Source organism: Trachypithecus francoisi, unplaced genomic scaffold (assembly GCF_009764315.1).
Source record: "Trachypithecus francoisi isolate TF-2019V2 unplaced genomic scaffold, Tfra_2.0 Contig01474, whole genome shotgun sequence".
Classification (NCBI taxonomy): domain Eukaryota; kingdom Metazoa; phylum Chordata; class Mammalia; order Primates; family Cercopithecidae; genus Trachypithecus; species Trachypithecus francoisi.
Genome location: NW_022681435.1, coordinates 9,535,497 through 9,607,585, shown reverse-complemented (window position 1 = coordinate 9,607,585; position 72,089 = coordinate 9,535,497). Strand labels below are relative to the sequence as shown.

Sequence of the window (72,089 nt, the reverse complement as noted above, 5' to 3'; positions counted from 1 at the left end):
CTAGAGGTTGCTGGGCTAAGGCTGCATGGGTGGTTCCCCGGGAAGCAGACCAAGTGAACGTGGAGGATGCTGCTCTGTATCTTAGTTACTGTGGTGTTTTCATTCCTGTATTCATTTGTCAAAACTCATCAAATCATAGGCTTTAATGGGTACATTTTCTTAGATATAAATTATATCATAACAATGTTGATTATTAATATTTTTACACACTCCTGAATTTTTCCTTACAGAAAAATACCGAAAAATACAGGTATTCTCCCTTTCAGAAAGTGGAACTTAAGCCCTCCCCTAAGAAGGTGGACTGAGCTTCATGACTTGCTTTCAAATAATATATAGTATGGAAAGGGAAAAATAGGAACTTTACATTGGAAAAACCTGGCAAACTCTACCTTAACCAAGTGATCAAGGTTAACACCCCGGTGATGTCATGTAGATAGATATCAGGGACCCCCTCATATGACAAAATAAAAAGACATTTCACCTCTGTGATATCCTTTCCAAAAACCCATAATCCTTTCTAATCATGAGAAAATAAATCAGACAAGCCCAAAATACAAAACACTCGCCCAGTGTCCCTCAAAACTGCCAAGGTCATGAAAAACAAGGAAAGCATGAGAAATTGTCATTGATCCAGGAATCAGAAGAGATTAAGACAAGACAACTAAATGCATTGTTATACCCTGTCCTGTATCTTACAACAGGAAAACAATATTGAGTTTTTAAAATGGTAAAATTTAAATCAAGTCTGGAGTTTAGCTAATAGTAATTTTATTAGTTTTTTATTACTGCATAACAAATTACAACAAATTTATTAACTCACACCTGCATAGCTGTGTGCATTGATTAGCTCATCAGATATCTGGGCACAGCATGAGGGAGTTCTCTGTTCATTGTCTTACAAACCTAAAATTAGGGTATCAACCAGGCTGTGCTCCTTCCTGGAGGCTCTGAAGAAGAATACACTGCCAAGCTCATCTGAGTTGCTTCCCATATTCATTTATTTGCTATTGCAGGAATGAGCTCCCCATTTCCTGGCTGGCTGTCAGCACGGTGTCTCTTAGCAGCTAGAGGCTGCTCTGAGTCTTGCCAGCGGCACCCTCATCTTCAAAGTTAGCATGAGAATGTCACTCTTGTCAAAACCCTCTCAGGCTTTGCATCTCCCTGAATTCCCTGACTCTCACCTCTTCACCAAGATTTAAAGGGCTCATAGGATTGGGTCAGGTCCACTCTAACAATTTATCTGTCTTAAGGTCAACTGATTGGGACCTTAATTACTTCTCCAAAATACCTTCACAGCAACAGCCACAGGATCATTTGATCGAATAACTAGTAGAAGGTGTGCATAGACCAGGGGCCTTGATTCTTAAGGGCCATCTTATAATTCTGCTTGCCACAGTGATGTGCCACTGTTGGTTTACACTTGATAAATGCACTACAATAATTAGCAGAAACTGAAACTGAGTGACTGGCATATGAAAACTCACTCTAGTATCTTTGCAACTTTTCTGTAAATCTAAAATGACTCCAAATAAAAATTTACATAAAGAACATTCTCTTTTAAAAACCTAGTTAAATACATCATCTCTTTCCTGCTGGGACACAAACTGATAGAATTACTGCATTCAATTACTACAAACAATTATAGAGGAAGGAGGAGGATGACGATGAAAAGGAGAAGGAAAAAGAAGCAGCAGCTAACATTTGTTGAGAATTTTTTAAGTGCCAGGCATTTTCTTAAGCACTTCGTATAGACAATCTTATTTAATCTCAAAAACAACCCTATAAGGCATTACTTTATTGGGTGATCTCCCCATTTTATGGATGAATAAATTATGATAGAGATGGTTTTATGGCTTACTCAGAGTCACATTATTAAGTGGTGGTGGAGCTAGAAATCAAATTCAGGTAATCCGATTCCAGAGTCCGCATTTGGAAGCATTTCCCCATCGGACCTGTCATGCATATTCCACATGTTCCACAACACCAGCCACTCTGTCTTTCCTCAGAAGCTGATCACTTCCAAAGAACGTAACATGGGCAGTGATTTATATTTGACCCAAATACTTCTGTAAATGTAATTATCACCATAGAAGCCAACACAACATTGCCCTAAATTGTCTTGCAAAAAAGAATGCTCAGAGCTCATTCTGATGAGTTTCTGTTTATTAAAAAAAAAAAAATTCTTATCCATAGTGTTTGGACGAACGGAGGCAAGATGGCGCACTTCCGGGTTCTTCATCACCAGCTTTTCCCCGGGCGCGAAAATGCAGCCAGCGCCCAGGGAGGGTGCAGACCAACTGGGCATGCGCCAGGTGACGCCAATCCAAAGAGACCAAGATTTACCTGGTCGCACCTACAGAACGCCCCCGGACACGCCCCTGCCCCGCCTATTGCCCTCCCACTCCTAGAAAAGCTGCTCCCGGCAGACGCCCCGTGCGAACTTCTTTAGTCCCGACTCCTGTCGGGACTGCAGGAACTTCCTTGGAGAGCTTCAAGGGGCGACTCTCTTGGCCTCCTTTGCCGGAGGCCGACAGACCTCTCCCTGCTCACCTTCTTCCCTGAAGCTAGGTGACCAAAAATAAATTTACAGTTTTGCTCCTACCCTTGCCTACTCGCTGGTTCTTTTGTGCCCGCTCTGGTGGTCTTTAGAAAAAACAAATCACATAGGATTTGAGCAATTACAATAATGTGCCTACTGAAATATTACCAACCTACCTTGAAGGAGATGTGAATTTTACAGTTCATAAACCATCTCTCAGATGTAAACAAGAAGCAAGAGATTCATTTCAAAACTATTACCAAAGTTGAAAAAAAATTTTTAAGGTTTAACTCCGAGATTTACTTTTCTTATTCTCCCTGTAATAGATGGTTTTCTATCTAGGCAAACTATAAGGCAAAATTTATATTCTCTAAAAATATAGTAGCTGTGCCATTGGCACCCATCCCTCATATATAAAACAAGTGAAAATCTTTCAGTCAATTCCCCAAAATAACTAGGACTCCAGCCATCCCCCAGAAACAGATTCCAACCTGGCTGCTATTCATAAGTTTTCATCTAAAGATGCTGTGTATTCCTCAGGCTTCTTCAGGTACGCAGAATTGAAGCCCAGCTTTAACTAGTTTAACCAACTACAGACATTTGCTGGCTGGTAGAACTGTGAAACAGGGTGGATCAGGTTTTCTGTGTGTGTGTGTGTGTGTGTGTGCGCGCGCGCGCATGTGCACGTGCGCATGCGTGTGTGTGTGTGTCAGTGGGTGGGGAAGATGAGATTCATCCCTTGGCACTGTTTCTCAGTATTGGTCTCAACTTCTACTGTATAAGGGAAAGCTTCTTGCACCATGAGAAGAACAGTATATGACTTCAGAAAATACCTAGATTAATTTATGTCATCTAGTAACCCCAAGGAAAGAGGGGTTCAGTCCCATCATGTTTATATGAAGTCCAAGGCCACATTCTCATCCCTTAGACAGACTACTGTGGCTGAACAGGGACAGTGATTGGCCAGGACTGAGCCATGTGACCAGTCGAGGTCCTTTGGAACTGATTAGCAACCTTACCAGATTAATGCCAAGTGGCACCAGAGGGTTTAAGCAGGTGTTCCTCTGCTGTTTGCCAGATAGAAAACTGCTCAACTATATCACCTGACTGTTTCTTGATATCCTCCTTTTACCACTTATGGACATGCCCAGCTCCATTGTGGACACTTGTAAACCCAAAGAAAGAGACCTTGAATATTCGTCCAAGGGAGTGTGGAATGAAGGGCCCCATATCTGTAGCTGGTGGGGGAAGCACTGATGAAGGCTCTGAATTGTACCTGTGGTTAGTAACACTCCTGCTCTATCTGTTTACCTGTTGGCCCATCTTTACTGCATTTTCATTCACTGCACTTGCTAAAGGCTTATTACTCACAACTCAGATGAATCACCTCCACTGTTTCATTCCTTTTTTAATAGACTGAGAAGGGGGTGGTCACCTAACCAGTTGGAAGCAGAAGAGCCGGTTTAGCCTTTTCATCCTAAGCCTGAGGTGTCTGGTCGCAATACTCAGGGGTTTTATGAATGTAGGGTACTTAAAGCCTCTTTGTTCCAGCTTTGAGCTTCATTCTCCAGTTCTTGAGCATCAGAGATAATGTCACTCAACAAAATGCCCATGAAAATTAATACTTCCCCACTTTTTAAATTCCCTTAAAACATTTTGTATTGATGCTTTTTTATTATTTTAACTCCTTTTTGTTTAAATGTCCTCTTTTGAATATCATTTCAAACACACAATCTTTTTTTATTTTTTATTTTATATCTCTGTATACAACCTGATGTTTGATATACATGTACATAATGAAATGGTTGCTCTGGTGAAATATGTTAATATATATCCATCATCTCACATAGTTACCCTTTTTGTATGTGTGTCAAGAGCACCTAAAATCTACTATTTTTCACAAAAATCTTATATATAATACATTATTATTAACCATCATCCTTGTCTTGTACGTTAGAGCTCTAGACTTGTTGATCCTACATATCTTCAACTTTGGATCCTTTGACCTATAGCTCTCTATTTTCTCTCCCTCTCCCTTCATCTTCCCAATCCCTGATAGTTACCATTTTACTCTCTTTCTCTATGTATTTAACTTTTTCATATTACATATGCAAGTGAGATCATACAGTACTTTTTGTGTATGACATTTCACTTAGCATAATGTCCTCCAGCTTCACCCATGTTATGGCAAATGCCAGGATCTCCTTCTTTATTAATGGTAGCCATGAGAAAGGAGAATCTTCATAGATAGATGGATAGATATCATCATATCTTTACTCATCCACAGATGAACACTTCAGTTGTGCCCATATCTTGGCTATTGTGAAAAATGCTACAAAGAATGTGGAAGTGCAGATATCTTTACAAGGTGGTAACTTCATTTCCTTTGGGTACTAACTCAGAAAAGGGATACCTGCGTCTTATGGTAGTACTATTTTTAATTTCTCTCCATACTATTTTCCACAATGACTGCACCAGTCTACATTCACACCAATAATAAATATACAACCTCTAAAGATGCAACCAGTTTCAACTAACTGTAGATATTTTGCCAAAGTTAAACATGACCAGATTGTCACAATTTGGCCATGAGTACCTCCTAACCTGGCTCCTTCATCCTTTTAACATCACCAATTTTTCTTATAACAACATCAGATTACAAATCACTTCTAATTTTTTCCTGCCCAGTACATGGAAGAGCTATCTTCCAAAAAATCCTCATTCCTTTTAGTGAAAAACGCTGTGTGAGAGACTAAACTCTAGGTGCTGGAAATCATAAATGGTGCTGCTGTGGTATCGAGTGGTTGTGCTAGTAACAGACCTGGATAAGGCGCTCAGTACTCACCTTGCAAACAGCTTTCAGTAAATTACAAATGTTTAGCCCACAAGCAGCTAAAAGCTTAATAATAAAAATGATCAACAAAGTGCTGGAATTAACCATAATATACAATTCATTCTTTAGTTAACTTTACATGAGTCAAAGGACAGACCTATTTTATATCACACTACAAGGAACACATTAAGGTACTTGTAAGTTTACTTGTCCATTCTATGAGGAAATGCCATACAAAAATTAAGCTAAATTTCTATTTGCCAATGTGGTGAAATTTGAAATAGAGATTCAAATAACTTAAGCAAAATGCAGGAAGAAAATATGCATATAAAAATTTAAGAACACAAAATTATACATTTTTCTATAAGTACATGTAGATATATTCTAGAAGTAGTGCAGGGAAGGTGAGCCCCATAATTAGGGCTTACCCTGGGAGGGTTCTTGACTTCACCCAGGAAGGAATTCAAGGATGAGCCAGTAGTGGCAACAAATTTTCTTCAAGTGGCAGTGTACAGCAGCAGCAGAGGTACTGCTGCTTGTGGAGCAGGGCTACCTCATAGGCAGTGTACCCAGAGTAGCAGCTCAGAGGCAGTTCTGCAGTCATTTTACATCCACTTCTAGTTATATGCAAATTAACAGGTGGATTATGCAGAAGTTTCTAGAAAAAGGGTGGTAACTTCTGGATTGTCAGGTTGTTGCTATGGAAAGGGGTGATAACTTCTGGATATAGCCATGGCAAGGGTAAACTGATATGGCACGCTGGTGGGCATGTCTTATGGAGAGGTGCTTCCAACTCTTCCCTGTTTTAGCTAGTCCTCAATTTGCTCTAATGTCTGAGCCCCACTGCCAAAGTTAAGTCTTGCCTGCTGAGTCATGTCCAGCCTTCTACCTCAGAAGCATGAAGCATAACTGGTGTTACAAAAACCATCTCCAGAACAGTGATTAACCTTCAATATTGAGGAAGAGAAAAAGTATAGAATTGAGTTTAGCTGTATATGTAACATTTCCTGTCTTTGAGAAGAGAAATTGAAGCAAATAAGCAAAATGTAATTATCTGTTGAATCTGCTGATTATACTGTTTTCTACTTGTTTCTGTTTGCCTGAAATATTTATAGCTAAAAATAATTTTTAATTGTTACCAGGCAGAGGAAAATGTTTTAAATAAACAGCATATAAAAACATTCCAAAAATAATATTCAAGAAGCTGACGTTGTGCAATGTCAAAAGGAACTGAGAAGAGCAATTTTCATTGTGCTAAAATACTGTAAATAACATATGTGCATTAATTAGGGATTAGGCTGGAAAAAAAGGACTCATACCAGGTATTGCAACAGAATGAATTTAACATGAGGAATTCACAAACAGGTGTTAGGGAACCCTGAAGCAACAAAGCAAAGTAACTGTAGACAAGAATGACCACTCTAATGGTGAGGGAACAAACTGTAATGTTGGGAACATCAGAGCCTAGAAATTTTTGGTAGATGATCTCTATGGATCTAGAACTCAGATTTTGGAGGAAAGGGCACTACATAGTTAATGCTGATGTATCTAAATTGTCATAATAAGGTTAGCAGGACTAAAACCAAGCTAGAGATTAGAACTACCTACACTTCCAGGAGAGAAGAACCCTTGCTGGAGTGAGGTTAGAGATAGAGATAGGAGCAGGAAGAAAACAGAATATAGCTGGGCACAGTGGTTCATGCCTGTAATCCCAACACTTTGGGAGGCCAAGGTGGGCAGATCACTTGAGCCCAGAAATTTGAGACCAGCCTGTGTGACACAGTGAGACCTCATCTCTACAAAAAGTACAAAAATTAGCCGGGCGTGGTGGCACACACTTGTAGTACCAGCTTCTTAAGAGGCTGAGGCAGGAGGATCGCTTAAGCCTGGGAAGTTGAGGCTGCAGTGAGCCAAGATCATGCCACTGTGCTCCAGCCTGGGCAACACAGCAAGACCCTGTCTCAAAAAAAAAAAGAAAAGTAAAGAAAAGGAAGAAAAAAAGAATAAAGTCTCTCCTCCTACCTTAGAGTATTCCTCCACTGCCTCTGAGATTTTAAAAAGAGTACTCATTTGAAACATGAAGAATGAGAACTGATGGCTTCAAGTTAGTTTTATTATTCAAAATAGTTTGGGAACTTCTTGGGGATTTTCTTAGGGCCATGGCTTTAGACTTTGTACTATCCTCAATGGAAACAAACTGGAGAATTTCATTTTCTGAAAATCGACAGTGACAACTCACAATCATTTTAGGATAAAAAAATTGAATGATATAAACTAGAAAATAATGTTCACATATTCTCTTAAAAAAGGTAAATTTAAAAATTTTGCCATCTTAAACCCTTTCAAAGAAGAGATGGAGATAAAAAAACTCAAACAAACTGATTACCACAAAAATACATTACAAAAATGAACAATGGCCACATGGGTGCATACAATCTCTGTTTTTAGAATCAATTCATTGTTAGAAAGTTCTATAATATTAATTATAAGTCTTTAGAATAAAAAATGTCAGAAAAGCCTAGGGAAAAACCAACAAACAAATAGGAAGTTTACAAAATATAGGTACAATTTTAGATGAAATTATCTGGAAGGAGACTTTCCAAATTAATGCCAGTGTAAACTGAATACTCAAAATAGTCAGAAGTTGAATAGAATTTTAAATGGACTCAACAAAACAAATATACATATTAATGAACCAAAGAGAATATATGATCATTTATTTAGATGCACAATAAGCATTTTTTTAAAAATCAATTCCCATTAATGTTAAAAAAACACATGTATCATGAGTTCATGGATACTTTCAGAACTAAAGAGAACATTTATATACGCAACCTGACAGCCAGCATATTTTTTTAATTTAATGGGGAAATACGAGAACCATTAATGCAGAATATAGACAAGAAGGCCCACTATCTTTACTACTATTTACCATATTATTAGAGGTATTAGCCATGCAATCAGAGAAGAGGAAGAAAGTAGAGCCTTAGAAGTAGAAAGGAAGAGATAAAAATCAGTGTGAAAATTTTGTGTGCTATATCTGATATAGTGTGATATAATTAAATATCTGGAAAACACAAAATAATTGATGAAAACACTACACAAGCAATAAAATAGTTTTATAAGATAATAGCTTATAAAACTACAATTACAACAATTAATAACCTTTATATATACAAACAAAAAATTGGAAAATGAAATGTATTTTCATGACAGCAAAAAAAAAAATCAAAATACCTAGGCATAAGCTTAATAAGAAAACTCCTTGTATTTATTGTCAACTGATTTTTAATAAAGATACAAAGACAATTCAATGCAGAAAGAATCATCTTTTTGAGAAATGGTTCTGAGTGTGAAGAGACAATCTCTGGATTGGGAGAAAATATTTGCAAGTCATATATCTAATTACGGGTTAGAAGAAACTATCATCAGAGCCTACAGACAGACAGCCTACAGAATGGGAGAAAATTTTTGCAATCTATCAATCTGACAAAGGTCTAATATCCACAGCCTACACGGAACTTAAACAAATTTACAAGAAAAAGAACAACCCCATTAAAAAGTGGGCAAAGGACATGGACAGACACTTCTCAAAAGAAGACACACAGGCAGCCAACAAACATGAAAGAAAGCTCATCATCACTGGTCATTAGAGAAATTCAAATCAAAACCACAGTGAGATACCACCTCATGCCAGTCAGAACGGCTATTATTTAAAGGTCAAAAAACAACAGATGCTGGCAAAGCTGTGGGGAAAAAGGAACACTTTTACACTGTTGGAAGGAGTGTAAATTAGTTCAACCATTGTGAAAGACAGTGTGGCAATTCCTCGAAGACCTAGAGGCAGAAATACCATTTAACCCAGCAATCCCATTACTGAGAATATACCCAAAGGAATATAAATCATTCCATTATAAAGATACATGAACATGTATGTTCATTGCTGCATTATTCACAATAGCAAAGACATGAAATCAACCTAAATATCCATCAATGATAAACTGGATAAAGAAAATGTGGTACATATATGCCACAGAATATTATGCAGCCATTAAAAGGAACAACAAGATCATGTCCTTTGCAGGGACCTGGATGTATCTGGAAACTGTTATCCTCAGAAAACTAATGCAGGAACAGAAAACCAAATACCACATGTTCTCACTTCTAACAGGGAGAAAGAATAGGTAATGGATGCTGTGCTCAGTATCCAGGTTATAGGATGATCTGTGCGGTAAACCACCATGGCACATGCTTTACCTATATAACAAACCTGCACATCCTGCACATGTATCCCTGAACTTAAAATAAAAGTTGAAGGGAAAAAAATGGTTATTATCCAAAATATAAAAATAAACAATAATAAGAAAACACAAATCCCAATTTTAAAAGCAGGCAAGGAAACTGTATAGACATTTTTCTAAAGAAGACATACAAAATGGCAAACAGATACATTAAAAAATGTTCAACATGACTAATCCTTAGGGAAATATTCTCAGATTTGATATCAAAAGGTTGAATCTTAAAGGATATTAATGGGCTGGGCGCGGTGGCTCATGCCTGTAATCCCAACACTTTGGGAGGCCAAGGTGGGAGGATCACCAGGTCAGGAGATCGAGACCATCCTGGCCAACATGGTGAAACCCAACCTATGCTAAAAATAAAAATACAAATACAAAAATTAGCTGGGTGTGGTGGTGCATGCCTCTAATCCCAGCTACTCGGGAGGCTGAGGCAGGAGAATCGCTTGAACCAACGAGTCAGAGGTTGCAGTGAGCCAAGGTCACACCACTGCACTCCAGCCTGGTGACAGAGCAAGACCCGTCTCAAAAAAAAAAAAAAAAGATATTAATGATAAGCTGAACTCCAATCACCCTATGAAAGATCCCACAAAACTATGGAGATACTAATTCACATTCACAAGGATAGCAAAATTCTAAAAAGACTAGAATAGGTATTAGCTAAGATGTAGAGAATTGGAACTCTCATACACTGCTGTGGTATTGTGATATGGTACAGCTGATTTGAAAAACAATTTAGTATTTCCTCAAAGCAATAAAGACAAAGGTACTAGTAATATATGACCCAGCAAATCCATTCCAATGTGTGTACCCAAAAGAAATGAAGATATATATACACACAAAAATTTGTTCCACACAAAATGTTCACAGTAACATTATTCATAAGAGCCAAAAAGTCAAATACAAATGTTTGTTAACTAATGAATGAATAAACAAAGTCTAACGTATCCATACAATGAAATGTTACTTAGCCAAAAATGGAATGAAGTATTGATTCATACTACAATTGAATGTAACTTAAAATTGTTTAGCAAAGTGAAAGAATCATGTTACAAAAGGCCACATATTATATGATGCCATTTATATGAAATGTCCAGAATGGGCAAGTTCATAGAGACAGACAATAGAATAGAATATTAATTTATTCTAGACAATAGAATATTAATTTCTATGAGCTGGGGAAGAGAGAAATGGGGAGTGATTGTTAATAAGTATAGGATTTCTTTTGGGGTGTTATAAATGTTCTAAAATTAGATAGTGGAGGTGTCTACACAACTCTGTGAATACACTAAAACCAATGAATTGTACTTTAAATATGCAGATTTTATGGTATTAAATTATATCTTTAAAAAGTATTATATATGTTCTAAAAAGACTAATAACAAAATTAAAAGAAACCACAGACTATAAGGAAATGTCCATGTATCATATATTTGATAAATTAAGGACTTGTAAGCCAGCATTTATTAAGAAATATTTGGCCGGGCGCGGTGGCTCAAGCCCGTCATCCCAGCACTTTGGGAGGCCGAGACGGGCGGATCACGAGGTCAGGAGTTCGAGACCATCCTGGCAAACACGGTGAAACCCCGTCTCTACCAAAAAATACAAAAACTAGCCGGCGAGGTGGTGGCGCCTGTAGTCCCAGCTACTCGGAGGCTGAGGCAGGAGAATCGCTTGAACCAACGAGTCAGAGGTTGCAGTGAGCCAAGGTCACACCACTGCACTCCAGCCTGGTGACAGAGCAAGACCCGTCTCAAAAAAAAAAAAAAAAGATATTAATGATAAGCTGAACTCCAATCACCCTATGAAAGATCCCACAAAACTATGGAGATACTAATTCACATTCACAAGGATAGCAAAATTCTAAAAAGACTAGAATAGGTATTAGCTAAGATGTAGAGAATTGGAACTCTCATACACTGCTGTGGTATTGTGATATGGTACAGCTGATTTGGAAAACAATTTAGTATTTCCTCAAAGCAATAAAGACAAAGGTACTAGTAATATATGACCCAGCAAATCCATTCCAATGTGTGTACCCAAAAGAAATGAAGATATATACACACAAAAATTTGTTCCACACAAAATGTTCACAGTAACATTATTCATAAGAGCCAAAAAGTCAAATACAAATGTTTGTTAACTAATGAATGAATAAACAAAGTCTAACGTATCCATACAATGAAATGTTACTTAGCCAAAAATGGAATGAAGTATTGATTCATACTACAAATTGAATGTAACTTAAAATTGTTTAGCAAAGTGAAAGAATCATGTTACAAAAGGCCACATATTATATGATGCCATTTATATGAAATGTCCAGAATGGGCAAGTTCATAGAGACAGACAATAGAATAGAATATTAATTTATTCTAGACAATAGAATATTAATTTCTATGAGCTGGGGAAGAGAGAAATGGGGAGTGATTGTTAATAAGTATAGGATTTCTTTTGGGGTGTTATAAATGTTCTAAAATTAGATAGTGGAGGTGTCTACACAACTCTGTGAATACACTAAAACCAATGAATTGTACTTTAAATATGCAGATTTTATGGTATTAAATTATATCTTTAAAAAGTATTATATATGTTCTAAAAAGACTAATAACAAAATTAAAAGAAACCACAGACTATAAGGAAATGTCCATGTATCATATATTTGATAAATTAAGGACTTGTAAGCCAGCATTTATTAAGAAATATTTGGCCGGGCGCGGTGGCTCAAGCCCGTCATCCCAGCACTTTGGGAGGCCGAGACGGGCGGATCACGAGGTCAGGAGTTCGAGACCATCCTGGCAAACACGGTGAAACCCCGTCTCTACCAAAAAATACAAAAACTAGCCGGGCGAGGTGGTGGCGCCTGTAGTCCCAGCTACTCGGGAGGCTGAGGCAGGAGAATGGCGTAAACCCGGGAGGCGGAGCTTGCAGTGAGCTGAGATCTGGCCACTGCACTCCAGCCTGGGCGACAGAGCGAGACTCCGTCTCAAAAAAAAAAAAAAAAAAGAAATCTTTTAACTCAATAAAATGAGAAGACAAGACAGAAAACCCAAATTAAAAATGAGCAAATGATTTGTATACATTTCACCAAGCAAAGTCAAATGAATGGCCAATAAGCACATAAAAAATGCTCAATCTAATTAGATATTATGGAAATGCAAATTAAAACCACCATGAGATGCCACTTTGTACCTACAAAAATGGCTATAATCATAAAGACACAATCCTGGATGTTGGTGAGGATTTGAAGACGCTAGTTTTAAACATTGCTGGCAGGAATATAAAATGTCACATTGGAAAACAGTTTGACAGTTTCTTACAAAGCTAACTATTGATTTGTCATATGGCCCAGCAATTTCTCTCCTAAAAACATATGTGAACACAAATATTTTTATTTACATGTTCAGAGCAACATTATTCCTAACAGCCAAGAGGTGGGAACAATCCATATGTCGCCCAATCGGTGAACCTATAAATAAAATAGGTCTTTTCCATGCAATGGAATAGTGTTTGGCAATAAAAAAAATTAAGTATCAATACATACTACAACAGATGAACCTCAAGAACATCATGCTAAGTGCAAGACGCCAGACACAAAATACTACATGTAGTATGATTCCATTTACATAAGATGTAGAAAGAAAAACTTGTAAAGGCAGAAAACAACTCAGTGGTGCCTAGGATTGGGAATATTAATAAGCATGAGAAAACTTCTTAGAGTCATGGAAATATTCTAAAACTGGATTGTGGTGATGCATAACTCTAGAAATTTACTAAAAGTCAACGAATTATAAACTTACAGTGTGTACATTTTATGGTATGTAAATTGTAGTTTGACAAAGCTGTTAAAAAGTAAGCCAGTTATGTGACCTTGTTAAAAACTGGAGGAAAAAAGTGAATCAAGCCAATAATTAAGAGCATTAAGAATAGATTCAGAGCTTTTCATAAAGCATCTTCAGAAAATATCATTCAGTAATACTCCTACCTCACTCAAAAAATAACCAGAAAAATGTAAATGGAGAAAAAGAAAGGAAACTCTTCTAAAAGTTATTCCAAATATTTACCTTATAAAGTCTAAAAAGATGATAGAGGAGGAATACTGATCAACTACATCATTTATCTTCTCAAATACCACATTTATTACACAATATCAAAATGCTTATGCATCTAACAATGGATAATGTTAGAATGGAAGATGAAAATACGGACATCCTCTCCATCTGGTATATTGTTTTATGTTGTCCCGGCATTTGAGTTTTAATTTATGTTTTGCTACTGTATTCCTAAATTTTCTTTCCTATGTGCAATTTGCCACAATATCTGTTGGGGAATAGTAACATGAGCTGAGTAAACTATTGTTTTATTTTACTTGTGTATTATAACATGTCAAAATACTAGAATTAGAGAGACCTCCTCAAAATTACTAGTTCATACTCTTTACTGGAGAGACTTTCTCTCCTTTAGTGCACAAAACTACAAGATACCGATTTCCTTTCAAAAGAAACCAAGGGGAGATGATCAATGAGGTTTGGTTTGACTCACCTTATGCATAGCACAAAGAAAAGGATATTTCACTTTCAAGGATGGTTACAAACACGTACACTATTGGGATCATTAGATCATTGATTTGGTGGCCAAGACTGGAAATGCAAGGGAGACAACCTTTAAAAGAATCGACGATTTTCATAATCATATGAATAACACTGGTGGTTGTTTTTTACTAAAAGCAGTAATGCCATGGCAACGATCATCTTAAGGAGAAGAAAATCTGCCAAAGAAGAGGATGCTGTTGGATTCATTGTGCCTGATGAAAAACAGGAAGGGATGATTGCAGTGAACATTTTCATGACCTGGGGCGGATGTGACAGTAAAGCCTATGCCGGTGGCAGCTGCAGCCTCGGTGCCTTCTTCAGTTACTGCCACAAAGGAACTGTGCAGGAACTTCTGGGCCTGCAACCCGGAGAGTGAGGACATCCCCGAGTAGTCGGCTTTGTGCTCACTGAAGGCATCGCTCATCCCCATGGCAGCCAGGACCGCCTCAAGGTCGTAACTGTCCTCCACCTCAAACCGGGGCAAGTGCAGATTCACCCTTCTTTCTTCCATATGCCCTGGACTAGTCCACTCTACCAATTTCTCAGGACTTATTTTATCTATTATCTATTTTCAAAAAAAGAAGAGTAGAATGGTATGCTTATCAATAAAAATCTAAAACAGTGTAACACTGATTTGTATCAGTCAGAAGTTATCAATTTTAGTAATATTAAAAGTGGAAATTTTATTTCACCAGATTGTTGCCTTTATACTGCAGGTGGTCGTCTTATATTTCTCTGTGTAAATTATCTGCTTATATGTGGAAATACCATAGCATTGAATACATTTTTAAAGATTAAAAATAAGTCATTTCTTCTTTTATCAACCGAGTATATAATTCATTTTAACTACCTCCCCTAGTCTTTGAATGCATATATATTTACATAGTTGCAATCACAGTGAATGTCCATTTTATTTGATAAAAAGTAAAGTTTTTCATACCATTTCATATCTCTATCTTCAAACAGCTAGATAATATTCTTATGAAGTTGATAAATTTTTCCCAAGATTTAGCTATTCATGCACTTTACAAACATTTAGTCTGTATCAGGCATTGTGATAGATTTGATAGTTACAAGGGGTTCAAAAATAATAATTATGATGAATTTCAAACCAGGCATTCCAGTGTATTTAATACCGAAATAACTGATTTGACTCAGAAAAGCAATCTTTTTCTTCTACATTATTTCTTTAGGGTAATTCCCACAACTGGGGTTTTTGAATCAGAATATAAATACTCTTACAGCTCTCAGACATACTGCCATTTTGCTGTCCCAAAATATTTTCCAACTTAAAATGCTACTAGCAATATTTCACAGAAGTAGCACAGCATCTGATAGTATAAGAAGATAGCAGTTATCATTTGTCGAGTGCTTTCTATGTCTTAGACCCCTTCTAGTCTACAATTCTATAATCATTCCAACACTGCTACACATTAAGCACCATGGAGCCCTCTTTAGAGATGGGAAAGTATTGAAGTTCAAGGAAGTTAAGAAGCTTCAAGGGTCAGAAAGCCACTAGAGAAACAGGGATTTGAAACAAAGCTCTCCTGGCTGGGCGCGGTGGCTCAAGCCTGTAATCCCAGCACTTTGGGAGGCCGAGACGGGCGGATCACGAGGTCAGGAGATCGAGACCATCCTGGCTAACACGGTGAAACCCCGTCTCTACTAAAAATACAAAAACTAGCCGGGCGAGGTGGCGGGCGCCTGTAGTCCCAGCTACTTGGGAGGCTGAGGCAGGAGAATGGCGTAAACCCGGGAGGCGGAGCTTGCAGTGAGCTGAGATCCGGCCACTGCACTCCAGTCCGGGCAACAAAGCGAGACTCCACCTCAAAAAAAAAAAAAAAAAAAAAAAAAGCTCTCCTGATTTTCAAAATACAGGACACTAGCCACATAATTTTTTTAACTGCAAAATGGGTGACAGTAAATCAGTGGTGTAAGGGTGTAAGAAAGAAATTCAAAAGCTCCAAGAGCCTACTGTATACAGTGTGCAGAATTGGTTGTATATACACATATGTGATTTTTTTTTTCCAGGAAAGGGGTCCGTAGATATCAACCATTTCTCAGAATGGTGGATGATCTTTATGACTCCCATGTAATCTTATTCATTTCAGTTCATCCCAAACATTCTTGGATTGGTTTTTCTCAATAAACCTGACCCGTACTATTTAATGCTCCCCAGTAGACATCCATCTATAGCTGCTGGAGAGTGAGAAACACTTTCTATTTGACACTGCTGGCCACCAGCTCCTACTCAGAAGCCCTGAGACAGAAAACCTTAGGAGATGAAAGCAAGAATAAGGAGATGTAAGCGTTTACCTTCTCCAGACCATCGATGTCATTGGGCAGAAGCACAAACATGCTTAGGTCATTGTTTTTATATGGAATCCCTAGAATTTTGGCCTGCAAGTCCTCCAGGAAAGTGAAGCTAAAGGAATGGCTCTGTGTCATCATCTGCACAGATTTACTTGTGCTCTGCAACAAATTAACAGAGCACACAATATCAAAGGACGTAAGACCAAAGGCTTTAAGGCAACCAAGTTAGTTCATCAAAATAATTAGCTCAATCTCAAATAAAGCCCAATATCAGAGTCTCAGAATGAGCACTTACTATCTACCAGTATGCATTTGCTCAAATATTACTTTAGATTTTTTTTCGGTGGGGAGGTGAGGGCTGGAGTCTCACTCTGTTACCAGGCTGGAGTGCAGTGGTGTGACCTTGGCTCACTGCAACCTCCGCCTCCCGGGTTCAAGCGATTGTCCTGCCTCAGCTTCTCAAGTAGCTGGAATTACCGGTGCGCACCACCACACCCAGCTAATTTTTTTATTTTTAGTAGATACGGGGTTTCACCATGTTGGCAAGGATAGTCTCAATCCCTTGACCTCGTGATCCACCCACCTTGGCCTCCCAAAGTGCTGGAATTACAGGCGTCAGCCACCGCACCCAGCCGTGACTTTAGTTTTTATGTTCCATGTGTAAGCACATCACAAAAATAAATTAAGGAGCATACCTTATTCATCCAAAATTTCTCTTCCTTAGTATTTTCTTTCTTAAACTCCCTGTCCCATTGCCCTTTAAAATAAACTGTGTTCACCAGCACCAGCTTGGTAGAGCTACTAATAGAGCCATCTGGGAACAAGTCCATGATTCTTTCTGTAAATGAAGAAACAGAAAAAGGTTGGCCCATCTTCCAAATGACAAGTAATATGCATGACACATATGATGCAGATGGACTTGACTGATCATTAAAAACCAGCCAGGTCAGCACCTGAGGGCCTTGCTGACAAAGGGTTCGCTGGCAGAATCGGCAAGGAGGTTCTCATTTTGCCCATCGCCTATTTATCCCACTGGATAAATTGAGGTTCATGATTAAGAGTCCGGACTCTGGGGTCAGATGCCTCTGTTAGCATCCAGTTTGCCTCTTATCAGCTGAGGAATCTTGGGCAAGTTATTTAAACTCTCTGTGCCTCAGTTTCCACATCTGTAAAATAGGAATAAAATCTGCCTCACAGGGTTGTTGAAAGGAGCAAATGATTCAACACATGTAAAGCTCTTGGAACACCGTCTCACACATAATAAGCACTCTGTGTTAGCTATTATGCTTACCATTCAATATAGTTACTGCCTGAGATTGAGGGATTACTTATTATATTGGAGAAGGAGTTCATATTTTTGTCTGAGTTCAGCCCATCCCACATAAATTCTAAAAAATACTGTTCAACCAACTTTTTGAAAGATCCTATTTTTTCTGCTTCTTTTATTTCCTTTCTTCAGGCCAAGGATGAGGGAAAAAAACACATTCTAAGTAACAAAGGTGTCTCTGATAATTGGTATAAAAATGGAATCTGAAACTCTACCACTAAAGTATCAGCTATTGCTCCCCAAGGTGAATTTCCACATTAATATTTCTCTGTGGATTTCTCATACTAGGGGATGAGAAAGGAAAAATGGGATAAGAAACTTGTCAAATCCTCTGCTGTTGGGGAGGGCTGCTGGTTGTCATTATCCCTGAACAATGCTTAAGTAAAGATGAAGACCAGGTGGCCCCAGCTGTGGATGGGAACAAGTCTTGATAGGAGAGCTGCGTGTTTCTCAGTTAACACAGAGAAAAACTCAGGAAGAAAGGCTCCGATATAAAGGAAAGAATGTAAACCCAAGACAGGCATCATCCCATTTTCGGGACCCCCAAGACATTGTGATCCATGGCTATGTGTAAACAGTTCTCCAGCAAGCATTTCCATGCATTTGGCTTCATGCAGTCCCCCCGCTGGCTCCCCTTGGCCTCTCCACATTTGCTGAAATTGCTCTACCATCTGCAGTACCCTCCCTACTTCCTAGGCCCAGGCTTGCCCTTCCAACCCTGCAAAACCTATCTCAAGTCCCTTCCCAAAGCTTGTGCATTACATGGCACCTCACACAGTGACAAGTCCAGGGCTTCACTCACAGCAGATTGTCAAGAAGGGTTTTTTGTTTGTTTGTTTGTTTGTTTGTTTCTGGTTTTTTGCAATGAATGACCCACCCATACTCTACCATTTGTTTTGCTTTCAACCCAGGAATTAATCTTCTTTCGACTTTCATCTGCTGCGTTTACAAAATCAACAGGTTCCAGAGATGCATGATAATATTTTTCAACATAATCTAAGTATTTCTTTAGGAGAAACAAGGAAGGAACAAAAAGAGGTTAAAAAGTCAATTTATCAATTACCAACATCTCTAAATAAATTTATATATACATTGGGATGACTAATACAGTAAGAGAAATTGTAAGGTCCTGGGCATCTCACATTCAGTACCTGCATGCACATTTTTATGCAGCTTATCTGGGGATGAGGCAAAAATCAGGCTCAGATTGCCAGGACTATAAAGAAGCTCCCTGCAGTTCTGAATATCTGTAGATCAGGATGGAAAAGCACCACAGGGATATGACCAGAGCCAGGCAGCCTGACTTCAGGACCCACAGTCTCACTAGAGTCCCTTGGCCATTCCAGAATACCACTCACAGATATGGTAAGCACAGCAGACTTACTTGAAGGAAGAGGTATGTTTTTTCTCCAAACAGCCTGTTGGCTATGTTCACTTCATAATCATTAGTGAGTTTGCTTATTTCAGTCAAAAACTTTTGGAATTGTTGATGTATGGCTTCTGTCTTCTCAATCTTGAAAATTAAAACAAAATCTCAACAGGTTATCTTGGCAAAAGCAAGCCTAGATTTTCCCCTAAGAGGATGCGGCTGCTGGGTCTCTCCCCTAGTTTGTCAGCCCCAAGGGTGATCCCTGTGTTTGATGTGGCCCCTGGATACCAGGTGGCCTTTACCCAAGTCATATGGTAAATGTAAGTTATGACCAATCTGAGCTCCAGAGAGAAGCCTTCTCTGCCAGCCCAACATCACAGATCTTGCTTTTATAACTCAAGTTGTGGGTTTTTTTGGTCTCAAATAAAAGTGCTCACTAAATGTTAAATAAGCTTGTTTTTAGCTCCTCACAAGATTCTAAGCATCAAGGAAAGTAAATGATTTCCCTGGACAATTCTTATCTATGGAAGTTTGGAAATTTTTTTCCGGAGTGAATAAGAAGAGTGACTCCTAGTGGTATGAGTCACTCCACATTGGGCTGAAGTGAGATTTATCCTTGTCTCCAGGGGGAAAAAAAATGTTTTCTGGATATTTTGTGTAGGACCCATTAGCTTTCTGGTTGAAGGTTTCATATTCTATGTTACCTTAACAATATATCTGGAATGCCATTATTTCAACATGTCAATACAATCAATATTAATTATATATATAAAATATATATTTCAGCAAAAATAATATATTAAAATTAATATTTTGTATTCTTTTCTCATATTAAGTTCTTGAAATACAATATGCATTTTACACCTATAGCACATCTCAGTTCAAACTAGATCTATTTCAAGTGTTCAACAGCCACTTGAGTGGCTACCTTACTGGATAGCTGGGGACTAGATAAACTCTCACCCAGGCAAATTAGAAGGCTTGTATTAGAAAGGTCATTTTTGCATTGTTTGTAGAAGGAAGGAAAGAAGGAAGGAAGGAAGGAAGGAAGGGAGGGAGGGAGGGAGGGAGGGAGGGAGGGAGGGAGGAAGGAAGGAAGGAAGGAAGGAAGGCCCCATCAACAGAATAAATGAGGAAATAGCTATAAAAATGAATCAAATAGAGCTACAAGTATCCACTTAAAATAGATGAATCTTATAAACATAATGCTAAGCCAAAAATAACCAAGTTCCAAAGAATAATGACAAAAATATATGGTATGTAATGAAATAATAAATACATGAGAATCATGAACACCTAATCCACAATAGTGGGACTTGCTCTCTCAGGAGAGGATGGGGGTGTGCTCAAGGAAGGTATTATACATCAGCCTAAGGGGCATCAGCGATTTGATAATGGTTTATTTCATACACTGAAAAGAGGAGTTAAAGGGTGTTTATTGCATTTTTCCTTATACCTTTTATATATATGTCTTGAGATTTTACCAGCATTTTTTAAAAGCAAGATTGAGAATACTCTGAATTTACATAATAATCAAATGCATACCTGGCAAGCCAGTCTCTGGACAAATTATTAAATGAGGAGATTGGAGTAGATGACCTTTAAGATGTATTCCAGTCCTAATATCCTTTCAGTCAGTAATTCCATTCTCTTCATACCTCTGTGGCTCCCAGGAAAATTTTGGGGAATGGGCAAAGCTGCTAGACAGCGTGTATGTGTAAGCTGTGCCTTACACAAAGCTGAAATTCAGTTCCCACCCAAGTCATCCAGCCCTTTACATAGGAGTAGGGCAGCTATCCCAAAGAATGAGCTGTTTTCTAATTTGCACAAAGGTTCTACATGGGCTATCATGGCTGAGAAAGAATGTGCTCTGAAGACAACTGCACTCCTCAATTGAGGGGACATTGCAGTGGCCATGTGACCCAACTTGGTTGCGCCAACCCTGAAAGGAAGCCTGACTCTCTACAGGTGCAACTGAGCCACCCACATGACCTAGCCTTTTGGGGTTGTGAAATGAGCAGCTCATATTGCTGGGTGATCTGAGCCATGATTTTAGGAGGGTCTGGAATTGCACTATGACTACTGTCAGAGCAGCTGTGCCCTTCCTGAGACTGCTAACATCTGATCCTAGTCCTGACCTAATGGGCTTATTCCTTTCCCGTGTTTGAGTAGACTCTCCTTTGGGTGGGGAATACAGGAACACTGGAGCTGGAAAAGACCTCAGGAAGTCATTGGGCCTGTACTAACTTTTTAAATACAATATCAGCACGGGGTTAAAAATATGAGTGGAGTTTAGTAATAATATCACCTACTGCTGCTAAGGCCACCACCGCTGGCTCAGTTACCAGATGCCCCTACTGGACACTTTACAGAGGCTGAAAGAAGATAAATAACTTGCCCAAAATAGCATCGCTCTTAAGTGACTGAGCCAGGACTTGAACCTAAGTCTGTTTAACTCCAAAACCCATCCACTCTGCTATGGGAACTTTTCAGTCTATTAGCCTTACCAGTTCTATCATAGCGGTGTTGTCCATTATACCTAAGGTCTCTTCTCAATGCTAAGGAGTTATTACTACTGTATAATCCTTACAACATTATTTGTCTACCGTGATTATTATTGGTGAATAATAAAGAAATAATATTGCTTTCATGCCTTTCTCAGCCCTTTTCCCCAGAGAGCCCATGCCTAAAATGCAACTCTATTGAAGTTTGTAAAACACATCTCCCCACCTCTTTTCCTTCAGCCTTTATTCTCACCACTTTGTTTTCTTCAGCCTTTATTCTCACCACCTTGTTTTCTTCAGCCTTTATTCTCACCACCTTGTTTTCTTCAGCCTTTGTTCTTGAGCTCCTCATGCCTTTTTCAGAGTGAAATACCTGGAAGAGATAGAAAATATTACTGTGGTGCTTAGAGAAGAGAAAACCTTACACAGAATCAGTCGGGGGGAGAGTGGACGCTTGTGAAAGAAACCTCGGTGGTATACGAGGTGTCCTTCTCTCCTTGCAAAATCATGAAAAGGTCTGTGTTTACCTCTTCTTTCTTTCTTTCTTCTTTCTTTCTTTCTCTCTCTCTCTCTCTTTCTTTCTTTCTTTCTTTTTTGTGTGTGTGGCGGAGTTTCGCACTTTTGCCCAGGCTGGAGTGAAGTGGCATGATCTTGGCTCACTGAAACCTCTGTCCCCTGGGTTCAAGTGATTTTTCTGCCTCAGCCTCCCAAGCAGCTGGGATTATAAGCACCTGCCACCACACCCGGCTAAGTTCATGCCTGTAATCCCAGCACTTTGGGAGGCAAGGCGTGTAGATCACCTGAGGTCAGGAGCTCGAAACTAGCTTGGCCAACATGGTGAAACCCCGTCTCTACTAAAAAATACGTGTCCTTTTTCTAAGAAGCTTGTATTGGCTTATATGTTCCTGTGTTCATCTTGGATGTGTTGTTTTTACCCTTGTGGGGATTATGTCACTTTTTCCATAAGTGCTTTTCATGCTTTGTCTTAATTATTAGTGCAATGGCTTTAGACGAGGTCACTCAACCAGTCCCTACTCAAAACAATTCAAGCTTCTGGGAGCAGGTAGGGAGACGGTATTTGGAAAGGGAAGAGGGCTTTCCTGATAGACCTGAAATTGCTCCCTGTCTTGAAAGTCTTTGTTTCCTGGTCCACCATGAGCATATTTTTAAGATAATGCAAGAGGGCTGAACAACCCCCAGAATGAATTTGTGCATGGAAAACACGGAAGCCCCCCGACTGCGCCCAACCTCCTCCAACTGGGAAGCGGTGGCTCCTCGGGTCCCCAGGAGGAGCATGCCAATGGCAGTCAAGAGGCCCACAGGGGAAAAGAAGATGTTGCCATCATTTGTTTTCTTCAGCTCTTTGAAAAGATCAAACCCAAATCGAGTGCTGATGGTGCCGAGTGTATCCATGATGATTTAGCAGTATCTAGAACAGCAAGAACAACAATCAAAACTGAACATTTGAATTACTCTGTGTCAGGGGAACCCTTCCTGCTTCCATTCCTCTTCTTGCATTGATACAGAATATAGGGATTTCCACCCTCTTGGTGAAAGGTCGCTGCTGCCTGCTTCTCACATCCTCTCTTGGCCTTCTCTTGCTGGGAGACATCAGTCAATCCGCTGGAGTCTTCCATCATCTGGTGGTGCTCAGTTCTTATTACCCCGGGGAGCAGGGTTCATGTTTTAATGACTTTATTCTCCTGTTCCCTGTCTGAACCTGCCTGCCTCTGCCTCCTCACAGCCTCCTCTTCATGAAAGCTGCCCCAGGTAGACCCAGCCCTTGTCCAGGCAACACCAGTTTGTCCAGATGTGGGGCCCATGATAAGGCAGGGGGTAGGCACAAGAATCTCCATGGGCCTCACGTTCAAGCAGCGCTCTCTGATCCAACCTTAGCAATAATAAAGCCAAGACTTGAATCCTTATCTGATACTATTTCTCAATGGATTCAAAATTCAGCCCAGAGAGTGCCAGGATTGATTAAATCTCTTAAACCCCTTTCCCTAACTGCATAAAAACTTGACTCTGGGCTGAATTTTTCTGAAGCAGAAACCACATATCTCTGGTCATGAATTATTAGGTGGAGATGAAAGGATTTTCTTTTTTTATACTGTTCTGTATTGTTTTAGGCTTGTACATGAGCTTGCATTACTTTTGTCATTTCACAAAAATAATTTTTAAAGAGCAATTAATGTTTGCCAAAAATAAATAGGTAGAACTGTTTTTATGTTTGCTTTATTATCAGCTACTTTATAACTAGTAAGTAAAGGCTTTAGGAGAAATCCTAAAACAAAAATAAGATTAACGAAAACTAAAGATTTTTAAAGCCCACATACTTTGGGACCTTTTGCCCTCAAGGGCCCATCCCTGCTAAGGCATCCCACATCGATATCAAAACTTCCATTTCAACCTCAGGTTTTCTTGCAGGGATTCTTTACAGGTTAACTAATAAATAAAATGGATTAATTTACTGTCAAAGATGATACATTGTCGTGGCCATGTAGGAACTGAATTAAATAAAACTACCTCCAGAAAGTCCATGCACAATACAAGTAATCCTTTCAAACAACAAACATCATTGTTCTCAAAATACAGAGGTCTTAAATTGGAGCCAAAATAAGAACTTACCTCGGGTTTTTGGAGAGACAGTAGTGGCTGGGCAAGGAACTAGGAAGCATATGTCAATTAAGTGGCTGGGATTCTTAATTTATAGTTCTCCACATCTGCTTCAGCAGTGGTTTTCCACCTTGAGTGCACCTTAAAATCTCCTTGGAACTTTAAAAAAATCTATGCTCAAGCCCCACCCCAGACGAACTGAGTCAGCATCTCTCGGGTGGAAACCAGGCATCAGAATTTTTATCACCCCGGGTGATTACAGCGTACAACCAACGCTGGGAACCAAAGGTATATAGCCTGATGAAGACATACATTAAACGCATACTTTACTTACCACGGATGGAAAGAGCTGTGTCCTGACAAGTCATTCTCTGTAACAGAGTTATTTTTGCAGTTGCATTATTTAGGAGTGCCAAATGCCAGGAAGAAAATGAAAGAAAACCATCTTGCTAGAAAAGAACAAGAAAAAGAAAGAAGAAAAGTTCAGGTAGGCAGCCACATACAAGCAAGAGTGCACGCGCACGCGCACACACACGCGCACACACCTATTCTTATTCTCAATTATTCCATCCATTAATTATAAAATATCTCATTTTAATTCATTCAATAAACATTTATCAAGTCTATTATGTACCAGGTACTGTCTCTAACACTAATAATTCATAAGCCCTCAATACCCTCACTGATTTCAGGAAAATAACACTACCAAAAAACCTCAACAGGAAATTACACCCCCAGATTCCAGTTTTTCCTGCCAACCCTACAGCATTTCTACTGGCCCTACCAGTTCATTAAAAGAAACTGTGCTTAGATTAGTCTCAGCTTTAATCTTCAGTAAAGGGCTTGGAGATTTGCCATCGTTGCTGGGCAGCAGCTCCTAGAAGGGCGTCTTAGCTCTTCCTTCTGCCTAGAAGAACACCTCCTAGATACACAGGCTCAAAGGGCATATGGGTCATGTGTGTTCCAATCTCCATGCTCACAATTTACTTTTTTCAAAATATTTTAATTGCTACTCTTTAAGCAAACTCAAAACCATGTTTAATTGATTTGCTTTTTAATGGGCACTGAGAATCTTGCAAATTGAGTAAGGTTTAGAAAGAACTAACAGTTAACCCAGGATGCCAGTGAAATGGACATGTTCGTTTTTTTTAAATGGCATAAAATCTCTGAATCAGCCATAATGCTTTATGTTTTAATATCCCTATCAGTTTATATCTTCTCATTTCTTTCTCTGTGGCCCCTAGACTTTCTGTTCTATTGCTCAGCCATTTCCACAGACCTTCTGCTTTTTGCTAAAGCTTTTTTTCTACCACCTGCTTTCACCAGGAAACCTGGCTTTTCCTGAGGACTACTACATCCCGTAGTCTTTTCTGGGAATGGCCACTCATATCTTGGGAAAGCAAAGTCACCATTCCTATTCTCCCTCGCACTCCCTCTTCTTCCAAGTCTTTCTTCCTTCAGTCACCTCCAATGTTCCCCTTTGGAAACTTAGACCATCGTGCCGTGCTGCTCTGTTCCCAACCACGGGCCCCTCCAGGACTCTGCATATGGTCTTCCTGTCCACAGCTGCTACTGCCACCCTGTACACCTTCACCATTCCTGTTGCCAGCGCCTCTCACTTCTCGGACCTTCACCTTCCCTCTCTTAAAGTAGCCCACTCACACCAGGAATTGCACTTGTTTAACACTCAAGTACCTCCATCTGGTGACAGATTTTCATCCTTATTCTCTCTAAACCTAATTTTCAGTGCCTTCCCTACCTCTTATCACAGGACTCCTCCCTGTTCTGTTTTATCCGTCTCTCCTTTCTAGGATCAAAACTGCCCCAGAAGTAGAATATGTTGATGATCAAGAACCATTTAAAAAATGATTTCTGTGCTGACAAGTGAGGAGAAGAAATAGTTATCCCCTGAAGCAGGGTATTGATAGCTTCCCAACCCTGTTCCATAGCTCACAGTTTTGTTCCAACCTCTGTGTGTCTATTACTGACACTGACATGTAGTATTTTTCTTCTCCAAGCATATAATCTCATAGTGGATGCTGCCGATGTTCCCACCAGATTTCCTTAATCTACCAGCATGCCTGTTACCCAGTTGCTGTTTTGCCTTATAATTTTCTCGGCTAAAGGAGAGCTACCTACCTGGGAAGCCAGGTACCACCCCATCCCCTCACCAGGGCACACTTCAGGCATGACTCACTGGCATAAGGTTATAAAAAGACAGCCCCTGGCTGGGCGCGGTGGCTCATGCCTGTAATCCCCACACTTAAGGAGGCCAAGGCAGGTGGATCACCTAAGGTCAAGAGTTCGAGACCAGCCTGACCAACATGGTGAAATCCTGTCTCTACTAAAAGTACAAAAATTAGCCGGGCATGGTGGCACATGTCTGTAACCCCAGTTACTCAGGAGGGTGAGGCAAGAGAATCACTTGAACCCAGGAGGTGGAGATTGGAGTGAGCTGAGATCACGCCATTGCACTCCAGCCTGAGCAACAAGAGTGAAACTCCACCTCAAAAAAGAAAAAAAAAAGACAGCCGCCTGAGTAAGACTAACTTTATAGTGCCACTTCTCCTCCAGACCTCCCCCACGAGATTAGACTGAAACCAGTCTTTAGCAGAAATCACACGATTAATTAACATTTCCCCTTGCCTTGTTCTGCTTCTCTCAAACAAGCACCCTCCCCATCACACTCCCCGCCAAAATTACCTGAAAAGTCCCTGTCTTTGGCTCTGCTGCTAGGATGCCAAACCTCTGACAAAAGTGTTTTGATATCTAGCCCAAGCCCTCATTATTTTTGCTGTCTAAAAATTTATTTGCAACCTTGCATATATTCTCTTTAGATAAAATTTTTAATTAGCTTATCAAGACCTATGAAAAACACTTTTGGGGTTTAGATTGGGACTCTTTAGAATTAATATGTTAAATGGGAAAAACTGTCATCTTTACATAATGAGCAAGTAGTATGATCATCTTACATATCCTTCAATAGTTAATAGAAATGATGGGGAGAGAGACAAAGGAGAGAGAGAGAACCAGTTTTCTCTTTGTGATGAAAAGCAAAACAAGTATGCTCACCGTCACTGCTTCCACTCAAAATTGAACCAGACACCCTGGCAAGTGCAATAAAGCAATTGATTAACTGATTAATTAGATAATTATTTAAAAGGTAAGATAATTTAAAAAGAAAAATAGAATCATCCACAGAGGAATTGAGGCAAATGTTATGAGAATTAAAAAGTGAGTTTAGCAAGATTGCTGAACACAAGGTCAATATAAAAACGCATGTGTTTTTAATACACTAGCAACACACAGTTAGAAACGTTTTGAATATATATAATATAAAAGAGTGTAAAAAAGCTATGTGAAGCTGGGCATGGTGGCTCACACCTGTAATCCAGCACTTTGGGAGGAGGCCGAGGCAGGCAGATCCCCTGAGGTCAGGAGTTAGAGACCAGTCTGGCCAACATAGTGAAACTCCATCTCTACTGAAAATACAATATATTAGCTGGCTTGGTGGCAAGCACCTGTAATCCCAGCTACTCAGGAGGCTGAGGCAGGAGAATTGCATGAACCAAGGAGGCGGAGGTTGCAGTGAGCCAAGATCACGCCACTGCACTCCAGCCTGGGCAACAGAGCCAGACTCCATCTCAAAAATAATAATAATAATAATAAGCTATGTGAGGTAATACTGTGTTAATTAGCTAGATTTGGTCATTATGCAATGTTCTATACTTCAAAACATCTTGTATGTAACAAATACATAAAATTTTATGTCCATTTTTTTAAATAATGAAAAACCATCACATAACTAGTAAATGTGAAAGATGTTTAAGACTACATATAGGAAAAGATTAAACATAACTTAGAGAAATTAAGAAGACTGAGTAAATGGAGAGGTATATTTTATTTGTGATTTGAAAGACTCAATATTTTAAGGATGTCAATTTTCTCAAAATTAATCACTGCAATCTCAATCAAAATATCAGGAAGTTAATTTTTCAAAAAATTGGCCATCTGATTCCAAATTTATATGAAATAGCCAAGGGCTAACAACAGCCATGACACTGTGGAAAGAGAAGGAGGAAGAGGTAATACCTACTTTGTCAGATAGCAAGATTTATTATTAATTGTCAGCATGGCTTTTGGCAAACGATAGATCAGAACAGAAGCCCAGAAAAATACTGATGCATGTATGCACCTTGATTTTTTTCAAATTTGTTGCAGAGCAGTGGAGAAAGAATGGTCTCTTCAATAAATTACGTTGAGTTCATTGGATAATCACATGGGGGAGAAAGGAATCTTAACTACTACATCACACCATATACAGATTTCCATTCCAAATGGATCACAGAGCTAATTGAAACACACAAAAGCATTTACAGTAATAGCAAAAATTAGTGAACTGGACAACACAAACTTTAAAAGCTTTTATTAATCAAAAAACACTTTCAAAGTTGGAGAGCTATATATATCCAAAGTTGGATATGTACAGATATACCCCATGACCTAATAATTTCACCCCAGATATTTACCCAATATAAATGTGTGCTCATGGGCACCAAGAGACATGTGCCCATAGCAGCATTCATAATAGCCAAATACTGATGTACATTAACAACATAACATGTAAATAATGATATGTTCACACAATGAAATCCTACACAGCAATGACAATGAATGAACTAAAGCTACAGAAAAAAAAAAACAGATAAATATCTCAAACAATATTGAACAAAATAAGCCAAATCTAAAAGAATGCATACTGTATGATTCTTTTTATATAAAGTACAAAAGCAGACAAAACTAAACTTCAGTTGACCCCTGAACAACAACAGGGATAGCGATGCCAACACCCCTCACAGTTGAAAATCCAAGTATAATTTTTTATTTTTATAATTTTCTTTTTAGAGATAGGGTCTCACTATGTTGTCCAGGTTAGATTCTGGATTTGGGCACCTGGCCTCCAGCAATCCTTCCACCTCAGCCTCCTGAGTAGCTGGGGCTACATGCATGCATCACTGTGCCCAGCTTGTGTATATATATATATTTTTTTACCCTTCACAATAATATTTTAATAAAGCTATTAAATGTTTGTTCTTGATTACAAGAATACATGTTCATAATATACAAAACTTGTAGAAAACAAAGGAAGCGTAAAGAGGGCCAAAAAGTCACGTTTACAACCAAAGACAAAGATTACCAACGTGTAATTTTTCGCTCCACAAAAAGTTAATGACTGATAGCGTACTGTTGACCAGAAAATTTACCGATAACATAGTCTATTAACTCACATTTTGTATGTTATACGTATTACATACCATATTCTTATAATAAAGTGAGCTAGAGAAAAGGTAATTATTAAGAAGATAAAAAAAGAGAAAATATATTTACTATTCATTAAGTGGAAGTGGATCATCAGTAAAGTCCATCCCCATCATCTTCACATTGAGTGTGAAGGCCGAGGAGAAAGAGGAGTGGTTGGCCTGGCTGTTTCAAGAGTGGCAGAGGCAGAAGAGGTGGAGAAGGCGGAATGGGAGGCAGCAGATGCATAGACTTGGTTTAACTTTATAGAAATACATCATCATTTCTGACTTTTTTTTCTTTTTCATTTCTCTAAAGATGTTTCCACATGGTACCAATCCTGCTTCCATAATTTGCTTTAGCTTCAATGCCTGTGTCGTCAAAGGGTCCATGTCAAAACAGAATTTAAAAGCAGCCTTGAGTAATCAGAACCGCTCTGTCAGATTGTCTAATGTCAATTTGTTTTCTGGCACTGCTTCTCTTATGCCTTCTTTCTCACCATCTGGAGCTGGTTCAGAAGTACTCATCTCCATAAAATTGTCTTCTGTTAATTCCTGTGGTGTGGAATCTATTCGCTCTTGAATTTCCCCAAGATCCAGATCTTGAAATCCTTCATCCCCTACGTGCGCGCGCGCGCGCGCACCACATCCGCAATCTTTTTCCTAGTTTCCTTGATCAGTTCTGTCATAAATCCTTTGAAGTCACGCACAACATCTGGATGCAGTTTTCTTTTTTTTTTTTCTTTTCTTTTCTTTTTTATTATACTTTAAGTTCTAGGGTACATGTGCATAACGTGCAGGTTTGTTACATATGTATACTTGTGCCATGTTGGTGTGCTGCACCCATCAACTCGTCAGCACCCATCAATTCATCATTTATATCATGTATAACTCCCAATGCACTCCCTCCCCCCTCCCCCCTCCCCATGATAGGCCCCAGTGTGTGATGTTCCCCTTCCCGAGTCCAAGTGATCTCATTGTTCAGTTCCCACCTATGAGTGAGAACATGCGGTGTTTGGTTTTCTGTTCTTGTGATAGTTTGCTAAGAATGATGGTTTCCAGCTGCTGGATGGTTTTCTCCAGCGGGAATTTACTGTTTCCGGCCTGACAGCTGTCATGGCTTTTTCTATAACAATGATGTCATCTTCAGTGGTATAATCCTTCTAGATTTCCATGGTGTTCTTTCTACTGGGGTTCTGTTCTATAGTGTTGGCAATACTTTCCATAGAGTACTGTGTGTAAGCAGGGATCCTTATGGCCCCCTGATTTAGAGGCTGAATTAGAGATGCTGTGTTTCGTGGCAAGGAGACAACTTCGACGTCTTCGATGTTGAACTAATGGGGTTCTGGGTGACCAGGGACATTGCTCAATAGCAAAAGAATTGTAAAAGTCAGTCCCTTTCTGGCAAAGCACTTCCTGATTTCAGGGACAAACCACTGATTAATCAATCCAGAAAAAGGACTCTCATATTCTCATATTCATGCAACCGAAAGACTGGCAGCTGGTGTTTATCTTTTCCCTTCAAGGGTTGGAGATTAGTGCTATCAATAAAGACAATTTTGATTATATAACACAACTGTATTTGAACAAAACAGTAGCATTAGCTTATCCCTTCCTGCCTTAAGTCCTGATGCCTTCTTCTCTTTCTTACTAACACATGTCATTTGCCGCCTTTTTTTCCTCCAGAATAGGGCACTTTGATCTGCTTCAAAAACATGGTCAAATAGGTATCCTTTGTCCTCAATTATTTTCTTAACGGCATCTGGGAATTTGCTGCCTCTTGGTCATAAAAAAAAATGTTATCTTGACATTTTTTAAGCCAAATCTTTTCCTAAAATAATCAAACCATCCTTTACTGGCATTAAATTCTCCAACTTTAGATCCTGCACCTTCCTCTTGCTTTGTCATACAATGACTTCGGTTTTTCTCTAATCACATTAGAGTCTATAGGTATGCCTTTCTTATGCCTTCTTATAGTAATTCTGCCCCCATATAAAAGCCACATTTTCAATATAAAATAAAAATGTGTTTCTCAAAAAGTGCAAGGTTTTTGTATCTGTTGCTATAGCTGCAGAGACAGCTTTATGCATTTCCTTTTCTTTTTCTACGATGGTCCTGATGCTGGGTTCATTTATCTTGAAATGGTAGGAAAATGCAACTGCAGACCTCAATCTATGAGAGGTATCAAGCAATTCAACTTTTTCTTGCAACATCATGACTTTTCTCTGTTTCTTGGGCACACTTTCAGCATCGCTGGTGGCACTTCGTATAGGTCCCATGATGTTATTCAAGTTGTATGGTATTGCACTAAATATGATGAAAAATACGCAAGAACTGTGAGAGATCACTTTTTATTGTGATACACAACTTACTGGACAGATGAGCTGCTCACACAGAGATCATTGTCCTCACACTCTTTCAAGCAGATACTTGCAACACTGGAGCTCACTGTAATAGCAATAGGAGTTGGCTACAATATTATTACAGTAATACACTATGTACTGTAGTTAATTTATGCAGTTATGACTTAACACTACATCTTTACTTTTGTTCACGTTTCTCTTAACTGCAAATAGCACCATGCATGACCATCTGTAAGTATTCGTGTGCATAAGTTTTGATACATTTTAACTTTTTATAATAGATTTGTACATATTTTATGGGAGTAAATGATAAAATAGACTAGTACCTACATATACTTTATGCATTCGTGACATCCTTTTTCTTAGTATTTTTGATATTTCTAGACTACATAGCAATTTGAAAAATCTGTGATTTGAAAAATCTGCAAGATTTTTCCAGTGTATTTATTGAGAAATATTTTCCAGTGTATTTATTGAGAAAACTCTGAGTACAAGTGGATCCATGCAGCTCAAACTCGTGTTGTTTGAGGGTCAACTGTCTAGTGCTGCAAAATAGCATATTGGTTACATATCGAAGAGGGTGAAGAAAGTAATAATTAGAAAGAGATGTAAGAGGAATTTTGGAGCAATGGTAATGTTCTATTTTTTTAATCTGGGTGGTGTTTCCCTGGTTGTTCACTTTGTGATAATTTATTGAGCTATATGTATACATTTTAATATTTCCATATTTGTGTTATTCGTCACAAGAAGAATAAATTTGTTCAATCTATTTATAGATATTTTATCATTTTTATGTTCTTGTGAATACAGTCTTTGGGTTTTCCATTCATTCATTCAGTCAGTCAGTCAACAAGTATTTCTTGAGCATATACTCTTTGCCAGATATTGCTTTAGGTACTGAGGTAAAGCAATGAATAAGATGTAGGTGTAAAAGGTCCATTCTCTCATTAAATGCACATTCTATTGGGGTGATACAAACAATAAATAAACAAAAACAAGAAAATCTCAAATAGAATTAAGTGCTATGAATTGAATAAGGCATTGTGTTGGTGAATAATTATTACTGGAGTATAAGAAAAAAATTTTTGGATATCTAGCAAACCATCTTGAAGAATATTCTTTTATGGTAAATTATAAGCTTATTCGCTTTGATTTTCTAGAAAGATGATCATAAAATCTCTGAATAAATGTTTGGCCTCTTTTTACCAATATTTATTCCTCTGATGAAACTATTCTTCAGTATAATGGAGGACACCTACTTTCAAATCTCTCTGCACAAAACTCAGATAAACAAGCGTAGCAGTAAGGCACCATTTTAAAACTGCACTTAACTGTACCGACAGAAGAGGGCACTCTTGCACCAAGAAAACAGAGTATGGCACCCAATTCTTCATAAAGTTGCCTGTCCTTTTTAGTCCAAAAATCCTGCACATTTCAGTATGAACAAGAAAAAGTACCCAACAAATATGTAAAATTACTATTCAAAGAAAATGGTGAAAATTAAAACTTTTAGCTCATGGAGATACTACCCAAGAAATCAATCATGAGGGAGAATAAAGCTGCAGTGTAACACTACCTTATAAACTAAATAGTGTTTGGAAAGAGATTGTGAACATGAAGAATGCTTCAAGTCATAATTTTAAAAACTCAGAACATATATGAATAACAAAACAACCACAGAAAGAAAGTACTGTAATGAGATATGTCTGAATTAAATAGAAATAATAAAAATAACAAAATCATCTTAGAAATGGGCCTAGACAACCAGTTGCCTACAGGAGAAAGTACAATAAAGAACATAGAGAAGAGAAATAAAAAATAGCCTAGAGAACAAAAACAAAATAAAGAACAGTAAAAGGATAAAAGAACGAAATAAAGACAGGCAAATAAATCTAAATATGTGTAACCATAGTCTCTCAAGTACAGAAATAAAACAGTGGAGTAGAAATATTTAAAGCTATAATCCACGAAAACATTTCAAAAATAAAACAAATCCCAAACCTGTGTATTGAAATGGCCTACAATGTACCTAGGAAAATGGACCCTGAATGATGAAGTCTAAGACATATTGTGGAAAATCAGTCTTAATATCTGCAGAGAAGAGAAAAAGAGGGAAAGACAAGAGAGAAAGAGAATGAGAGAGAATCAAGTCAATATAAAGTAAAGAAAGCAAGTTAACATCAGACTTCTTGAGAACAACATACAAACCAGTGGAGCAATAAAGATATTCAAACCAATTCAATTCAATTCAAACCAAGAATTTTATATACCAAAAAGTACTCTTTCATGAATGGTCTTTCATGACCATAAAGAAACTGCGTTAAACAGTCAAAACTTAGAGAATATTGTACTTGTTAGCCCTTCTTGAGAAATCTACCAGAGGATGAGCTACATCCAGTAACAACAAAAAAAAAAATTGAAGAAACTTTAGCAAAAGACTGATAGCACAAATACATTTTATTATAGCTCTAAGACTAAAGCAAACACATGAATAAGAGTAGGAAAGTAATATATACATGTTCTATGTTTTATATGTGCTGCCAAAGTTAAAAAAAATGACAAAAAACGTGAGAGGAAATGCTAGCAAGAAATTAGAAGGCAGAATATAAATTTGTTGATTATTACTCAGGCAGTAGATGGGCGTCAAAAGATATCACTTAAAAATGATAAAAGCCTAAGTAAATAAAAGTAATGTGAGGCCATTAGGTCATAATACAGCATAAAAATAATGTCTAGAACAAAAATACAAACTTTCCTAAATATCACAAGGAAAAATTAAAGAGAGAAAATATAGTAAAATAGCAAGACAACATGATTCTAAAGTTCATATGGAAAAACAGACAAACAAGAATAAATAGGTAAACACTGCAAAGGAAAAGCAACAAAACTTCCATAATTAAAACACTGATGTTGGCACATGAATAAACAGACCAAAGGAAGAGGCTAGTAAATCCATCAACAGACCTAACCACGTATGGAAATTGAGTACATGATAAATATGGCAACTCAAATCCCAAAGGGAAAGATGGATGTTGTTGTTGTTGTTGTTGTTGTTGCTGCTGTTGTTATTGTTCTTGTTTAAGATGGAGTTTCACTCTTGTCACCCAGGCTGGAGTGCAATGACGGGATCTCGGCTCACTGCAAGCTCCACCTGATGGGTTCAAGTGATTCTCCTGTTTCAGTTTCCTGAGTAGCTGGGAAACAGGTACCCACCACCATGCCCAGCTAATTTTTGTATTTTCAGTAGAGATGGAGTTTCGCTATGTTGGCCAGGCTGGTCTCTAAGTCCTGACCTCAATTAATCTGCCTGCCTCAGCCTCCCAAAGTGCTGGGATTACCGTGCGTGGCCAAGACAGATGTTTTAATAAGTAGTATTGGAACAACAGAATAGACATTTGGAAAAAGATTAAAATAGCATTCATATTTATCTCATGCCAAGTAAGCTTCAATTGAATCTGAGATCTAAATTTTAAAAACGAAAATATACAGGTAATTGAAAAAAGTATGGGTAAATACCTTAAAACCTGGAACTAGGGAAAACCTGATTTTAAAAATTTAGAAGCAGTAGAAGAAAAGATTGGTATATTCAGCTTATAAAAAACTTTAAAGTAGATTTAATAAGCAAAGTCAAAGAGAACTGACAAACTGAGAAAAGGTTTATGCTAATTCTAATACAAAGGGTTAGTCTTCCTAACACATAAAAATCTCTTAAAAATCAAGAAGAAATGCACCTATATAAATGTCAAAAAAAAGAACAGACATAACACAGGGAAAGATATATAAATGACAGAGCATGTGATTGCATGCTCATAAATTCACTCAAAACAAGAGAAATTTAAATTAAATATATACTACTATAGTATTTTTTTATCTATCAGTTTGGCAGGCACCCAAAGCCTTTTGACATTCTGTGGGTGTGGTTGTGAAGAAATAGGCAGATACAAATTATCGCTAATAGGAGTGCTATGGTGTAATCCTTATAACCAGAATTTAGCAATAGCTAAGAAAATTACATATGCAATTGTACTTTGGCTCAGCAACGCAACTCCTAGGAATTTACCCTAAAGGTATACCTCCATAAATACAAAATAGCATATATCCCTTTCTTGTTCCTAAATTGTTGGTTAGTGTCATTATTCTTTTTATCATAACTCTAATTTTTTTAAGCTTTTGTCTTTCACTTTTTATATGTCTGCCTTTGTCTTTATTATTTTCACCTTTATTTGGGTTTGTGAAGCGTGTTCTTCTTTTTTCAAAATTCTGGGGAATAAAACAATTTACACATTTTAATTACTTTCTGTTTTCTAATAAATAAAATAAAAGTTTAATTTTTTCTCTGTGTAATTTTTTCTACTTAAATTATTGATCACTAGAAAAGGTGTGTTAAAGTTATTCACTATTTTTGTAAATGTTTCCATTTCTTCTTTTATTTATACCTGCCTGTATTTTCGAATTATGCTATTAGGTGATACTATTTTTCAGTTTTAACACATGGCATCTTTTATCAAACTGAAATCTTTATATTTGTTCTTATTACTGTTTTGGACTTTGGGTAGAACTTTTTTGGTATTATTCTTGTTATTTCTGCTTTTCTCTTTTCAATACTTCTGTAGTGTCTGTTTTTCTCTATCATTATTTTAATCTTGTTTTTACTGTTTTAGAATTGTGTCCTATAAATTGTCTATAAGTAGATCTTTGTCTTTTTAATACAGTCTTTCTTTAAACTGGCCAATTTAAAACATCCACATTTCTTGAGACTGGCCATATTTGTACTTATTTGCTGTCTTGTTTTATGCTTTGTACGTGCTATGCTTTCTTACTTTCTTTTTTTTTTTACATTCCTTTGATTTTTTTTCAAGTATTTTTCATTCTTTTTTTTTCCTCTACTGTTTTGGAGATTATGCATTCCACTTCAATCTTCAACTGGTTATAGTTTAGTTTAACACAAATATTGTACATAATTAATGTCCAGGGTTAAACTATTTTCCCCATCATCCCTTGAAAAGAACAAGAACCACAGAGGTTTTATTTCCTTCCTTCCATTCTCTCTCCATAATTCCCTTTGCACTCCTCAAGCCTACTATCTTCTACCTCTCAATGTGAGATCATCTGAGTTTTAATTCTTAAGTTATTAATTCCAATTTAATCTTCAATCATGTTTTACTCTCTTTTTTGCATCACTGCTACTTATATTCCATACCTTTTAGCCAATTCATTTTTTAAAATTTTTTGGAGCAGAACTTCTAGTCATTCATTGAGGTAGAAGTTTTCAGATAGTAAACTTAGAGTGCTTGCTCCTGCATTTTCCCATCACACTTGAATAAAAGTTTTTATGGGTAAATATTTCAGTTTACAGTATTGTTTTCTGCCAGAAATTCAAAATACTGTTCTGTGTCTTCTTGTAGGACAAAGAGAAAGCTAAACTCTATATAATTCTCATTCCAGTTTATAAATTTGACCTTTTAACACAAAAAGCTTTTAGAATATATTATTTTTGCATTGATCTTCTTTGATTTTGCCACAGTGTGGAAGTGTGGGTTCTGAACGGGCCCTTTCAAAATGAGAATGCATGACTGTTTTCAATTCTCTACATTTTTTTTCTTATTGCTTTGAGTATTTCTATTTCTATTCCTCTGGTCCTCAGTTATCTCTCTGTTCTTTTTTCCTGAAATGCCCCTTAATGAATGTTGAGACCCTTTAAACTACCTTACATGATTCTTAACATGTTTAAGGTGTTTGTTTGTTTGTTTGTTTGTTTGTTTTGTGAGACAGAGTCTCACTCTGTCACCCAGGCTGGAGTGCAGTAGTGCAATCTCAGCTCATTGCAATCTCCACCTCCCAGATTCAAGTGATTCTCATGCCTCAGCCTCCCAAGTAGCTGGGATTACAGGTGCGCCACTACACCCAGCTAATTTTTGTATTTTTGGTAGAGACAAGGTTTCACCATGTTGCCCAGACTGGCCTCAAACTCCTGGCCTCAGGCGATCCGCCTGCCTCGGCCTCCCAATGTGCTGGGATTACAGGCATGGACCACCACACCTGGCCAACATTTTTAAGTACTTTTGATCCCTTTATCCTTTTATTCTACAGTTTGTACAATTCCACAGCTCAATCTACCAGCTAACTCTCCAGTTATTTTCTTTCCACTATTCAATCTATTTAATTGTAATAATCAAATTTATTTCCAGAAACTCTAAATGAATATTTTTAATAATACTCTGTTCTTGATGTATGGATGCTATCAAGTATATTAGTTATATATTTTTTAAAATCTCTTGCTTGACCTGTTAACCCCGTTGAGGCTGATACCCTTCTTTCATGTGATTATTCTCTACAATCATGTGAGAGATCTGGGTTGTAGGTTTCTCTTTGTATTTGAGATTCCTCATTAAACTATCTATGAATACTGCTTTGGGGTTTACCACAACTTGCCTTGGCAGTTTCAGGGTGGTATGGCCTGGATGTGCTTTGGGGCAAGCACATTAGTGGTTACAAACCTTGTTGGGAACTTCTACTTCTTGATACTTTTATTGAGTGGTGGTGATACATCTTCTGTATAACATCCAGCCAGACAGCCTGGTTAAAAATGCTAGTTCAATCATTTGCTATCTGAGGGATGTTAGGCAAATTACTTAATCTCTTTGTGCCTCGGTTTCCTCATTTGTTATGGGCGGATAATAATAATAACCCACCTCTTAGGAAGATTGAGAGCGTTAAATGGACTAGAGCACATAAAGGTCTTCGACCAAAGCTGGCATACAATAAGCACAAAAAGTATTAGTGTTATTACTGTCCCAGTTTAGATATTTCATGACTGCAGTCTTATTCTGGATATTGAAACTCATTCCATGCCTGAACCCAACATTGTAAAAAAATCCAGTGCTAAGGGGAAAAGTCACAGCTGCCAACAATTATTGGGCATAGTGAGAATTCTAAATGAGGAATTTGTCTTCTTCCATTGATTATCAATTGAGGTCATAGTTTTACTGAAGGAATTTTTTTACTGGCTGATATGGTTTGGCTCTGTGTCCCCACCCAAATTTCACCTTGAATTGTAATAATCCCCAGGTGTCATGGGAGCGACCCAGTGGGAAGTAATGGAATCATGGGGGCAGATCTTTCCCATGCTGTTCTCGTGATAGTGAACAAATCTCGTGAGATCTGATGGTTTTATAAAGGGGAGTTTCCCTGCATATGCTCTCTTGCCCACCACCATGTAAGACACAAGTTTGCTCCTCCTTTGACTTCCTTCCTACCTCCTTTGCCATGATTGCAAGGCCTCCCCAGCCATGTCGAATTGTGAGTCCATTAAACCTCTTTTTCTTTATAAATCACCCAGTCTTGGGTATGTCTTTATTAGCAGTATGAAACGGATTAATACACTAGCTTTCCGAGGCTTTGACTGCATTGGATGCCACTCAAAACAACATGCATTTAATTTTAATTCCTGTGATGTTTACATCATGGTGTCAGGAGCTAAAGATAAAGTATATCTGCACTCACATACACCAAAATAGATCTGAGAATGGCTTTCTGTTTCATACATACAAAAAAGCCAACATGCTTTTTGGCTTTTAGATATGAAATTATTTAATCATGTATTTTCCCTCAGACCTGCACACTAAGTTTCACTATCTTCAGAAATTTTGTACAAAACAAAAGTTTGATGCTCATCTGTTTTGTTTAATCCTTTATACATTGTAACTTTTTTTTTTTTTTTGCCCAAATGCTGATAGGATTACTTTCTCAATCTTTTAAAGTTTTTTAGCATCTCTATTTTTGCTCTGCAGGGGGAAAGGGAATCATTGAGTTTGATCCTGTGACTATCCAAGTTAAAAAGATTCTCTTCCATCATGTCTTGGATTGTTGACTTTATGCCAATTAGTCTTCTTTTTTCCTGAGAAACACCATAGTTGTTGGGTTTACTTTCTATTCTCTCTTTATATCTACCAACTTCTCTCTTATTATTTCCCATACATTCTAAGAGACACACTCAAATACACCCTATTCATCACTAACTAAAGTTTCCACTGTCTCAGTTTTGCTTCTTTATTGCCTTTAAAGTCTATTTAAATTCTTCTATTGCATCTATTGCATTTTTTCATTCCCTAGTGGTCTGTTTTTACCTCATTTAGCTTTTTCACATCTTATCAGAGTTTATCTTCGCAGCATTGCACTCCTATTCCATAGATTTTGTGTCTTCTTAAATCCTATTATGCCCAAAAGTTTTCTAAAAGTTTCTTCCAGTTCTTGCTGTATATCGTTTTATGAAGTCAGCCTTTCCCTCTCTCTCCCTCCCTCTCTCTCTCTCTCTCATTTATAACATTATATATCTCTTCTTATTTGGCACTTTTTTTTTCATACCTTATACTTTTGTTTCCACTTATTTAATCTTGAACACAGAATGATCTGTTCAGAACCTATGTGTGTCAACAAGGGGTGTGCAAATTTCTCAGCCCCACCGTTGTGCACTGGGTTGCTTTTTAAATCCTTTTCACCTATCTGTAGCTAAAACTTTGTTGATGCACATGAAGGAAAACATTATTTAAATGGAAAATTTATTGCATTAGAATATGAGCATTTATAAATTAAATATTAAGGATATATTATGCTTCATATAAATACTGTGAATAGAGTATTACTTAATATGCTTAATATATATATTAATATGCTTAATATACCTAAGTATGCACTTTTGGGGATTTTTCTATTTTTATTGGGTAAAAAAAGGATTTGGATTCTTTTAATTGAGTAAGGAGAAAATAAAACGGATTTGGGAAACTAAGAATGCCAGATGAGTGGTGTGGATCAAGAACACATCCGGAATTAGCATTCAAGTGTGGAGCAAAGAAATCCACTGAGACAACTGTACAAGCTTCCTCACCCTGCTGCTCCAATTGGACCTCTGCCTCGGGTTAATGACACTGTAATTTTTTAAAATACCAGCATGCAAAAGCTGTAAACAGCAATTAGGAATGAAGCAACACATGTTCTGGCTTGTCCCAGCTCAAGGGAAAAAACTACAGAGGAGTTTGAGAAGTATGCACTAGACAGTGTATGAAGTTCTAAGGAGGACTTGAAATGCAATTGAACATACAGATTCTGGATGTATCAGGGAGCCTGTGGAGTACTATATGTCCATGTGTCTCTTACCAGAATATTTACAGTCAACATAAGTGAAACAATTGTTTTTGAATCTATATTACCTCATGTGTTCTACCTGTCAACATTGCTATGTGGAGGAAACCTTAAACTGAGGAAGTGGGGAGCTCATTTTCTTGTTGATTTAAAATCATTCTCTGGTTGGCTTTCCAGCAATTATATCGGCCTACCAACTTGTATGTTCTTTCTACCCCTGGGCACCATATTGCTGGGTCAATCTTGCTGGTGCAAGAAAAATGAAGAGTCAAGATCTCCCTGTTTGGAGCATAATTTCCAGTGTCTGAAAGGATTCCATCTAGTGTAGTTCTGCTGGGCTCAGGTTAATCTTCTCCTCCTTGTATAGTCTGGGTCTGGGACACTTTAAACAGACAGCGTAGATAAACTATCCAAGAACACTGCCACCAAGGCTCTTCCTGTCCTTGGCTTCACCAAAAGTATTTTATTTCTGATGACTAAACTGCCTAGGATGGAAGGAACAAATGCCTGTCCTCACTTTCTTCCAAATCATAATTGGGAAGTCATTCAGTCTTCAAACGGCTGCAGAAAAAAAAAAAAAAAAAACTAACTAACTTGTAAGAAAGACAGAGGGTGAAGGACAGCAGCAAGTACAAAGTAAAGAGATAGACGTCCAAAATTCAAGTTGGGAGAGAGCTTATGTTTCTGAACTCCGAGGAAGGCAGCAATGGGAGGAAACAGGCAGATCACTCACTGGCAATGAGACGCTGATGACCCCTCAACAATGCCTCACTGCCCAGACTTGTTAACTTGTAGTCAGCAGGGACCGGGTGTGGTGGCTCAAGCCTGTAATCCCAGCACTTTGGGAGGCCAAGGCAGGTGGATCACTTGAGGTCAGGAGTTCGAGACCAGCCTGGCCAACATGATGAAACCCCGTCTCTAATAAAAATACCAAAATTAGCCGGGCGTGGTGGCAGGCGCCTGTAATCCCAGCTACTCGGGAGGCTGTGGCTTCAGAATCACTTGAACCCAGGAGGCAGAGATTGCAGTGAGCCAAGATTGCACCATTGCACTCCAGCCTGGGCAACAGTGCAAGACTCCATCTCAAAGAAAAAAAAAAGGAAAAACCTGTAGTCAGCAGAAATTTCTTCTATATTCTGATGATCAGCTGGCTATCACTCCAGTTTTAGCATTGTCAGTTTTCATCTGTTTTATATGCCTTCATAGGGTAATTATGATGGAAAGCTGGGAGAAACTATTACTGGGGCAAAATGTATTTTTCCTGTGTAACTGAAATGAATTGTTAGTTTCATAGATTATGTATTTTTATATTTTTGGATGAAACAGTTTGAAGTTAGATTCATATCCCTGAAAAAATCAGTTGGCAACACACTGTATATATTTTAATAATAAAAGTGCTTTATTCATTCAGAAGAAACTTTTTAATAAATCAAAAGTTAGTAAAGAATGTTTATGATTTACATAAAAATTTAAGATTCTTAATTTTCCTCATTATTGTAAATAGATACATTCTCCCTCTCATGCTTTAAAATATGAGAAATCCCGATATAAACGAAAAAAATGTGTTTACCAAGTAAAAGAATAAGAACAAAAGAAATGCCAGGCAATGCAGGCTTATATACAGGTCATGGTTTCCAGCTCGGTGTCTGGCAGTGATGCCAAGTCAGACATGGAAACAGACCCCAAAATGTCAACCCCAAAAGGAGCCACAGGGGACATGAAGTTTTTGGTTATCTGAAATAAATGTGACCCACAGGACACGCATTCTGGAAGAGGCACTGACTCAAACTGCCTCACATTACCAACAACAAATTGTTTTAGGTCATGAGCTTCAACAATGAGAAGGTTGTATGGAAAATGTGGAACTTGTCTATCAGAGCACAAAGAAATCACTGGGGTAGGTGAGAAAAGGGAGAGGAGGCTAGCATGGGAGCAGGTGTGGTTCACCTGCCTTCTCCCACAAAAAATTGCTGCGGCCACAGAGTAACTTGGTGGCAGCTGGGAGGAGAACAGCCACAAGGTGGGCCAAGGAAACTGAGCCACAAGCAAGACCTGAAACCCACCTCGATAGGAAAGAGACTGACTCCAAAGAGATGTGAGTCAGACATGTCAGTGGTCACGGCAGAACATTCAGCTAAGACAGAAATGAGGAACTCACATTACCACACCAGAGAACAGAGGCCCTGAGTCCGCGAGGACGAACACTCAGGGGTCAGGCCTTCAGTAGACTAGAGCTTGAGATGAGCCCAATGGCCTTCTTGACAAGAATTTCAGGTTTTGTTTTGGCTTTGTGGGTTTTTTTGTTTGTTTGTTTGTTCTGAGGCAGGGTCTCACTCCGTCACCCAGGCTGGAGTGCAGTGGCGCCATCTCAGCTTACTGCAGCCTCCACCCCTAGACTTAAGTGATCTTCCCACCTCAGCCTCCCGAGTAGCTGGGACTACAGGTGCACGCCACCACACCCGGCTAATTTCTGTATTTTTTTTGTAGAGTCAGGGTCTCAATATGTTGCCCAGGCTGGTCTTGAACTCCTGGACTCAAGTGATCCACCTGACTTGGCCTCCCAAGAAGTGCTGGGATTACAGGCATGAGCCACCATGCCCAGCCAACAAGCATTTCTATGGACACCATGCCCGGGCTCAAGCCTGTTCTCACCATGTGGCCTGGAATGAGACCTCTGGGAAGACACAGAAGTCCACACAGCCAGAAGGCAGAGAGAGGAGCACAAGGAGGCCAGCCATCCACCATGGCAGCAGCATTCCTCTCCACACCTGCCTGTGCTGGGTGCATAAGAGGAACTAGCCACAGGTGGGAATTCTTGGAGCTAGGGGGAGGAGAGACAGAGGGAAGTATTTGATGATAATGTTGGGGGACCAAATAAGGAAAACTGAGATAAGCCTCCTCTAAATCCACTAGCGACTTTCCTGGGTCAGTATCAAAATCACAAGACAAATATCATTCCCCTGCTCTGTGCAAAATGAGTGCTGGTTGGGGCATTCATACGTCTTTGATCTATCACTTAAATACACCCAAGCCCTACCTTCTCCTAGGTGAAAAGATCCCACAGGACATCTTCCATGCAGTAGCTGTTAAAGGAAGAAACAGGACATCTTGCCCAGTGATGACCACAATCATAACTACCCCAGAAAGAAAGCTGAGTTTCCAAACACATTCCAGTCAAACATGTTCTCTTGCTGCCCATGTTAAAGTGGCTTCTGAGTTTGCTGTCTCTTAGAAATGGTCTAATGACCTGAACTTTTAGGATTCCTTCAAAAGGAGGTAGGTACTGTTCTGAATTGTGTTGACCTTCAGGTCACAAAGGGTGAATGTATACACTTGAAAGTTTAGGGTAGAGAACAATAGCCCTTCAATACTAACAGACTCAGATGAAAATAAGCTACAGGGTGACAGAAAGATGAAGATAAGCACAGGCTGATGGCTGGAGGATGAAGGGGATGGTTTAGATATTACCAAAAACTCAAATGCCCATCTTACGCCAGGGGAAGATTGTGTTGATATTTTCCTCCAGCTCCAAAGTACTAGACAATGCTTCCCTTTTAAGGAGAGCAGACCCTGCCATAAAAGAGAATGGTTTGGGTTTTGTTGTGTCTAATGAAAAAGAGAAAAGGGTGGTTGGCATTAAACTCCACCCAAGATGGTAGTGACCTTTCCGAGACAACAGCCCCAGTGGCTGCAGCTGCCTGGGTGCCGTTTTCATCCACCTCCACAAAGGTTTTGTGGATGATTTTTGACAAGTACAAATTGGGACTTGGAGAGATTCCAGTAAGATCAGCCCTTGTTTCATCAAAGATATCTGTAATGCCCATGTCTTGTAAAATGGAATTGAGATCATAGCTGTCTTCCAGGGTGAACTGGGGGAAGGACAGGACCACCGATTCTTCTGACATGTTTTCTGAGCTGCTCCAGGCCACTATGTTTTCATAGGTGATTTTGCTTTCAAGCTACAAGAGGAAGGAAATAATATTTACCGTCAGATTATGGGACCGCAAAGAATGCCCCAATTACTTCAAGGTGCCTAAGTCCATTTCAGTGGTGGGTGACGACCTTCAAGGCCTTTCTCTAAGCCAGAGAATAGTCTGATTTCATTTAAAACTTCAAGCAAATATCTTTCCTCTTTGCAAAGCGTTAGGGGACAACTCAGGTTCCAGTGTGCTTTGGTGTTTGACAGACAAATGTTCAAAGCACAGCAAAGCTCAGTCGAGTAGTTGGGTGCTGTGGCCAAGCCCTAATTTTCTGAAGTTAAATTTCCTCTTCCATAAAACAGAGATAATACAATTAAGTTCTTGCAAGCATTAACAAAATCATGTGTATAAAGTACTTAACAAAGTGATAGTGCATAGCAAATTCTGAATAATGGTTGTTACTGATGTTGTAACTACTATACCTGCTGTATTGGTATTTCTCTCACTTTCTCTCTGTTTCTATCTTTATCTCTTTACCTCCTTGGACAAAATCTGTAGCTGAGCTTCTCCAGCCTTTATTAATTCCTGCCTCGCAAGCAATCAATTCTGGCATCACTCTCTACGCTTCTGTCAAGGTACATATTCCCCAAAACAGGATTCAGTTAATTCTTTAACTGAGCTATAGAAAAATGGTATGAGTAAGAGGCCAGAAGTCAGGATATTCGGAGAAAAGGAAAAGCTTGAAAACTTCTCAAGTTACTCAGAACCCAGATTCCTCGGTTTGCTAAAACAGTGGCAGAGAGCTATGAGGTTAAAGAAGAAACTCCAGTCCCAATATTCCTGGCTTTTGTTGTTTAATTCTAAACAAATGAGGATAAATATCTAATCTAATGCAGATTCTTATACATTCCTTGATGTCTGACAGCTGAGGTACTGTATTTCCTCAAGATGGTAGATAGTAGACAATGTTGTTCTCTAAGGATCTATCATTAAATATTTTGTAGAGATGTGGAAATGAAGATTTACCTCTTCCAGAGCCTTCAGGTTATCTTTAGAGTGAGACGGCAGCAGGACGAACATGCTGAGCTTCCCCTTGGTGTACCTCATTTCCAGGATCTGTGCCTTCACCTCCTCTATGAAGCCAATTCTGTAGAGGCCTTTTTGCGTCATCATCTTCACATTCTTGTTTTCATTCTGTAGTAGTCAAGGTAGGAAGTCACAGGATGGCTATGGGAAGCTCCCAAATTCATATGGTCCCCGCTTCACTGAGGACAGGGGTTCCTAAAGATGAGAAGGTCCTGCAGAAGTCCTGAGCCACACCAGGGATCCAGACTGCAAGAGTCTGCCCACTCATCAGTGGCCCTTACTTTGCCAGCACTTTATCTTTCAGTGTCTTTTTTTGTTGTGGAGTGACGGGGGTGGGGGGGTGTTTGCTTGTTTGTTTTTGAGACCAGGTCTTGCTCTGTCACCTAGGCTAGAGTGCAGTGGTGCCCTCCCAGGCTCAGACAATCCTCCCACCTCAGCTTCCTGAGTAGCTGGGGCCACAGGCACGGACCACCATACCTGGCTATTTTTTTTTTTTTTTTTTTTTTTGTAGAGACAGGGTCTCCCTGTGTTGCCCAGGCTAGGCTCAAACTCCTAGTCTCAAGTGATTCTCCCTCCTCAGCCTCCCAAAATGCTGGGATTACATGTGTGAACCACCTAACCTGGCCCTTTCCATGTTTTTTAATCAGTTCTTCAGCTCCCAAGATGACTATTGGTAAACTTACTATCAAAGCATCTCCACTGTTAAGTCAGCAGAAACACGCCCTGCCAGCTGTCCCACTGTAGGGCCTGCCCCAGCACAGCCTCTTGGCCTCACACCACCCCATGCCAGCTGGCCTGGATGACCCCACCACAGCACCAAGGGCAGCCATCGTTAAGTGAGAATCCTCTCCATCTTAAATAACAACACCTGCTCCTTCAGAGGGACGGCACAACCCCAGGCACCTTAAATCTCACAGTAACCTCAAGGTGGTGGGTGAGGGATCGCCAACCTGCAGATGGGGATATTCGGTGCTTGAGAGAAAAATGCATCTCCGGTAATAAGCTAGCCGACCGACAAGTGAGTGGCTGGGACCCAACACTTCGTTTCTAAATCTACTAGCTTAGAACACAGGTTTCTGGGGCAAACGCTCACAGATCGAATCCTAATGCATGAATCTGGCTAACTAAGTTAGCCTTTCCATTTTTTGTCTCAAATCTTAAGTGGAAATCTAATAGCACCCATCTCATAATGCTCTTTAGGGGAACAAATGAAATAACAAATGGAAAACTACTCAGTGCAGGAAGCACTTGGCACAAAAACACTCAATGAAATTCAGGTACTGGTTCTTATCAATGAAAAATGTTCTTATTGTAAATGTAAGCTGTAACTTTTTGAGTATACATATTGCAAATCATTCCTAATGCAAATTATGAGTTGGATAGCCAGAAAACCATGAGTTCTGATACAGTACCTCATTTAGAGAGAAAGGTGCATCCACTGTGTTTTCATGATCAAAATAATTTTCCCATTTGGCCTTGAAGTAAACAGCATTCACCAGGACCAGCACAGTGTCAGCATTAATAGTGTCCTTGCTGAAGAGTTCCTTGATTTTACCTAAGAAAAGATCCCAGAGAATATCCTGAGTATGAATTACATCAAAAGTATTTGTATAGATAATTTTCGTTTTTTTGAGACAGAGTTTCACTCTTGTCTCCCAGGCTGGAGTGCAGTGGCGTGATCTCTGCTCACTGCAACCTCTGCCTTCTCAGCTCAAGCGATTCTTCTGCCTCAGCCTCCCGAGTAGCCGGGATTACAGGCACGTGCCACCATGCCTGGCTAATTTTTTTATTTTTAGTAGAGACGGGGTTTCGCCATGTTGGCCAGGCTGGTCTTGAACTCTGGACGTCAGATGATCTGCCCGTCTCAGCCTCCCAAAGTGCTGGGATTACGGGCGTGAGCCACTCTGCCCGGCCGATAATTTTTTTTAATGCAGCTTATCACCCCCAAGACTAGGGAGTGTCTCATTCAAGAACTAACCCAAGAAGATTAATTCACAGTCCTGGCTGGAGGTAAGAGAGGCGGTGATAGGGCGGGGGAGAAACCCTCTCACTCGACCTTGCAGGGGATCCAATCACAGCACTGTAACAGAAGGAATCTCCTTTGATTCCCTATATTGCTTGTGTTTGGAACTTGTCAGTAGACATCTTATACTATGGTTTATCTTTCAAATTATATAGTTAGTCATCTGACAATATGATAAGCTCCCTTGAGAACAAAGAACTACAATATAAACTTCCTGTCTCAAGCACTCAACATAGCATAAGATATATGCTTACATATACATAAAAATACACATAAATGTGCTAGGCCATGATATGAAACCTATTTTATAGATACTTTTACATGCTCTTTCTCATTCCATCCCACATTAATCAATTAATTGATCCATACCACTACAAGGAGGTATCGTTATCCCTTCTTCATAGAAGAATCAGTTGCATCCAGGGAGAGCTGAAGTCACACAGTCAAGAAGCAGTAAGACTGGCGGGAATGGGTCCTCAGGCGTTCCATCTTTAAGCTCAGCTCTGGGACTCCTTCCACAATAATACAGCCCTAAGCCCAACGTGAAAAGCCCCAGGCTAGCAGGCAATGGCCCGTCTTCGTGACACACCCTTTTCTACCTCAAACTACCAAATCACCAGTTACTTGAATGTCTGCAGATGACTTAAGAAGAAAAGATCTTCCATCTCAAGAAGAGCTCTACTTAAATCCCATAATAATAGATTAGGTTGACATCATCTACATTTAAAATACTCTGGAGGAGTTAACTCACTAGAGGGAAAGTACATATTCAGGCCTTAATATGAACTTTGTTAATGAATTGCTTCCTTTTGACAGCTCAGCAGAGCCTTGAAAGAATGGTCATTTTTGTGGCATATGAAAGAAGGAAGAAGCCATAATTTTGGAATTTACAGACTTCTCTAAAGGAAAGGCCAGGCAGGGATATCCCATCCCTAAGTCAATGTAAGAAAAAGAGGAGACAGGGAGAGAAAGCCACCAAATGGAAGGGAGGAACCGAAAGTGTCACTCTGGTACCAAGGACAGCCTAAAATAAGTCAACTATCATTTCCCAGCCTCCAGCCACTCAAAATGTATGCAAATGCCTGGGATCATGGTCTCACTGAAGGCAGCAGACGCAATGCACTACCTGTGCTCTCTCATGCACTCCAAACTTTTCACTGCACACGAACATCTTCCCCAGCCCAACAGCAGTGATCAAAAAGGGGTCTAATCTGTGTCCAGCAGCCTGACCTGACCCTTCAAATCACTAACTTTGTGCCTGGAGGGAAGAGTTTATTCTGTTTTTCAAATTCACACAGGCACCTGCAGAAGAGAGCATTCTGTAAACCTCACCTAGATCAGCCCTAATGAGGCTGGTGTCTTCCTTTCTTTCCCACCCAGAGCCAGCGAGACCAGAGACCAAAACTGCAATAATAAATAACAGCAATATCCAATATCCAAGCAGTTTAACTGTTTGATGCTGTGCAGACCATGCTTTTTTGTTTTGTTTTGTTTTGTTTTAATTTCAACTTTTATTTTAGATACAGGGAGTACATGTGCAGGTTTGTTACATGGGCATGTTGTTCACAGACAGTAGGCATAGTACCCAATAAGTAGTTTTTCAACCCATTCCTCTCTCCCTCCCCGCCCCCAGTTAGTATCTGGAGGGTCCATTGTTCCTTCCCATATTTATGCCCGTGTGTCTTCAATGTTTAGCTCCCACTTATAAGTGAGAACACACAATGTTTGCCTTTCTGTTCCTGTGTTAATTCATAGGATTATGGCCTCCATTTCCATCCACGTTACTGCAAACGACATGATTTCATTCTTTTTTATGGCTGTGCAGTATTCCATGGTGTATATGTACCACACTGTCTTTATGCAACCCACTACTAATAGACACTTAGGTTAATTCCATGTCTTTGCTATTGTGAATACTGTGGTGATAAACATATGAGTGCGTATGTCTTTTTGGTAAAATGATATATATTTCTTTGGATATATACCCAGTAATGGGATTGCTGGGTCGGATGATAGCTCTGTTTTAACTTCTTTGAGAAATTTCCAAACGCTTTCCACAATGGCTCATTTACATTCCCACCAATAGTGTATAAGTGTTCCCCTTTATCTGAAGCCTTGAAAGAATCTGTTGTTTTTTAAGTTTTTAATAATAGTCATTCTGACTGGTGTGAGATGGTGTCTCATTCTGCAAACCATGCTTTGAACACAGTTCACATATGTGAACCTCTGGCCCCCAGTAGACCAGCAATCTGCAAAGCTAGGCAGACCAATTTTGTTTTAAATGGAAACCAATACCAGCTCCCGTGCTTTTGGCTTTCTTACCTTGAGATTGACATTCAACCCAGAAGTTAATCTCTTGTCTGGATTTTTCAGTGTTTTTTCTGAAATCAACACTTTCAATTGTCGTGTGGTAAAACTGAATCACACCATCTAAGTATTCCTGTTCAATTGGAATAAAAGGGAAATAGTGTAATAAAATCAGGCAGCGATGCTCATAGGAGTGAGGCTCTCCTGAGAAGTCTCCCAAGAAAGATGAGCCTGGTCATTTCACATTGCAGGGACAGGCCTGACAGTTTCTAGTCATCCCCAGTCTTAAACTAGCCAGAGACATTTCAGTTTTTGTAGTTGCAAATGAAGATATTGAACATTATTCATGAACAGTCTATATTTACAACAGGACAAGGCTTTCCTACTGGATATCCTTTTATTTCAACAACCCATCTGTGAGCCATCACAAGGTAAATATCAAGTAACTTGAGAGACTTGGCTGGAAAATGCTTCTGTTTATAAGAATTAAACCCCCGCTTAATGGTTGCAGAGTTTCTGTTTAGAGTGATGAAAAACAAAGTTTTAGAAACAGATAAGGTGATGGTTACACAACATTGTGAATGTAAGTAATGCTACTTAAATGTACACATAAACATGGTTAAAATGGTAGATTTTATATGTATTTTACCATAATTTTTAAAAAAATCAGTAATGTAATATACCAAACCCATTGGTTTGTATATTTTTAATGGTGAATTGTTTAATATGTGAATTTACAGCTCATAAAAAAAAGCTAGTTTTTAAAAATCCAGGATGAAAAATCTTACTTTCATTGCAAGGGAGCACACTTATCTTGGCCAAAGAAGGCCACCCGACCCCTGGCTAGTCCCTCACTAACCAGCCATGTCACATCTTGACCATTGGTCATATCCCCCACATTTATTGTTTAGCACATGGCTCCTTCTAGTAATTCGAGAGGAAACTGAAGCCCAGATGGAGACACAGCTTGCTCTAGGTACAAAGCTGGTTAGCCACAGAGACTCTGTGCCTTTCAGCTCCAAATGCCAAAATGCAGTCTCCTCCACTCCTCTACTACCCCACTCTCGAAAGAGCATAGTGAACACAATTGCACTGCAGGGGTAGCATGATCCTGGCACAAAAGGAGATTCCACAGAAACATCTTGGGGGCACCCAACAGATAAGGGAGAGAAAAGCGCAGCAACCAGGCACCTTGACTGGGGAAGACAGTCGGGAGAGGATGCCATTACCAAGCCCACACGTGCTCCTAAGTCTCCATTACTCACACAACCCTTTTTCACCCACTCTATTCCACCCACAATGCTCACGTTGAACACTGGGAAGAGAACAAAAGTGTGGGACTGAAAGAAGGAGGTCCTGGAGACCTCACCAGTCCACAGCGCATCATCCTGTCAAAGAGGTTGTGTTCTAGATGGCAGGTGAGTAACCCAGCTACTCCCTGATTTTTAAATAGTATGCTACATGGTAGCTTTAGTCACGATTTGTGTGCAACTCACCTGACAGATTGGGAATTCCTGCTCTCCATAAAGCCTGTTGGCAACACTCAGTGTGTAATCAGTCTTGATCCTGTCTAATTTGGAGAGAAGCTGCCCAAAGTAGCAGCTGACCAGCCCACTCTCATTGTTTAAGGACTCAGCCTAAGGAAAGCAGAAACAAAATGTGACCTTCACTGCGTCTATCAGAAGAGCTAAACACAACTAAAGGATGCGTGTTTTGTACAGAAGCAAGATAGAGCTTCTTAGTAAGATGTCAGTTGTCTCTGTTACCATGCAGGGGAAGTGAGCTGGGAAGAGCAGAGGAATGGAGGGTGAGAAGCAGTCCCAGTGGAAGATTATGGCTCCTGCATCTATATCAAGATCATCCAGGAAAAACACATCTGGGGAACTCAGCAATGCTCACTATATTTCAGACTGACACACCCTGATTTTCCTTATATTTAAAAGAGGCCAGACATGGTGGCTCATGCCTGTAATCCCAGCTACTCTGGAGGCTGAAGCAGGAGAATCGTTTGAACCCAGGAGGCGGAGGTTGCAGTGAGCCGAGATCGCGCCACTGCACCACTGCACTCCAGCCTGGCGACAGAGCGAGACTCTATCTCAGAAAAAAAAAAAAAGAAAAAGGAAAACAATCATCTCTCCACCCTCCTTTTAAACTTTCTGAGGTAGGGGGATGCATACCCTGGAGAATATGTTTCCTCCTCCTGGCATGAGGCACCCAATAAAAGTTTTGTCTGTCAGTGCAGATTTCAGCATGAAATGGAACAAGCAGAGGTGGAGGGAGACGGTAAGAATTCCACAGCTGACCCTACCCCTTACCACCTTTATCTTTGACCATGCTCTATGTTGGGGCCCTGTGGCCTGCAGAAGCAGATGAGTGACACAGTGATGATCTAGGTTTCTTTATCATAAGCAGAAGATACCAGATCCTACTCTTTAGGAAACTAGCTCATAACCAAGGACATCTGAGATCCATACTCAGAAAGGAATCACAGATCACATGAGGTCATTGCTGTTGATGGTATCCAGAGTCTAATGTTTGGGGATAAGCAACTATCACCTAATATCCTACAGTCAGAATGAGCAGTTTATAAATAAGAAGGGCGAGAGTTTACTATGGTGGCAGCTCACCTGCTGATCCAGAGGCTCTGTCGTTTTCTTCTGCCCCTCCAGAGAGCTGTCAGCCAGCACTTTTTGTTTGTTGCTTTTCAGACAGGGGTCAGGTCCTTTGCTTTCGTCCTGGGAAAATTCGTTGAAGTGTAGTACCTGCATGATAACGGGATGCGCTCTTTCAGACAGTATGAACAGAGGGAAGACTGAATAACTTCAGAAACATTTTCATAGTGAGACAATAACAATGATTACATAGTCAAACAAAACAATCAACAACGGTTTAAAGGAAAGTGGGTGCTTCTGTCCTTGGGCTGGGAGGTGGAATGGAGGAGAAGAACCAGCTGCTACCCTGGGAGAACATTTATGAATAAATAAAACCAAACTAAAAGAATATAGAGGTATCCACAAGTTAAATGTAGCTATGGAGCATTTCATAGATACCCAATCTGAATTGACTGTAAGTGCAAACTACACGCCAGATCTTGAATATAGTATTAAAAAAAAGCTCATTAAAATTTTTATATTGATTATATGTGGATATGATATTTTGCATATACTAGGTTAAAAAAGTATTATTAAAATTAGTCCCACCTGTTTCTTTTTACTTTTGTAATGCAGCTACTAAGAATTTTTAAATTACTATGTGGTTCTCATTATGTCTGTGTTGGACAGTGCTGATCTGGAGTTTCACATGATTCAAGGGAGTGAGGACAGCAAAAGACAAGTTATCCAGAGCCTGGTAGAGAGGTAGGAGACAGGTGTCACATCCTGCACTGCTCGGACCCAGTTGGTCAGCAGGTGCCCTCAAGTGCCTCAGAAAGAACATCTGAATTCTGTCCTGCAAGATGCAAACTACACTCTAAAGCTAAGTTTTGCTAATGGAATAAGAAAATAATACATCAAATCTAAGTAGATGCATAAAGCAGAATGACCCCAGAAACACATTCTGTCTTAATCCATAAATTCTACTGCTCCATGTTCAGGGGAAACAGCCTGATTTGTGCATAACCCCTGCACTATGTGTTACATCCGAGGAAATATAAGGCCAACCACGGGAACTTGTACTTTATTTGGGAATTTGTTCTTATCACCTTCATTTATTTATTCTAGAAATGTTTATTAGGTGCCTACTCTAAGCCAAGCACTGTTCCAGGACAAAAATCCCTGCCCTCTAGGAGATTATATTCTAGTGGAGGAGACATACAAAAATCAAGACACATAGTAATTAATTACTGTATGCAGTATGTTAGACAGTGGAAAATGCCACATGAAAAAAGTATCCCTTAGGGGTTGGAGGTCAGGATACAGCACTAGATTAGGAGGTTGAAGTAAGCCTCGTAGAGGAGATAAACTCTGACCAAAGTCTTGAAGAAGAAAGTGAGCTGAGGTCAGTTACCAGGGGAAAGAGCCATCAGACAAAGGGACCCAGAGCAAAGGCCCCAAGATAGGATGGGCATGGCTTACCCAAGGAAGTCAGGAGGCCAGTGTGACAGGTACAGTGAGGAGGGATGAAAGTGAGAGATGGAGTCACAGGGCTTATCTGGGATTCAGATCTCCAGATCCTTGTGGCACAAATCCTTGTGAGTACAAATCAGGCTGTTTCCCCTGAACATGGAGCAGGAGAATTTATGGATTAAGACAGAATGTGTTTCTGGGGTCATTCTGCTTTATTCATCTACTTAGATTTGATGCACTACTTTCTTATTCCATTAAGTTAAGTTCAAGTAAGGACTTGAACTTCTATCATAAGTGAAATGAGAAATCCAGGTTTTTGAACAGATGAGAAATATTATCTGGCTCAAGTTTTAAAAGGGTCTCTTGGGCTGCTGTGCAAAGGATAGATTGCCAGTGGGAACAGGAAAGCCCACTCGGAAGTTGTTGCAGTATCCAGGTGAGAAAAGATGATGGTGGTTCAGACCTCAAGGAGACTGGGAGAAGGGCCTGGATTATGGATATATTTCAAAAGAAAAGCCAACAGAATTTGCTAACAAAGGTGGTATAAAGTGAGAGAGAAAGAGTCCAGGAGGACACCAAGCTGTCTAGCCAATTAAACCATTTATGGTGCTTAATAAATATTTATTTAATGAAATGAGTGAGAGAGAAGACATATACACATACTGAAAATTGCTGGCAATATTGGTATTAGTAATTATAGAATAAAAGAGTGACAGACATGCATACAGAGATAAAGATAGAGATGAATGAGAAAAGCTGCCAGACATGAGGTTGGGGAGCATCCTAAAGAAGGTAGAAGTCTAAGTGAGATTTTAAGAATGGTAGGATCAAAGAGGAAGTAAGATGGGGGAAATACAAATAAAGACTCAGAGACTGGGATGGGTTCTGACCAAGCCCACGGTGCAATAAGCACCTTGGCTTGCCTGAGTGGGATTAGCATCTGACTTTGAGTGTGGACCCAGAGTTTAGGACCCTGTGTAGCACCCTAGTGGACACATACCTCATCAATCTGATGTGCACTGTCATTTCTAGCCCCCAAGCGGACCATACCAAGGGCAGCTGAGAGGCTCAGGGGAGAGAAAAATACGTTTTTTTGACGATCATCTTTGCTTATCTCTTGAAAAAGATCAAAGCAAAATTTGGTGTTTGCTGCAACAAGAGAGTCCATTGTAAAACCTATAATGATCTAAAACCAAAAAAAAAAAAAAAAAGAAGAAGAAGGAGAAAATGGTGATTGGAAGAAAATAAGTGTACAAACAATTATTATTTTACATACCTGAAATGCAATCATGCACAATTATTCAGTATGCCATTAAGAACTGAAAAACTAAGGTCATTATCTTCCCTGTATATAAATATTGGTGTTGCTATTGATATTTATTGATATTGATATTGATAGACAGGGATCCATTTTCATTTAGTGGTGTGAATTTGTTTCCTGGGGCTGCCATAAGAAATTACCATAGACTGAGTGGTTTAAATAGCAGGAGTTTATTCTCCCATGGTCCTGGGGGACAGACGTCCAAAATCAAGATGTCGGCAGATTTGGTTCATTTCGGGACTCTCAGGGAAAATCTGTTTCACGCCTCTCTCTCAGCTTCTGGTGGTTGCCAGCAAACTTTGACATTCCTTGACTTGTAGACAAATCACTCAAATCTCTGCCTCCATCTTCATATTCTTCTCTTTATCATCCATGTATGTATCCAAATTTCCCTCTTCTTTTAAAGAGAGCAGTCATTGAATTAGGGCCCATCCTAAGCCAGTATAACCTCATCTTAATTTGACTACATCTGCAAAGACCCTATTTCCAAACAAGGTCATATTCACAGGTAGAGGGATTAGGACTTAAACTATATTTTGAGGGGACACAATCCTACCCACTTTGTGGTAGAACTCCCTTTATTCAGGCAAAATGAACCCAAAGGCTAACATTCTTTATTATCAAGTTAGCAGCCAAGCAAACATCATCCCATCTCATTCTTCTCCACAGGTTGTGGCTGGTTCAGCTTACACCTTTTGCCTGTACTCTCTCCTCATTGCTCTGTGACTGAGGATATGCCCAGCAAATTCCCATGAGTCATGTCCCTTGTTAACATTCTCACGCCCTTTTGACTCATCCTACAAGCAAACTACAGAACTTGAGGCACTTCACTCAATCATTCATATTGTTCAAGAAACAATAAATCTTGAATGATGCTGGGAGTTTCGATGTCACCAAGTGTACCAGTCCGTTTTCACATTACTATAAAGAAATATCAGAGACTGGGTCATTTATAAAGGAAAGAGTTTTAATTCACTCACAGTTCCTCATGGCTGGGGAAACCTCAGGAAACTTACAATCATGGCGTAAAGAGAAGGAGAAGCAAGTGCCTTCTTCATTAGGCGGCAGGAGAGAGAAAGAGAAAAGGAGAAACTGCCACACACTTATAAAACCATCAGATTGTGTGAGAACTCACTCACTATCATGAGAGCAGCATGGGGGAAACTGCCCCCATGATCCAATCACCTCCCACCAGGTCCCTCCCTCAACACGTGGGGATTATGGGGATTACAATGTGAGATGAGATTTGAGTCAGGACACACGGCCAAACCATATCACCAGGTTCAATGTCCTCTTTGACAGTGTAGAACCACAGATAATATAGAACCAAAGTAAGACAGTGACTTCCTAAGAACAGGCATCTTGCCTTCCCCACCCAATCTATTCCAGAGTATCAAGAGAATATGTAGATCTCACCATTGACCTATGCCTCTCAAATGAAATACCTTTTCTTTTGTCTCTTTGTTTATGGATATTGTGTACTTCCAAGATAGAAATGCAAATCCTCTTATTCGTGCTTTTATCATCAGATACAGCACACCATAAGCATGAAGAAATATTGCTGCATTGAATGGAATGGTGTAATTTGTTTTAACACTTTCCCAGACAGTTAAAATAGACTTTTTTAGCCTATAAAACCTAATTCAAAAAGATAACATTATGTAACTTTTAAAAAAATGTGTCTAATGTGTGCTAAATATCTGACATATGTTAGCTTTAATCCTACAATCTGCAAGGTAAATGTGATCATTCCCTCTTTTTCAGAAAAGAAAACTGCAGAATCAAACAGCACATACATTTGGCCCAAAACTAACTAGTGCTCTTTCTACTGTATCTACCATTTCTAACTTGCCCCTCAACTGATGATAGATGATCAAATGCATGCCTGCTATGTGGGTACTTTCCCGCGTTATTCAGCTTATAGTCCATTTTATTCTTACCTTTTATTTCTGCCAAGTTTGTACCTGACTCACAGTTCTCATCTTGCATCTGTGAACTGGGTTTGAGACATACTTTGTATTTTCAAATGAATTTCAGGGTAATCAGAGACTACCAGAGTGTTTTCAGGACCATTATGCCTTAATTGGTGGGTGTTTTTTGAGTAATGGATGTCCTGGATGTGTCTGAAAATTCAATAATGCCTCACATCTCAGAAAGCTATCCTTGCATATGTTGGTAAACATCTTGATGTCCAACATATTTTCTCTACACATGGCTCACATTACCCATATAGTAACAAGTCTACTAACAAAGAAAAGAAAACCAACAAACTAAAGGTGGTTTGAGTTGGGAGGATTTCACAGGCTTTTGATTAATGATAAAATTTTGTGTGAAACGTAGTCTAATATTTTTTAAAACCTTTGTTGTATAACTTAGGTTGAATTTGATCAAAATCTTCAGCATCAAAGGAGGAGAAGGTAAAGGGCATTCTGGCCATTTGGTCACCGCTATTAAAAGAAGACTAGAGCCTGACTATATTGAAGGAAAAGAAGGGATTGGAGAGAAAGACTGAATGATCCCAGCCTGGCTCTTCAAATGTTCCAGTTAATCACTTAGCTTCACTCCTGCTGTCTTCTAGCATGAGCACTCCCAGAACTGAATGATCAGAGTCTTGCCTTCTTTAGAAAGGACATGACTACTCATGGAGGCCAACTCCCTACTTCTCAAGATAAAAAAAAAACTGAGGTCAAATGAGGTGAAGTGACTTGCAACAATCACGCAGCTGTCCAGAAGCAAAGCAAGGCTAAGACCTCCTCATGCCTAAGGCTGCTTCCTCCTAGATTACACAGTTTTTCACATTCCATTCCATTCTAATTCTGGCACTACACTGACTCACTCTGTGGGCTACAGAACTCTCCAAAACGCTCTCTGCCCGTTTCTGCATTAAGCTTCTATAAACTTTGTGAACTACTTTCCAGGAGTACTGTGATGCTCTCACCCCAGCAACAATTCCCTTTTCTGAGTGTTACCTGGTTCTAAGCTTTCATTACAGTTGTGTGCAGCTTTAATGCTGCCTCACCTTCCAAGGGAGTTGAGAGAACAATAGTAACAGAAAACAACAACAACAACAACAACAAAAAACCCGCTGGACAGTTGCTGTTAAAGTTTAATGACTGTATGTAAGCACTTATAATAGCAAGATCTTTCCTGACTTTACATACAAGTCTGAAATATAGCAAATAATGAACATTTAACGACTTGATTAAAATGTCATCTGCTAACCACCTTCTGAAGGGTTGTTTGGTTTTGGGCGGGGGGGTTGGGAGGAGTCAGTTTTTTACATTAGAAACTGCCTAAATCTGACACCAACCTAATTATGAAGTTCTCCCACTGGGTTAGTCACTCTAAGTAAAAGGATGAACTGAACAAGACACAATCTCTGCCTTCAAGAAATCTATGACCTAACAGAGCAGATAATGCATTCGCAGGTTCAGGAGTAGAGTTTAAGAAGCATAGAAGAGTAAGATATTAATTTATAAAATGAAATAGAAAAGGAAAACGAGTATTTTGTAGGAAGCACTCATTAAGATTTGATTATTCTAATAACACAGATTCAAATAGGCAATTTTAAAATAAAACACTTTAAAAATAGTTTTAAGCTTTTAACATTACTTTTATTTATTGAAAATAAGCTTAGACTCTTAGTAAAAGTCATGTTTTGCTATGTTGTTGCAATTAAAAAGAAAAGAAAAAGAAATTTAAGGTTAGTTGTTTTGTCCTCATCAAAAATCCCTTTGAAATCAGCCTAATTGTTCCATGGAAGTGAGTTTATGGTCTTTATGAATAAACACAGAAATTGACCCTCCTGGTCTCAAAGCTTGAAACTCACATTTGTCTTATCTGAATTCCTTCCTCAGGAAACCCATCCGCAGCCCTCCCAGAGAGTATCAAGCAACTGAAATTTACATCACGCCATACAGAGAGATGGCAGGACCCTCACTCATCTTGATTGCTCTCTTTCTGCTCCCTGATTCTTATTTGCCCATATGTAGCTACGTTTCTTCCCCACTATATAAACCTTCCATTTTAGTAAGTTGAGGGAGAATGATTTGAGATTTATCCCCCGTCCCTTTGGCTGACATCATCTGATTAAAGCCTTCTTTCCTGGCAATACTTGTCTCAGTGATTGCCTCTCTGTGCGGTGAGCAATAGGACATAGACCAAACCCCTGGCATTTCAATAGTGCCTTTTACATGGACACTCATGTGAAAACGGTAATGACTAAATCACAAATTCTGAATCAATTGGATTCAAAATAGGACCAATTTAGCAAGAAATAGAAAAGGCAGAGATCTAAATATTATAATACTAAAATGTAATTGTAAGAGAGATTTCTCAAAGGTATGTAGCAAAATCACTTTGAGAATTTTTTTAAAATATGTACAAATATGTTCATAGCAACACTTTCATAATAGCCAAAACTCAGGAACAACACAAATGTCCATCATCAGCAGAATAAACAAATAGCATGGATCTCACATCACATCGTAACATAATGTTGAGTAAAAGAAATCATACATGCAGCCTGGCCAACATGGTGAAACCCCATTTCTACTAAAACTACAAAATTAGCCGGGCATGGTGGCGCATGCCTGTAATCCCAGCTACTTGGGAGGCTGAGGTAGGAGAATCACTTGAACCTGGGAGGCAAAGGTTGCAATGAGCCAAAATCATGCCATTGCACTCCAGCCTGGGCAACGAGCGAAATTACATCTCAAAAAAGAAAAAAAAAGAAAAGGAAAAAGAAATCATACATGAAAACTTTCATACTGTATGATTCCATTTACATAAAGTTCCAAAACTGGCAAAATTAATCTGCAGTTTTAGAGGTCAAGAGAGTGGCTACCCTTAGGAATGGGTAGGGAGAACTGTGGTTAGCCACAGGTAGGGACAGCAGCAGACTAGTAAACTGTCCCTCAAAACACAAAAGTCAACAAAAATCCATGATGCACAATGCTTGCTGATTTCTATGGTGTAAATGCCCCATTAAGGTTAATTTCAAACTGCCAACAAGACACCATTGTACCCAGAGTTGGGAAAAGATGCACAGAAGTAAACTAGGCAAGAAGGAGACTTCTAGGAAGCTGGTACTGGTTCCTTTTTTGATTGAAGTGTGGGTTACACATTAAACTTACACTTATTTCTTATGCACTTATGTATTAATGTGTGGGGGGATGTTCATGCAGGCATATATGTATAAAGTTTAATTTTAAAATGTGTTGTAGATGTATTACTAAACATGGCAGTTAATTTTAAGACATTGCAAGTTAGTGCCTAACCCAATAGCTAAGAATACTGTGTATGGAAAATGGAAGAGAAATTTTTCACAATGAAATTTTGGCTCCAGATGCATTTAGGAAATGCTCCCCAAGTACTCACAGGCCGCACTTCGTGTTTACTCTGGAAAATGTCCACCACACAAAGAAGTTACTGTTTGATTGAGTCTAAAGGCAATTGCTCACACAGGCTGCCTCTTAGTAAGCTACAACTTGAAAAACTTGTATGCAATTTACTTCAGTCATCATTATTTTCAAGCAGACTTGAAATAACCTTTTAAAATAGTAAGGTCCCCGAAAATTCATTCAGCTTAAGTAATTGGTGCTAACTCCACCTGCAATGACATTATAGTCCTAATAGCTACTGTTTAATTTGAGCTTGTGATATGTCTGGCAATTCACAAATACTGTCTCTATTTTTCAAAACATCCTGTACGTTAGAAATAATTTTCATTTTACATCCAACCACTACGTGGCACAGGTGGTGTGCAAATCAGTTCTTTCAGTCTGATTTCAAAGCCACCCTCTTTCCTCCTACACCAGGCCACCCTCTGGAGCAGATAACACTTACGCTCACAAAGGCCATGTCCTGAGTGACCACCATGTGGCTCTATGGGATGCAGATGCCACCAGCAGGTCCATGTCTTGTTTGTGTCTCTTACCAAGGCCACTAGTTGTAGAAAGGACCCCCTAGCACTGAGAGTCCATCTCAGGATGGCCTCGAACTCCCTCTCTGGAACACACCTCTCAAGCTCCAGTTTGTCCTCCAAAGATTCCTACAGTCTTCATGGAGGTTGCTTCTCTAGACTGAAAATTTACTCAGAAAATCCTCCTCAAATTGCGTTGAAATCTGTGCAAATGCGTCATAAATATAGATTGAGATTTCAAGACTGCAAACAATCTTAGCCTAATTGGGAGTGACTTGCATGGTATCTCCCATGTACTATCCCCAATGTCACCTCCTACTGACCACAGCTATATAGGAAAAAGAGGATAAGCAGTTCCTAGTCAGAAGAAAAAGAAAAAAATTCATTTTATATCAATACAAATACTATCATATTTTTGCCTATAATATTTTCCAGGTAAGTGATTCACGACTTAACCGCTAATGAAGCAGAAGAAGGAATTTTATTCTCAAGGTCTAATTTGTTATACAGATGGCAGAATAATAGTAATGAGGAATTTTGCCCTCATAATATTGACAAATAAATTGCCTTTATTTTTCCATGTGCTTTCCAATCTCTCAATCACTGCACTCGTGTGTGTGTGTGTGTGTGTGTGTGTGTCTGTTTATATGAACATTTTATGTTCACTTGTCTTCACTTCAAATTGCATCTTAAGTGTTTATCCTCACTAATACTGTCTTCATACATGTTCTTTTAATGCCTTATGATATCTCATTATATTGATATATCTGACCATTTAAACTAATATCATATTCCTAGATATTTAAATTAACTTCCCAGTTTTTCTTAATATGAATGATTCTACAATAAACATTGTCATAAATATAGCTTTTTATCTCCCTTTATATTATTTCTTCAGAGTATCTTCTTCAACATGGGATTTCTAGGTCAAATATTATAAAGATTTTTAACTTTCATACTGTCAACCAAAAGTTACAGAAGAAACAGCTATATCATAATCACCTTTTTCAGATATTATTGTCATTCTTAATAACTTAAAAATTAAAAGAAAATTGTATTATTTTTAAATTTACATGGCATTGATATTTGCTAACATTTGAATGTTTCTCCACGTGTTCTTTTCTCTTTATTAATTCTCACATATTAACTGTCTCTTATTGATTTGTCAATTATCTATTGAGGTCTCGATCATTTATTTATTGATCATTATGAACTCTTCATATTATATAAACATTTTACGTTTTCAAAACTTGTTCTTTAAAAAAAAAAATTCCCCTAGCTGTTATACCCTCCTTTATTTATTTTCTTTATGTTATTATAGAATTGTGTTTACTCTTATTTACTTAAAATTGTCAATATTTTCTGGCGCTCTCTTCTATCACTTCAAAACCTTGAAAGTAACATATTTTCAACTTAATTTTAAAGCTTCATCTACTTTCAATTTTTTATAAGAAAAAAAAATCTTTCCTGTAAGATTTGAACTTATGTTGTTAGCTTTGAAGATACATTTTTACATATTAATTATCTGGAATGTGTAGCATTTTTAATTTTTTAAAGGTTTTTTTTCCGTTTTTATGGTGTTTGAGGCATCAACAAATGATCTATTTTGCTTGTTTTCCTTCCTTCTGGCTTTATTACACATGGAAAACCTTCTTCCACCTTCCTCCAACCTCTCCCTCTAAAGAGTTCATTAGTCTCACCCCTGTGTACAATAACCACAAAGCATCTGTTTCCCTTAACTCCTCCATCACACTGTAAGGTAATTATTTTTTATACTGCTGTCTTTACTTCCAAATCATAATTATCTTGAAGGTACGTTCAGTGTTTTTAATTCATCTTTTTCTCCATCAGTGAAGAACACAATGGCAGCACATGAGAGCCCTTCATAATATTTATGAATTGATTTGCTATCATCTGCCCATTTTTCATTGTAGATAATCCTAATGTTTGATATGCTAGAAAATTATTTAGCATTTCATATTAACTGTATACATTCTGCGGGCAGCTGTAATTAACAGATGCTGCATAAGAGATTCAACTTTTTATTAATTTTTACTATATTAGAAAAAGTTCATTTACTACAATATGAGAAAACGTTCATTTACTATATAAGAAAAAGCTCATTTATTACAATTTTCCCTTATAGTAAAAATGTAAAGGTTTAGACAAGATAGACATTCTAACAACCCAAAATATTCTGAGTAAAACTGTTTTTTTCTATATATAGTAGGAAGAAAAATATTTATACTCCAAAAATATTTCATGTCTTATAATTTCTATAATTCCCACAAAACTGCTAACAACTCAAGAATGAAATTCAGACTTTACACAAATAGATGCTATTCTGCTGGAACAAATATTCAAACCAGGTTATAGCAAACTAAATAATAACCAATATCTAAAAACAAAGAAATACTTGTGAAAGATACCATCGAAAGTGCTTTCCAACTTATGGCGCAAAAAAAAAAATCTAAACTCACATTGTTTAAAATATAGATATTCTAAATATTATACCATTTTCTGTTTCAGAAATAATTCATTAAAAGATAAAATACAATACGTCAAGTATGCGAAAGTTTAAAAAGTTATTCAAGCATCTACATTTTTAAAAAATCAATCATATACATCAGGCATCTGACCAGGTGGTTGGGGCTGAGCGAGGTGACAAGTGTTATTAATATCTCCCAGTGAGGACTGCCACATCTGCAGAAAATCCAGAACATCATAAAACTAACTCTCTTTAAGTATTTGACTTAATTTTTTAAAAAGTGTATCCTTCTATTTCAATCACATCTCCTTTGGGTTTCTATTCTTTAAAATGGTTTTCCAATACAATGTTCATTGTTAAAAATTATATCAGGCAATTTTAGCATTTACCTTCTTGCCTTCAGAGTTGCTGCTAACAGCTGGTCAGGTAAGCTTCCAGACACACCCTGTCAGGAATGGAAATATATCAACTTTGTCCCTCCCTCTGTGGCAGTTTTCCAATGCCATTTTGGAACCCACAGTAAAATCATCATTGATAGATTAAAGGGAAAAGAAAAGAGTGGCATACACTTTTTAAAACAAATGCTATGCTTTCAACTAATTGAATATTTATCTTAATATGCTTATATTTTCTTTGCTCTTCCCAATTTATAGAGCCCTGAAAACAACACTTGGCTCACACTTTTCAATTAAAATTTCTATACCAGAAGACCATGAAGCAGAAATTTATTTTACTTCAAATACTCATTGTCTTGGATGATCTCTTACATTTGAATTTTTGCATTATTCTAAAATCTTTGTAAGTTATTACATAGGATTTGCAAAATGTGCTCTAAGCTACTTCAAAGTTTTTGTTTCCCTGCAGTAGGTGTGTGGCAGAGATGAGAATTCTTATTTGATTATTGACACACATATTTTACAACTGAAAACACAAAACTTTTTAAACTTAGCCAAAGCATGTTCTGATGTTACTTTTGGTTCTAGCACTCTACAATCCTGTTATATTACTGACTGTAAACATGAGGGTCGTGGATAGAGCAAAAAGTGTGGAGCAACTAGGAGAAAGCTAGGAAGAGTCAAACTCCAGGAACTGACATGACTTAAGGACAAATGAGGGCTCCTCTCTGACCTGGTTCTCCTACTGAGCCCTTTATCTTCCTTTTCTAACTTGTTGTCAGACAACAGTATTATCTGAACCATGACCCAACAAATATATTAGGTGTAGGGAAATTCAAAAGAAAACTTTTTAAAATAGAGAGATGGCCTTTATGGAAAATATAAGCTACTTACGTAGCTAGTATATAAATAAAACAAGTAAAAAGCATTTTATAAGATATTGACCAGTGGAAATTAGTAAGTATCCAGAGTTTTTCTGAATTCTCAATAGTAAGCATAGAAAAGAAAGGTGCTGTTAGTTTTCTTTACTCCATGATCATTTGAAAATAATTATGGTTATTTTTTCTAAATTCTTCCACAAAATTCTAAAAACCAGTCTGGTCATTGGTTATGATTTGTAAGAGTTTGGAAAATTCTAACATGTGAATTATTTAATTCATGTATCTTATGTCTTTGATTACTACTTCATGTTGCCCATGATAGCCTTTCCAAAAGTATATACCATTCACATTCAGAACAGGATGAGTTCTTGCCTGGCTTCCTGGAAGTAGGTGTCACATCTATTACTGCTGAGGGATAATATTCAAATTTCACTGGGCTTCTGGGTACCTGAGAAGAGTATAAACTTGTTTGAATATCTTTCATCTGGGGTTGCATCTGTTTATCCTCTCAAATCATTCAACAAAGATCTAACTACAGATAATTGTGCCCTACAAGCCTAAAAATTTGGTGTGGTGCAATTGCTCCATGAGCGATGATGAAATCTGACACTAAATGTAGCTAAACATTAAGGTAGTTTGATAAATCACTAACAAGGGGATGAGAATTTCTTGAGCACTTAATAAACGCCCAGCTGCATTTGGTACTTTACACATGTAATTTATCATTGAATGACTGAAGAAAGCGAGCTTCTCTAGTATCAGTGACTTCAAGTGCCAGAGAATTACACTAGGGTTTGAAAGAATTTTGGAGGTCAACTAGCCTGACAGTGCTATTCAAGGCAAGCTAAAAAAAAAAAAAAAAAAAAAAAAGTTCTATGTTTCTATGTCAACAAGCTGTAAAAATAATGTTTACTTCATCAAGTATAGAGTTAGATGATTCCTCCTAGGGATGTTACACCTCAGCATGAATTATGAGCCAATCAATCTTTCAGCAATTAGGCTTTTTCTGCCTGGAATTAAAAATTTAAGGATGCCAGAATGATTCAACAATCAAAGTCTTTGCCAGTTTATGATGCAAAATGATACGATTAATATTCCCCTAATGATAAAGGCAGTATTTTTGAAATATTATAAAGAGGCTCTTTGACATTTAATTTTACAGCCCAATATTGAGAAAAGAAAACATGTTCATAGGAAAAATACCAGCATAGACACTTTCAACCTAATGAAAAAAATGCATCTTTTATCTAAAGCAGACAGTTTTCCTGATGTTCATCTTGTATCCTCCAAACTGAAGAGTCTTATAACACATAAAAAGAGGAAAAAAACTATTAAAACAACAATAAAGACTAAAACACAAACTCATTTCAAAACTTGCAATCACTCTTAAGATATCAATTACCCCTCTCATAAAAGCCTTAGTTCTTTCAGCTTCAAAACCGATGTCTCCAGGATTGAAAAAAAGGCAAATATCCACCCCAATATGACAGACACACAGAGATCAAAGACAAGCTAAGCTATGAGACAGCAAAGAACACACAGAAAAAGCAGTAAACTTACAATCAGAAGAAGCAGACCCTGGGCTGAATCTTACTAGCCTGAGACCTCAGGCAACTACATCATGAAAACTTCAATTTTCTCACCCTTAAAAAAATAAAAATAACAATATGGTTTTCCAAGCTCTTCTGTGTTTACAACTATTCATGTTTTTAATATAATTACATAGAATTAGTCTTTCACAAAGCTTTTTTTTATTTCTTAGCCAAATCTTTATAACATTATCTATTTCTTCCAAAACTGTAAATGAGGACTTCATCCCTCAAATCATGGCTTACAAACTACAGCCTACAGGCCAAATCCAGCCCTCTGCCTGTTTTTGTAAATAAAGTTTTATTGGAACAAAACACATCCATCCATTTATTACTGTCTATGGCTGCTTTTGCTCTACAATGACAGAGTTGAACAGCGGTAGTGGAGAAGAAATCACATGGCCTGCAAAGCTGCAAATATTTACTATCTATCCCTTTACTGAAAAGTTTGCTGATCCCTGCTTTAAATGATGAAATACCATGGTTTTTAAAACCTGTGAAGTTTTTATATCCTTAGATATATAACCTCGATTTACATAGAATAAATATTGTAATATGCTAACAAGAAACCTATTTTCTTAAATCTAAAATATACATTTTGCCCTGGCGCAGTGGCTCACACCTGTAATCCCAGTACATTAAGAGGCTGACACCAGCGGATCACTTGAGGTCAGGAGTTCAAGACCAGCCTGGTCAACATGGCAAAACCTCATCTCTACTAAAAATACAAAAATTAGCCCGGTGTCATGGCGCATGCCTGTAATCTCAGCTACGGGAGGCTGTAATCTCTGCCTCAGGAGGCTGAGGCAGGAGAATCACTTGAACCAGGGAGACAGACGTTGCAGTAAGACAAGATCATGCCACTGCACTCCAGCCTGGGCAACAGAGTGCGATTCTGTCTCAAAAATAAATAAATAATAAATAAATAAATATAAATACATACATAAATAAATAAAATGTATGTTTTGATTAGATCTTAACCCCAAGCAAAACCTTAATGCCCTTCAGTATTGTGGTAAAATAACAGCCTAGACATTCATTTGTTGAACAATTATTTATCAGGTGCCTACAATGTGTCAGGCACTGAGTATACATCAACTCAATGAACTTTAAATTAAAGTGATTGTCTCTACATTATCACTCCTTTAGAATGAAGCGTTCCACCATGAGGGTGTCCTTTCAAGGGGATCAGTGGGAAAGGCACAGGTTGGGGTTGGAGCCTTTAGTAGAGGGGACTGCCATTGTCCCTGCACTCATGATGCCTCATGCAATAGGAGCTTACAGTCCAACTAGATGACTTGCATTTAGATACAATAAACATTTTTCAAGGACCTACTATGTAACAGGCCCTTCCATGCCCATTATCTCATTCATTCCTGATAAGTCAGGAAGAGAGACATGATTATCCCAATGTGACGAATAAGAAAACAAGGACTCAGAGAAGGCCTTAAGTTGCTCATAATCATAATGCTAGAAAGTAGCAGAATGATTTAAATAAAGAAAATGTGGCACATACACAGCATGGAATACTATACAGCCATTAAAAAGAACAAAATCATGTCCTTTGCAGCAACATGGATGGAGCTGGAGGCCATTATCCTAAGGGAACTGACACAGGAACAGAAAAACAAATACCACATGTTCTCACTTACAAGTAGGAGCTAAACATTGAGAACATATGGACACAAAGAAGGAATAACAGACACTGGGACCTACTTGAGGGTGAAGGACGGGAGAAGGGTAAGAATCGAAAAACTACCTATTGGGTACTGTGCTTATGACCTGGGTGACAAAGTAATCCATACACCAAACCCCACTGGCATGCAATTTACTTATATAACAAACCTGCACACGTACCTCCAGACCTAAAATAAAAGTTAAAAAAAAAGAAAGTAGCAGAATAACTTTAGCACCTCTCTGACTCTCAGATCCCAAGAATGGAGACCTGCAACACATACAGCTTCACTACCAGGACAACTAGCCCCCAGAGGCATCTCTAGCAACAATAGCTTGTCCACCTCCCAGCACATACCTGGAAGCCAGTGAGGACCATCCCCAGCTAAGGTCTGTGCTCTGATGAAGTCAATTCAAAAATCAATCAAGCAGAGGAGAAACCAGGCAAGTCCTACAGCCTGTGAAAACTTATAAGGAGAGACATTGAGCAAGCTCTTCTGTCACTTTAAATACTAGGTTGTGAATCAGGACAATTAACATATGGGGGGAAAACAAGACAAGCATTTATGGCCATCAATTCAATGAATTTTAAGTTAAAGTGATTATCTCTACTTTAGAACAAACCAGGCCGGGCTCGGTGGCTCAAGCCTGTAATCCCAGCACTTTGGGAGGCCAAGGCGGGCGTATCACGAGGTCAGGAGATCGAGACCCTCCTGGCTAACACGGTGAAACCCCGTCTCTACTAAAAATACAAAAAACTAGCCGGGCGAGGTGGCGGGTGCCAGTAGTCCCAGCTACTCGGGAGGCTGAGGCAGGAGAATGGCGGAAACCCGGGAGGCGGAGCTTGCAGTGAGCTGAGATCCGGCCACTGCACTCCAGCCTGGGCGACAGAGCGAGACTCCGTCCCAAAAAACAAAAAAACAAAAAAAAAAATGAAGACCTTACCCCACTACATGAGAAAGCCCCACAGTGCTGCGGGTGTTAAAGTTGTGAACGCCTAACCTATAAACCAGGTAGTAAGAGAATCTGAGGGAACGAGTGGCATGTAACTTGCAAACATGAAATTAGGTTCCCATGAACCAGATTTAACCCATGGAATAATCATATAACTGAGAATATAATTATCAAAGCAATAAAAGTTTTGAATTAAGGAGATGGTAGAAAATTTGGGGTAGTCAAGTGCAAATGAATTTTAAATAATACATGTCATTTGAGAAAATATTTCAATATGAAAAATACTGAAAACATAAAGAAAAGTAAAGATAATTTGTAAGCCCATCAAAATCCACAATTTCCTTTTCTCTATACACACTTTATACATAGCTGAGCTCATACTAATTTGCAATTTTGTGTCCTTTTAACATTTAATACTTAAACCTAAATATTTCTTCATATTTTAAAATTCTGATCATAAGAATTATTTTAGTGACTATGTTAATGACATCCATTCTCCTATTAATTAAACATTTAAGTGATTTCTAATTTATATACACAGTTTTATTTTTAAAATATCTGGTTTTAATATGTTTATCTGAATATCAGATGATCTCCTGAGCATAGAATATCAAGGTGTTAAATTACTGGATAAAAATGCATGAACATTTTTAAGTTTGAATGCATCATGTTGAATTTTACTCCAGAGAAATCCCACCAGCAGTGGGATTTTAACAGTTTGTCTGAATCTCAGATTATTTCCTTAGCATAGATTATCTAGGTCCTGAATTACTGGAGAAAATGCATGAGCATTTTTAAGCTGAAATGTATTGTGTCGAATTGTACTTCAGGGAGATCCCATCAGCAGTGGGATTTTAACAGTTTATCTGAATCTCGGATGATTCCCTTAGCATAGCATATCTAGGTGTTGAATTACGGGACAAAAATGCACAAACATTTTTAAGCCTGAATGCGTCGCATTGAATTGTACTCCGGGGAGATGCTATCAGCAATGCATGGAATGTACTGCCTTTGCACTATTTTGTTTTTCATCCCATTTTCCTCTCCTAAAACCTAGTAACCAACCTCCACTCTCTTCAGGAGAGGAAAGAAAAAGATCAGCATTTTGTACAACTCCTCTAACATAAATCACTCTTTTGCACAATCAGACAAGTGACTATTTAGACATTCTACAGTTCATTTGAGCGAGGTTTTAAGCATCCTTCAAACTAGTCTCTCACCACGGAGTGGCAACAGGGTGTAACCACCTAATTTTCTGAGTATTCTTAGGGGAACACCAAAGACAAGTTGGAGCCTACCTTTCTTGTGTTACTTTCCCTGTGACTCTATCACCCAATTGCAATTCTCTATGTCCATGTACTAACTGTCTCCAGTGGCACCCAGCAATGACTTCTATAGGACACACCATTGAAAAACAGAAAGATCACCCTCAAAAACTGAATTTCTTTGGTAAAAGTTGTGCACAAAATGGAAGCTAAAAGAAACAGCATACATGGAAATAATGCCCAGTCGGTTCTCCCTTCTATCAGGAGGGTTTCTGGGAGAGTGATGACCCTATACCATGCCTCCCAGTGTGCTTGGGGAATATAACTCATTTTAGACAAACCCCACCATGCCAGACACTGGTGTGCATGCCCACAAAGAATGACAAGATTTTGCTGTTGTTTTTGTTTTGTTTTGTTTTGAAAGCGGGCGGGGTGGGGTGGGGGGTGCCTGATGAGTGGAGGGAATAGATTGATAAGTTGAGGGAATAGACGTTAGTTCCTTGACCCAGGCCCAGGAAACAATCCTCCCACATCCTTCTGCTGCCCCCTATCTCATGTATCTAGAACCCTTCTCTTCCCACTTCTGGAGAAATGAGGATAAAACCATTGGGGCATGCAGTACCTCCTGGTGCTCATTCAGCTTTGCTGGAAAAAGTATGGAAATTTTGTGCATTTTGTTTCTGTTTTTTCAGGAGACATGGGGAAGTGGAATAGACTTTATTTTCTTCAGCGCACTTTTAGAATTACTGAAAAGTTGTACAGGCATATAGAGACTGTGTTTTCTTTTTCCAAACCCCCATCCATTCTGACTGAGCCTGTGGGAGGGCCTTGGCTATGGTGGCTGATGATAGCTACTGGAGACCTCGAGAAGAGTCATGGTCATAGAGAGAAAACAGTGCTAGGAGAGAGGAAATAACCCTGGTCAGGGAGCAACCTTCATTCTCTTCTCATAGAGAGAAAGGTTGGTGGTCTCAGCCATCCCAGGTGGATCCCCATCATTTATATATTGGCC

General features: G+C 38.7%; 2 protein-coding genes across 5 annotated transcripts; both read right to left on the bottom strand.

The window, feature by feature from the left end:
* Positions 1-13,044: 13,044 nt before the first annotated feature.
* SERPINB13 (serpin family B member 13) lies at positions 13,045-24,925 on the bottom strand. Of its 4 annotated transcripts, none has more exons than XM_033174995.1 (8): positions 24,724-24,925; positions 23,022-23,202; positions 22,000-22,146; positions 19,285-19,413; positions 18,789-18,906; positions 17,269-17,411; positions 16,577-16,732; positions 13,045-14,825 (listed from the first exon to the last, which is right to left on the bottom strand). In XM_033174995.1, the coding sequence occupies exons 2-8, from the start codon at positions 23,184-23,186 to the stop codon at positions 14,421-14,423; spliced, it is 1,263 nt and encodes a 420-aa protein (XP_033030886.1). In that variant the 5' UTR covers positions 23,187-23,202; positions 24,724-24,925; the 3' UTR covers positions 13,045-14,420. The 4 variants fall into 4 exon arrangements, with proteins under 4 accessions (XP_033030886.1, XP_033095225.1, XP_033030895.1 ...); XM_033239334.1 differs by lacking the exon at positions 24,724-24,925 and adding an exon at positions 24,402-24,596; XM_033175004.1 differs by lacking the exon at positions 24,724-24,925 and adding an exon at positions 24,402-24,596 and having other exon boundaries at positions 22,027-22,146.
* A 17,638-nt stretch (positions 24,926-42,563) lies between these two features.
* On the bottom strand, positions 42,564-64,751 carry SERPINB12 (serpin family B member 12). Its single transcript, XM_033239328.1, has 8 exons — positions 64,709-64,751; positions 55,588-55,773; positions 53,151-53,285; positions 52,020-52,160; positions 50,539-50,656; positions 47,606-47,748; positions 46,134-46,301; positions 42,564-45,146 (listed from the first exon to the last, which is right to left on the bottom strand). Exons 2-8 carry the CDS (start codon positions 55,753-55,755, stop codon positions 44,742-44,744), a joined length of 1,278 nt encoding a protein of 425 aa, XP_033095219.1. The 5' UTR covers positions 55,756-55,773; positions 64,709-64,751; the 3' UTR covers positions 42,564-44,741.
* Between the last annotated feature and the right edge of the window lie 7,338 nt (positions 64,752-72,089).

Bases quoted from the DNA above. Each gene is read 5' to 3' on its own strand.
- SERPINB13 (XM_033174995.1), bottom strand. From the start codon at position 23,186: ATGGATACACTCGGCACCATCAGCACTCGATTTGGGTTTGATCTTTTC. The intron at 17,412-18,788 runs GTAGAGTATGGG...CTTCATTTACAG, and splicing joins GGTTGAAAGCAAAACAAATG to AAAGAATCATGGACTTGTTC. The intron at 14,826-16,576 runs GTAAACGCTTAC...TTTTGAAAATAG, and splicing joins ACATCGATGGTCTGGAGAAG to ATAATAGATAAAATAAGTCC.
- SERPINB12 (XM_033239328.1), bottom strand. From the start codon at position 55,755: ATGGACTCTCTTGTTGCAGCAAACACCAAATTTTGCTTTGATCTTTTT. The intron at 47,749-50,538 runs GTAAGAAAGCCA...ATCTTTTCTTAG, and splicing joins GGTTGAATGTCAATCTCAAG to GTAAAATCAAGGAACTCTTC. The intron at 45,147-46,133 runs GTAAATCTTCAT...TTCCTCTTGTAG, and splicing joins ACCTGAAGGCTCTGGAAGAG to CTTGAAAGCAAAATCACCTA.